Source organism: Furipterus horrens, unplaced genomic scaffold, assembly GCF_987537825.1.
Source record: "Furipterus horrens unplaced genomic scaffold, mFurHor1.1.pri manual_scaffold_6, whole genome shotgun sequence".
In the NCBI taxonomy this organism is placed as follows: domain Eukaryota; kingdom Metazoa; phylum Chordata; class Mammalia; order Chiroptera; family Furipteridae; genus Furipterus; species Furipterus horrens.
The window spans coordinates 58629486-58701574 of NW_028327176.1; positions in this window are offsets into that span (position 1 = coordinate 58629486).

Sequence of the window (72089 nt, forward strand, 5' to 3'; positions counted from 1 at the left end):
TTTATAGAGGTTTGCTCATGTAGTTCCTCTTACTAGAATCCTTGTTCCCATACCTGAATCAAATTAAATCTTACTTATATGTCAATTTATAATTCTAGTGACATTGTTCACTGAAATATTAGCTGGCCCCTATTATGTTCTTTCATACCACCCTGGTTTTTTCCTTTAGAACCCTCATTACTATTTATAACCAGATTTTATCCTCAATGTATCATAGATTTTATTATGATTTCATGTCACAGGATGACACCAGTGTCATTAATGTTATAAAAATAGAACCATAAGCAGAATTTACAGTTCTTTGACTGTACACTGGCTATATAATTGACATATAACATTCTGTAAATTTAAGGTGTACAGCATTTTGATTTGATATGTTTATATATTGCAAAATGGTTACCACTATTGTTAGCTACACCTACATCACCAGCACACTATTACCATTTGTGTGTGTGTGATGAAAAAATTAAGATCTCTCTTAGCAGCTTGCAAGTATAAAACTGACTATAATTTAAGTGGTTGCTTTATCTGTGAGTGCCTCGCTGTCTCTTTGTGATTGTTTGTTTTTAAGTTTCGTTTTCTCTGATTCAAGTACATGGACTGTGGCTTAGCTTTTGATTTGTTTACTGGGCTACCAAGGCATTAGTCACCCCAGTGCATGGCTTCCTTGTCTAATTAGTTTTTTAAGTTTATTATGTTACTCTAGAGGTGGTTGTTCAAGCATTTCATTTTAGGAAAAAATGATTATTAAAAAGGATTAAGAATTTTTTTTTACGAGAAATCCAGGCATTTTGGGATGAACTTTATTTTCTCTTCTGTCTTATGTGTATGCTCTCTCGCTTTTAGTCAATTTGGTGTCTTCAAATTCATTCCAATTTAATTAGGCAGAATGTTTTTGAGAAGCTATTATTTGTCATTCATATTAATAATAACTAGAATTAGAACAAGTATGGCCTTAGCATAATTCAAGTTAATTAAATAATTTTATAAGTTAAATTTTCTCTCCAATTTCAAATTGAGAAAAAAAGGTTCATTGTAGAAATTTATCATTACTTAACAACAATAGCAATGACGCCAAAACTCCTCTAGGTACACAAATTGTTTTAATATTCAGTAGTAACTACTTTTGTATTCAAAGATAATAGGAATCTCTAATTCCACAGATGTCAAAAAGATAGTATAGAAAAGTAGATATCTGCTTTTATTTCTAGTTGGAATCAAAATTAGGTCCTTCTGAAAACCACTAAGACTAAAATCTCAACTTCTGAAAAAGCTTATTATTTCAATTATCTACCCTATGCTATCTAAATACATCATAAGTTTGGCACTAGCCATATCTAGAATATTTATTAATACATTTTGCTTTTGATTACATGCTTTGCTGTTGACATTGTTCCTTAATTCATATGCTTTGTTATCATATTAACTGCCTTTTTTACTTCAACATTATCTTTGTTGGTGATTTTTACTTCAATGATAAAGTTTCTTATTGAAACATTTATTCAGAGTTGATTATCACTTCAGCCAAAACTCCATGGTAAGAACATTCACCAGATAACAGCATAATCTTATTTTCTTTTGGCTTGATTTTTACATATTTATGTTTATGTAAGGTTCTGTGATACAGGTTCCCATAATCATGTTTTGAGAGACTTAAAAAATTTCATGTGGTCACTATCCATTCACAAAAACTTTTCTGTATTGAACTGCCATATGATGTATAAGAAATTATCGAAGATTTAAAAATGAAAAAAAAAAAAGAAAAACACAGGTGTGGGAATGTCAAGTTCTCTTCAGTCATCGAAATGGCTGTGCTTCTTGAATGTAAAGTACTTGCTTGACTTGAAGCTGAAATGCCAGGCCCTAAAAACTTCTAATAAATCTATATTCTTTAAATTCTCTAAAAGCACTTATAAATCATTCACAAATTAACAATGTATAGATTTCAGGAATCAATTTGGAGAAAATCCAGCAATCTACAAATTTAACTTTTATAAATTTAGAAAATATTAAATTGGTTTGCTGGTGATTTTAATCATCATATGCTGATTTAGCATTATGCAAATATTTCCTGAAAAAGTGATAAAAGCAATAAGAACTTGGATTAAAAATAATTTGGAAATAATCATTCAAAGTCATAAGGCTATTTTTAAAGCACAGGCTAATATTTACTTATACTAAGGCGAAAATTTTAAAAATAAGTAAACCTTAGTTTTTTGTTTTTTTTTTAATTATATTTTATTGGTTATATTGTTATAAGAATTCCAATTTTTTCCCATTTGCTCCCCTCCACCAAGCACCGCCCTGCCTCCAGCAATCCCCCACCAAATCCATGCGCATAGTTCATACATACAAGCTCTCCCGCTTCACCCTTTCATATATTCTTCTTCTTCTTTTCTTAATAAATAAATGATTAATTATTTTAACAATAAAAAGTAACAATCCCTCCCTCTGAGATATTAAGACCCTTTATAATCTTATAAAAAATAATGGGCAAAGGTCTCGAGCTCCTCGAACTGCTTCAAGCTGGATATGGTTGTCATTCTACCTACCATTGGGTCCATGATTCCCTAATACAATGAGTAGGGGTGTGGAGGCGGGGGTGGCCTTCCCACATGGGGAAGGATCGTGTAGATTCCAGGTTGGTTGGCTGTCCCCAGACAATGGCGTGCTTGGTTTAAGAGGCTGGCATTCTTGTTGTATTCTGGGGGCAACAGTTTTGGCAACAGGGTTAAAAGACACCATTCAGTCCATAACCACTAGATGACAAAAGGCAGGGATTAATTTTTTGATGTCCCACATTAGGGAAAATAAAAGGGGGCTTCTTTGGAGGAAGGTGTGCCAGGCACATCTCACCTGTCTAAAACCCTTTTGCCCATTATACTTAGTTTGGGCTGAGGGAAATATTTTAGGTTTTACCCCTCTCAGACCTCTGGGCTCTTTCTGTCCAGCCATTAAAATAGAAAAGAGAAATCAGTTTTAAAGTGAAGCCCACAGACCACCCCATACTTCACCAACCCAGCCACTTAGTTCAGCCAAACCGTTGAGTCTCAGGAGGCAGCAATGCAGACAGGATTAAGTGAGGCCTATACATACAGACAATCACTCAGGTGATGAGATCATAGACTTCTGCCCTTTGAAAGTAGAAAACATATGTTAATTTATATAACATAACCTACAAACAAGTCTCTCAATCTGTAAGACTGTCTTATTGGAAAGACATCCATTTGCAAGGCATTTGACATTCTTCTTGCCTGTAAATTAAACATCTTTGATGATACCACAGACATAGTTTAACTTTCAAATGAAAACATATTTTAAATGAAAAGGAACTTTAAAGACGGTTAGCTGCACTACTTTCTAATCTACCACTGATCATTGTGATTTTCCTTGAATAATGATTTTTCTCCCTAAGATTACCCTCCTTGCCATTAAAGGGACTGCATTAAGTCCATTTTTAATTTATCCTGTTCATTTGCATAAACACAACAAGAGCAGAAAATGATCACTTATGATCTTTAGTTCTGCTTTGCTGGAACTTACGCAAGGAACATTTAGGGTGACCTTCAGTCTGCCTTTCAGGGCACAGAAGCTGAGCCACATAACTGGCATTCAGCCTTGCCTGTAAACACCTGTCTTTTCCAAATCCTTCTGGTTTTCGATTCTGCCTTAAGGTCCCTTCTAGCCATCTTTCAGAAAACAACCTTCATTCTTTCCCTGGAAAGATTTCTGTGGACTGCACAACCAACCACAGTACCAGGCCTTTTATCTCGTGGGCTTTTATTACCTTCGAAAGTCATTCCCAGTTCCTCAGGGCCTTTTGGTAACAAGAAGAGGCCAAGCATGTCTCCTTTAGGCATGACATTGCAGGCAAAGTCTTGGTAAAAGTAACCTCTATTAACAACTGGTCTTATTAGTTTTATGCAAAGAACCTTATGTGATAACTTACTTCTTTAGAATGCTAAACTCTGGAGGGATCAGATGGAGAGAAAAATATACAGTGTGAAGGAAAATCCTTGTCCTTCTAATATTCACTGAACTGGCATTTCTATTCTTTATATTTTCATTTTTTCCCCCACTAAAATTTTTTGTTTGTTTTTCCATTACAGTTGTCCCACTTTTATCCCCCTCTTCCTTCCTTGCAACCTGTCCCCTCATTCTCCAACACTTAGTCCCCACTCAGTTGTCCATGTTCGTGGGTCATTTATACATGTTCTTTGACTAGACCCTTCTCCTTCTTACCCCCTTCTCTCCCTCCCTCTTCCCTTGTTACTGTTAGTCTACTCCTTGTTTACAGAGAAGGAAAACTCTGACTCCAAAAAACCTCCGCTGCCTTGCGGCATACCTCTTCAGGGGAAAGGCTAAGGGAGTAAACCCCGACAGAAAATCCAGAGCCGGAGTCCCTAAGGCGGTTTGACGTTGTAGTCAACACCGGCAACTCCTGCGGCGCACCTGAACCCAAGCTGTATCGACTCCGTCTTTCCCTTGGACCCTTCAGCTGCGAAGAGAGGGGGGGTCTGCTGCATGGGCAACAGCAGACCCTCCATATTACCCTGCCCAGGCTCTGTAGCTTCAGCATCATCACAAGATGTCGATTCAACACGGGAGGAGACAGATACCATGTCACTCCCGAGTCGGACTGCACAGCCATTCTCGGCGGTGCAGATAGACTCTTAAGAAGCTACACCATCGTCTCTCGAGACGGACGGCTGCCGACGACGACGACTCCTTGTTTACATAGCTCTGGTTCAGTTTTGCTCATTTGTTTGTGTTGTTCATTAGTCTCCTGTAATAGGTGACAGCATAAGGTATTTTTCTCTTGTTGCCTGGCTTATTTTGCTAAGCATATTTTCTCTAGTTCCATCCATGTTGTTGCAAATGGTAAAAGTTCCTTCTTTCTTTCTGCTACATAGTACTCCATTGTGTAAATGTACCACAGTTTTTTGATCCACTCATCTACAGATGGGCACTTAGGTTGTTTCCAGCACTTGGCTATTGTAAATAGTGCTGCTAAGAACATAGGGGTGCATAGGTTCTTTTGAATTGGTGTTTCGGGATTTTTTTGATATAATCCTAGCAATGGAATTGCTGGTTCAAACGGTAGTTCCATTTTTAGTTTTCTGAGGAAATTCCAAACTGTTTTCCATAGTGACTGCACCAGTCTGCATTCTCACCAGCAGTGCACCAGGGTTCCCATTTCTCTGCATCCTCTCCAGCACAAGTTGTTTATTGATAAGTTGATGACGGCCATTCTGACTGGTGTGAGGTGGTATTTCATTGTGGTTTTTATTTGCATCTCTCTGATGGCTAGTGATGTGGAGTATTCTTTCATATGTCTATGAACCCTCTGTACATCCTTTTTGGAGAAGTGTTTGTTCAGGTCCTTTGACTATTTATTTTTTAATTGGGTTGTCTGTCTTCTTGGTGTTGAGTCGTATGAGTTTTTTATATATTTTGGAGATCAATCCCTTGTCTGAGATGTCATTGGCAATATATTTTCCCATATGGTTGGTTTCCTTTCCATCTTGCTGATGTTTTCTTTAGCTGAGCAGAAACTTTTTAGTTTGATGTAGTCCCATTTGTTTATTCTTTCCTTTATTTCCCTTGTCTTAGGAGATATATCAGTGAAAATGTTGCTACATGGGATATCTGAAATTTTCCTGCCTATTTTTTCCTCTAGGACTTTTATGGTGTCATGGCTTACATTTAAGTCTTTGATCCATTTTGAGTTTATTCTGGTGTAGGGTGTAAGTTGGTGGTCTAGTTTCATTTTGTTGCATGTCCCTGACCAGTTCTCCGAACACCATTTGTTGAAGAGGCTCTTTTCACTCCATTTGGTGTTCCTTCCCTCTTTGTCAAATATCAGTTGACCATAGAGGCCTGGGTTTATTTCTGGGCTCTCTATTCTGTTCCATTGATGTATATGTCTGTTCTTATGCAAATCTTAGTTTTAATTACCTGACTTATTCTTTATAATCACAAATTGTTGCTTTAACAAACTTTTTCAAGCAGTTACAACTCTCAGACAAGTTTAGCCATGCCAAGGTAAAATAAGAAGATAGATTTACCCTGCTGCCTTAAATAAAACTGACAAAATTTATGAAACACTGGCTTTCAAGACATACTAGACAATAAAGCTCAGTGATCTGTAAGGGTTGTAAAACAAACAAGGTGGACTTATGATTGACACAGCTTAAGAAAGTTTCTAGGCTTGGAAATAGGGTATGCAGGTGAAGACTGGTGGTCTTTCTGAATTGAAGAGATAGACCCAATTTCTGAATCTAGTTGGTTGTAGTTAACAGTACAGAGTTTGGGATAGAAAAGAGCTCCACAAAGAGAGAACTTCAGACATCTATAGATGATCCCCTTGGCATATTTAGCTGACTACTGATCAAGGCAAGTATGCAAGAAAATTACACAAGGCTTGGAAAAGAACTTCCAGGAAAGATTAAAGATATGTGTACAGTACTCATATAGATCTAAGTATAGTACTTCTCATCATAGATTCAAAACCTCTTGAGTCACAGGACATTGTGTAGAGTGCATGGACTAATTTTACCTCAATAGTGGGTATAACAGCTCTAGACAGACGTTGGCTGTTGGTCTAACAAATCTTAATACCAAAACCCAAAGAGCAGACTCAATGCAAGTAACTTTAAATGCATATAAAAACAAACTCCAAGATTAGGACTATAGGACTGTCACTAGGGAGATGGGTATTTATTACCAAGAAAACTGCATTACATAAAATAATAGTGAAAGTCTATAAAATTAAAGGAAAATGACAACAGATAAAAATATTGATTTACACAAATGAATAAAGAGTAGTGGAAGTGGTAGCTATGTAAATAAATATATAAAATTTTCTTATTTATATATATTTAAAAGATAAATTTTTCTTTAAACAAAATAAATAAAAATGTACAGTGAAGTTTATAACATAAGTGAAGTATAAGATATAAGTAAAATGTATGACACATTAGCACAAAATACAGGAGAGGAGAAATGAGAGTATATTATCATAAGGCTCTTACACTATGAAGTTGTATGATGTGGGGAACTGCTGGGGCGTTGGAGACAACTCTTCCTCAGTATGATATCATGTGAAGGTAGAATACAAAAAGTTAAATGTGTATATGATTTATTTACCAATTATTTCATAACTTGCTAAATTATATTAAATACTTTTAAATATTAGGTCAACCTTCAATATCCAAAATAAACACAAGTTGGTCATATAGCATTTTATGTAAAGAGATGGATGACTTCTGATAAAATTTTAAAATAAATTCTTATTGATATTTATGATTAATATTACACTGTAATTTCCATTTTCATATTACTCTTATTATTATTGGATATCAAGATGGTCTCACAAAATAGTCTGGGAAATGTCACTTCTTTTGTAACCTCTACAAGAGTTCAAGTTAGATTTATGGTTATTTTCCTGTATTTAGTAAAATTCACTATAGGGCCTGAGATATTCTTTGTGTCAAGATCTTTAAGTACAAATTTAATATCTTTTTTAGGTCTATATTTATTTAGAGTTTCTATTTTTTATTGTGTTAGTATTGGCAAATTGTATATTTTATAATACTGTCATTCTATTTACATTTTCAGTTATATTGGCATAAAATATCTTCATAATATGCTTTTCATCACTTTAATATATTTAGATATGTATATCCTTAATTTTAATTCCTTTCATTGATTACTTATACTTTTGTGATCATTCTAGCCACTTTTTTATTTTATTAATTTGTGTATTTCTTAAAACTAATTTTAGCTTTGTTAATCTTCTCTGTTATGTTCTTGTTTTATAGTTCATTAATTACATCTCTTACTTTATTTTGTTTCTTTATTCAAAGTTCTGAGTTTTCACAGATTATATTTACATATATTTTATGTTGTGAGACCATGACATACTATTTCTTTAATATTTAACCTTAAAATTCTGATTTCTTTGATTTGAACTCATTGTTATTTCCAGTTAATTTTAAAACTAAAACTAATTTTATAATGACTTTCTTTGTAGCTTTTCAGAGTCTTTAATCATCACATAAAATTTAGTGACATTAGCTTGTTTTTCTAAGGATGACAGTAATGCTTTATCAGATAGGCATTTTTGGCTTTTCTCTCCTGGTGTGAAATATCATCTCTAGAGAGAGTAGAGGTAAGAAGAATAAATTTCCCAATATTCTTGAAGAGAGAGTAGAAGCTCTATCATCTTGGCCATCCTCACTTGAAATTTAGCTTCTGTAACAGTGTTTGTCCCTTCTAGGGAAATACCATAATCATTGACTCTAAGCTAGGGGATGAGGGAACCTGGTGTTTTCTGTATGTATTTAAAATAAAGCTTTGGCCACATTGACCTGAGGTTACAGGGCAGGAAATGGATCATGACTCAAGATTTACTTCATATTAAGATTTAGTAGAAGGTTTTGATAAATGTTTCTTTATTTGGTGTATGCCCTTAGGAAAATTTCCAAAGACTTTTATTTTATTTTTAATTTTTTTCAGGCTTAATTTATTTTTATTGTATTTTTTCCATTACCATTTATCCCTCTGACACCCTCTTCCAGCTTGACCAGTCTCCCTCCCTCCCACAATCACCACACTGTTATCCATGAGTCCTTTTTTGGGGGGGGCCTCAATCCCTCCACCCTCTAACCACCCCACCTAAGAGCTGACGGCCTGCTCTCTGTCTCTATTTTGTTTGTTGGTTCAGTTTGTTCATGAGATTCCACATATAAGTGAAATTATATGGTATTTGTCTTTTCTACCTGGCTTATTTCACTTAGCATAATGTTATCTAGGCCCATCCATGCTGTTGCAAAAGGGTAAAATTCTCTTCTTTTCTATGTGGCCAAGTAGTACTAACTATTATATTCCAGACCCCCCTGCGAAGTAGGAACCTTACATTTATTCTACACTCTTAAACCTACATAACTTTAACAACATACGTATACAGTACTGCAAAAAAATCCGCAATAAATAATTAAATATAATATTTTTAAAAATACCGCAATACAATGAGGCTGCGATAAGTGAACTGCGATATAGGGAGGGACTACTGTATTCCATTGTATAAATGCCCCAGAGTTGTTTTATCTACTCATCTACTGATGGACAGTTGAGCTGTTTCTAAATCTTGGTGGTGGTAAATAACACTGCAATAAACAGGGTGCTTACATTCTTTTGAACTAGTGTTTTGGGTTTCTTTTGAAATATTCCCAGAAGTAGAATTGCTGGGTCGGGGATGTCCACTTTCACCTCTTATTCAACACAGTACTGGAAGTCCTAGTCATAGCAATCAGAGAAGAAGAAAGAAATGGCATCCAATTTGGAAAGGAAGAAGTAAAACTGTCTTTATTTGCAGAGGCTGTTATATTGTATATAGGGAATGCTAAAGATTACAATAAGAAACTATAAGAACTGATAAGTGGATTTAGTAAAGTAGCAGAATACAAAATTAATATTCAGAAGTCAGTTGCATTTTTCTATGCCAATAATGAACTATCAGAAAAGGAAATTAAGAAAACAATATCATTCACAATTGCTTCAAAAAAAGAATAAAATACCTAAGAAGAAGCCTAACAAACCAGGGATGTAAAAGACTTGTACTTGGAAAAATATAAGACACTGAAGAAATAAATTGAAGAGGGTATAAATAAGTGGAAGCACATGCCATGCTCACAGATAGAAAGAATTAACATCATTAAAATATCCATATTACCCAATGCAATATATAGATTCAATGCAGTTCCTAACAAAATACTAATGATGTATTTCATAGAACTAGGACAAATATTTCAAAAATTTAAATGGAACCACAAAACACCCTGAATAGCAACAGCGATCTTGAGCAAGAAGAACAAAGTTGGAGGAATCACTCTACCTAATACAAAATTACACTGTAAGATTATATTAATCAAAACCATGGTACTGGCATAAAAACAGACACACAGATCAATGGAACAAAATAGAAAGCCCATAAATAAACACATACTTTTATAGTCAATTAATATTTCACAGAGGAAGCAAGCACATACAAAGGACTAAAGATAGTTTATTCAATGAATGGTGTTGGGAAAATTGGACAAATACATGCAGAAAAATGAAACTAAAACAACTGCTTATGTCATACAAAAGAATAAATTCAAAATGAATTAAAGACTTAAATGTTAGACCCCAAACTATAAAAATCCTAGAAGAAAACTCAGGCAGTAAAACCTCCTACAATGCTCATAGCAATATTTTATATGATATATCTCCTCAGGCAAGGGAAACAAAAGGAAAAATAAACAAATGGGACTACCTCAAACTAAAATGTTTTTGTACAACAAAGAAAACTATCAACAAAATAAAAAGACAACCCACTAAATGGGAAAACATATTCACTGATACACCTGATAGGGGGTTAATACCTGCAAACCCATGGAAGAGATCCTGGATAAGAAGGCTGAGAAGGTAACAATCTGCAATAGGCTTGCATCTTTGCCCTGCTGTATTGTGACTAGATGGCTGGAGAGCTAATATGGAGCATATCATGAAAGTCTAGGTACTTTCTGCTAATTTTACAATGGGCTACATGTTGGCCAAAAAGCACCTGGTGACCAACCCCAACCACCCCATTGTGGAGACTCTGTGATAGAAGGTAGAGGCAGACCAGAATGACAAGGCTGTCATGGACCTGTGGTGTTGCTGTTTGAAACTGCCCTGCTCTCTCCTGGTTTCTCACTTGAGGATCCCCAGTCCCACTCTAACATCTACTGCATGATCAAGCTAGGCCTAGGCATTGATGATGATGAAGTGACACCAGAAGAACCCAGTGCTGCTATTTTGATGAGATCCACGCCCACTGTAGAGGGTAATGAGGATGCCCCTCGCATGGAAGAAGTAGATTAGGAGTTTCTACCTGAGGACCTGTATTCTCTGTGTAGTATCTTCATGGCTGCCCCAGCAGTCCTGAGTGGGCATAGCCCCCCTGGTTTTCTCCGCTGTTTAGTGTTTTTTGTTTTTGTTTTTCTCTTTCCTGTCTTTGCCTAATGCCAGTTATGTTTGACCTCAGGTTTGGATGTTGTTGTGTATTTTTTTTAAATTTTGTTCTCAAATTAAGGTATGCAAAAAAAAAGAAGATGCAGTAAAAATAAAAAAAGAATTTATAAAACTCAGCACTAAAACAAACAAACAAACAAACAAAGAATTCAATTAAAAACATGGGCAAAGGACCTGAATAGACACTTCTCCAAAGAGGACATAACAATGGCCAATATACATATGAAAAGATTCTCAATGTCACTGATCACCAGAGAAATGCAAATTAAAACCACGGTGAGATATCACCTCACACATACCAGAATGCTTATCATCAATAAATCCACAAACAACAAGTGCTGCTGAGGATGAGGAGAATGGGGAACCCTAGTGCACTACTGGTGGGAATGCAGACTGGTGCAGCCACGGTGGAAAGCAGTATGGAGATACCTCAAAAAATTAAAAATTGAAGACTTTGATTTTACATATAACTTTCAGATGTCATGGTTGCTTCATTGGGGAACATATTCATGGACCCTTCACACTGTCATTCATGAAGTTGCTTTGCTACTTTTTTCTTTCATTTGTACTTCTAAATTTTCATTGGCCTGTTTACCTCTCTCTCTCTCTCTCTCTCTTTCTCTCTCTCTCTCGCTCTCTCCCCTCTCCCCACCACCCCACCTCTTTCTCTCTTTCTCTCACACACACACACAATTTTTGAGAAGTTATTATACTACTGCCCACAAACCAAATCTGTTCCACTGCCAGATTTTGTAAATAAACAAGCTTTTATTCAAGCACAGTCATCCCATGTGTTGCATGTGCCTACCTTTTCTGCCTTTGTTATAATGCAGAGATGAATAGTTGTGACAAAGACTTCATGACCTAAAATATTTGCTATTCTATTCTGCTGTTTACATAAAAACACAGGGCTAGCCTATTTTAGTAAATTTTTATTCTCCCTTTTCTCTCATTTTTTTCACCTACTTGGTTTAGATAATATACTTTAAAATTTTTACTTCCATATATAAATGTTTATAATGTTATATTTAATATATAAAATATTTTCTTTCCTCATGTTATTTAGAAAAAAATTTTAGTTGGTTAGAAAATTTTCTCAGCATTTTCCTCATATTAATTATGTGAATGCTACTGACTAGTGAGTATATTTTAACTGGTAATAGAATTCTTGAGTCTCTGTCCTTTAATGTTTATTCTTTTTGGTGATGTTCATTTTTATTATTTTTTTGCTTGCAAAGGAGAATTCTGTTGTTACATTTTCTTTGTTAAGATATATACCCCCAATTTGTAATATCATTCTCTTTAAACTCGAATTCTAAGATTTCCCTATTGATAGTCATTAATATAGACATTCATTTTAGTTTTTACTTATTTTTAATTAGTCCTTTCTGAACCTTATGGAACCCTTCTATTCTACAGAGTCAATGCATTATTTACATAATAAACATTTTTCTCTACTAAGTCAAAATATATTTCTCTCTCGTTTTTTTTTATTGGAAAGCTATACCCCATATCATAGCTCATGTATATGTACACCACGTCACTAATCTTTCATTCATTTTTTTTATCTTTTTAAATTTTGCTATGAATTTTAAGGTGCTTCTTCCTCTCAAAGAAGACTTAACTGATTCTTTAATAGTGTCTGTTAAATTTCCAAACTCAAAATCCTTGATAATAGTGTAACAGGGGGTCTGGCCATGTCATTGGGCAGAGTGGAGCGGGGAACTCCCAGATGTCACAAAAGAGCCTGCCTTCCCCACGAGAAGAAGGGAGGTGCGGTAGGAAGAGGCTATACTCCCCAAAGTGAGGGAGGGGGCGCAGAAAAACCACAGGTGGCAGACTGAAGCCACACTTGAGAATGACAATTCTTACCTGTAGGTGAAGGTAAACAACTAGTGTAGCTCGTGACACAGCTGGAGGAAGTTTACACAGATTATGTCTGTCTGGAAAGGTAACAACACATGTATTGTGGAGGTAAACATGGTGACACCCCTCCCGGGCTAAAGAGCTATTCCCCTGTGCACAGCTATAAAACCCTTCTACCTGCTTCCGGATCATGGTGGAAGGAGGAGGGGCAGAGACGGCGTGCGAGCTGACACATGTATGGACATTAGCCTAGATTGGCTGGCCAGCTTGACCCTCCCAAAGTGCGCTGGATTTTAGGGTGGAATATTTTACTGGAGGATTGTAGAACCTTGCTCTCTTTCCTTTCTCTAGAGCTCCTGGGTAGGGGTGAGCATTCCTCAGCTGGCGGGCCCTGAAGACCAGGCATGGCCAGGCATTCCTGCTCAAGAAGCGGTGGCAGCTCTGGTGACTGGTGCTGCGTGGCCCTACTTAGCCAGGCGCACGAATGCATCGGCAAGCCAAGAGCCCAGGGTGGGGTGGACAGGTGGCATGTGCTGGACTGGAGGGCAGCGCGGGAGGAACGGGCAGTATGCAGTGAACCGGGCGCCTGTGCACAGAGAATCCGAAAGACATCTGCAGCCGAACTGTGACCAGGAAGCAGATAAGCTGCCTAGATAATTATGCTTATAGCCACCTGTATAGCCCAAAGGATGTTAAATTTTAAATGGATAAAGAATTCCAGTTGCATCTTTGAACTGACCTGACAAAGTGTGGAAGGGTTATATTTCTTTTAGTATTTTTTAAGCGAATTGGGCTTTGAGGCAGGAGCCCATTATTCTTCCAAAATTGTGTAGCTTTTAAATAAAAGACTCCTTTCCTTTTTTCAACAAACCTCTGCAATGGGCAGCAGAACCCCACATGGCTGTACCGTAACAATAGTGACTGGAAATATTTAATCTGTTAATTTATTCCCCTTAAAAATTAATTTTCTCTTTGTATTTAAATTTCTCATGCAGAATTTTCATGAGTTCTACTCCAGTGGAAACTATCTGTTCTTTACATGCAGTAACTTTTCACGCAGTGATCTAAGTTCCGTGGCACAGCAGGTCCTCGAGTAGTATCGTTTTTGTTCAACATCTTTTCATTATAATGTTGATGAAATGCTGTAGGAACTTAACTCTTGTTTATTTCAATTCGCCTATGATAGAATTGGTTTGGTTATATGTTAAATCTCTTAAAGTTGCAGAACCTATCAAAGACATTAAATGAGGACTTACTGTACTCATCTTTGGCTACACATTGGAATCACCTGTGGAGCTTTGGAAACTAGTACTGCTGACTGGCTCTGAAAATGTTCTGGGAGGCCCCACGTGAAATTAATGGGCAATCACAGTTGAGTTCTACTAACTTGGTTTGTATTGTTTTGTTTTGCTTTGCTTCATAATGTCTTGGTATGACCTCCCCACCAACTGTTAAGTGAAAAATAATTAGGACAGTAAAAACTGAAAAAGTATGGGATCCAATATTAGAAGATTGGCATTATGAAACTACAGAGCCACACATGGAAAGAACTAAGACCTAAAAACATCATTACATCTAAATCATACGAGTATACCTGAGAAATGGATTTTCAATAAAAATAAAAAACATCTTACATAATTCATAGAAATTTTTGGTCTATTTTTACAGTTGCTTTACCACTATCCTAAATAATATAAGTACTTAATAGATGTTAACTACTATTGCCAGTTGAGGGGAAAAATATATATATATAATTTTCTGTCCTTATATGCCCTCCAAATTTTGGGGGGGTAAGAATTGCTTTTTCTTTAATGCTTTTTTCCTGTTTAAACCATCATTTGGCATGATACTAACACTATCTTACTCATAAATATGAATATTTTAAGATAAAAATACTGCATATTAAAATGATTTAGTAATATTAATTTCTCTGTTTACTTAAGTTTTTATAGTCTGAATAACCTCTGCTTTAATGTATTCTACTATTCTAGTTGACTTATACAAATAGAATTCCTCTGTTAATATGCATCTCAAGTTTAATCATTTCTCTATTCTTTCTTACTCTGAACTTTTGGCTTATTGAACTAAAAGAGAACCTCTAACTCTGACAAATATTCACATATTTTCTTGTATAATTTCATGGTCTATATCTATGAATCTTGTCTTGATAATATGTTACATGAATTTCAAATTAGCACTTTATTCTTCTTTATAACCCTTTTGATTCCTGGCATCATTCTGGGCAAATGGCATATATTAAGTAAATATGACATGATTCATTATTTTTTCATTAAACTAGTTACATACATTTAGTGTGAGAAAATAGAAACATTATAGAAGCATAAAATTTAAAAAGCCTACAATAGTCCTGCTCTACTGAATAATTATATATGAAGGGTTTTATCTTCAGACAGTTTTCCATTGGTATGCTGTCATCTATTGAATTTATCATTTACTTTTTAGAAATAAGGCATTATTTAAATACTCTTAATGTTTGTCATTAAATAAATATCTTAGCCTTTCTTTGATGTTAGTATACATTTTAAAACTAACTTAGGAGCTAAGTAATTCCATTAATATTTCTGACCAAATGGACATATCTTCATATTATGAGGTTTAATTGAAATGTATAGCTTTGTATAAATTTAGGATTTTTAATGTTATACATTTTATATAAACATAAAATTATATTGTGAAAAATGCATCATGATCTTTTAGGATTAAAAATGGGTAGAGTACAAAGAACGTTTCTTTCTGAACACTGTTTTACTTTCTCCTCCTTCTTTCAACATTTTGTGTCCTTTCTTTCTGACCCGAACTGATAAAAGGCAGTTAAATTTGCCTTTTTATTGACATATGCCCCTCCTCTGTCCAGGGGATTAAGTTACAAGAACCAGAAAAATGGAGAATATTATATATTCCCAGCTTTCAAAAATGTCCTTCACAGAACCCTTAAAGACTCATTATGTGTAGAAATCAGACAGTATAGAAGGCAGTAATTAGAAAGTAAGAGTTGTCAAAAAACTAAGCACAGAGCAGTTAGAATGTCCAGGTCTTCTCTCTCTCGTTGAAAATGATGCAGCAACAGCCCTTTCTTACCCCCACAGGAACATATGTTTATTCTGTAGGTGAACTGAACATTGAAAAACTCCAGGTGCAGGAACACAAGCCCCTGGGGAAGGCTGCAGCAAATTACATATTGAAAACTGGAGAATTAATTTAAAACCTGCATGTCAACTGTGGTATATCCACCCCTTCTTGGGTCCAGTTCCTGCAAAGCAAGTGAGCAGATTTATACTCTATGGACAAGAGATAGGCAAAAGCAATTCCTAGTTCACAACGGGATACCAGCTCAAGATAATGCCAAGTTTAAGTTGATGCTTGAAGACTGAGCAATGTGAGGAGGTCTTCTTGGGTGGATGGGAGGGTGGCAGAGGGCAATAGGGATGACTGAACAGCTAGATCTTTAGTAGGTTTAAGTTTTGCAAAAATTTTGGTAAATATACCACAGATCTATTTGAATATTTGGAAGATAATAGCAGTGGAAACAAAGTTTAGATAAAATAAAGAGTAAGTAACTCTAAGAAGAAACAACTGAACAATACAGAAGGGCTAACAGAATTGGGAGTTAGGGTAGAAGTAGGGAGATAGGCATGTTGCTTTTCATTGTAAGTGTCTTTAGGCTTTATTTCATTTTTAAAACCATGCATTTATACTACTTTGATAAACAAGGTAATTTGAAAATAAGTAACATGTAAGGATTCGGAGACATACTGTAGGATAAAAGACACAAACTATAGGTAATTTCCACAGGCGGATTAGGGTTGGTTTAGGCCCTGGGCACAAAAGGAAATATTGGGCCCCTTAAAAAAGAGAGACACGGAAAATAAAAATACATCATTTTACGGGGTCCTTCAGAAGTCAGGGCTCAGGGCGCACGCCTGGTGCACCTGCCATTAAATCCACCTCTTGTAATTTCCCAGTTCCCTTCTATCATAGATGGTTTTTATTGATCAACCATAGAACCATATTCTTTCAGAACACACATGACTATGAGTGAATTTATTTTTCAGATAAGACATGTTGTTAGGTAAATACTAAACTCTTTATAGAGCTTAAGTAAAAAGACTGTGGCTGAAAGAAAAAATAATCAAAAAAAGCAGCAATGAGATAAAATAATTTGGGGAAGAGTGAAAAAATTTAAGAGGGAATAGATAAAATCAGGTTGCTTTTTGAAAGATGGATGTCAGTTACAGAGGAGTGGAAAAATAAAACAGAGCAAAGGGAAACTTTAAATCAAGCATGAATAATTCAAATGTTTAGGTTCAAAATGAATTATAATACATGATGGGTGCTACATAGCATAAATTTAAATGTTTAACATGCAAAAGAAAATACTAGTATGTGTTGTTGAAAACATTTACCTCAGAGCATGATTTTTCTTTTACCCCATAGCAGAGAGAGGCAGAGTATTTATCACACTTCTGTAATACATTTATTAACCGACCATAGAGTTGTGGGGGAGGGGACTCTATGACCAAGATTTAGGCAACAAAGGTGATTACAAATGATATACAACAATTCCAAGTCTGTCCATGAAATCTTAGACATATTTTCCTGCAACTCCTGCTTTGCCTACTTGTTGATAATGAGCACTGAGACGTTGGAAGCCCTCTGCTGAAGACAACAGAGGCCAAGGATGGAGCAGGCCTGGGTACATCTGTCATTGGCAATTTGAGAAACATCAATTAGAAACATTAATTTAGACTCTGCATGAAAGAAAAATAAACTTCTATTACATATGTGTCATGTAGTTTTTGACATGTGTGTTACAACAACTAATACATCATAACTAATGCATTTTCTATATAAAACAAGGGAGATGAGGTGTGGGGTAAGCAAGTGATCTCAAAATAGGCAAATAATTATCTATTTTTGAGATATTCAATAAAGAAGCATGCAAAAACACTGGAAAGGAAAAGAAAGTGTTATCAACTTGCCAAAAATAATCCCATAAATCATTAAGGGAGATGTTTTGACTAAACATGGTGTGTTTTTTAACACACAATTGCAAATAGTACTCAAGCAATGTAGTATGTAATATCTCTACCTGGAATTTTGATACTATGTGATTGGTCTTTTTTTTCCCTTAACTTTGCCAGTTTTTCTTTTATCTTTTTCTAACTGATGCACAGGGATTTTTATGTAGAGAGGAATTCTATTTATAAATATTAGGTACCTTATATTTGTTGTAAATATTTTCCTAGTATGTCCATTTAACTAGTGAATCCTTAGTATCAATAAAATAATACATATTTACTAAAGAATATTTAGAATTAATAATAATAAAATAATCATTAACATTAGTCCCACAAAGAAAATCTAGACTAACATGGCTTCACTGGCGAATTGTACCAAATAGTTAAACAGTTAATAAATCACTAATGCAATTTTCCTTTTTAAAATTCAGATAAATTTCACATATAACATTGAGTAAGTCTGAGATGCACAATGTCTTAATTTGATACACTTATGTATTGCAATATTATTATCACCAGAGCTTTAGGTAACACCTGTATCATGTCACATAATTCTTTTTTTTGTGGTAAAAACACTTAGGATTTAGTCTCTTAGCAAGTTTGAAGTATATAATACAGTATTGTTTACTCTAAACACTGTGCTGTATGTTATATCTCTAGAATTTACTCATGTTATACTGGCAAGTTTGTGCCCTTTAATACTTCCCCATTCCCTACAAACCCCAGCCCCTGATAACCACCATTCTAGTCTCTGTTTTTATGAGTTTGGCTTTTTTAGATTTGACATATAAGTGATATCAGACTATATTTTTATTAAATTTATTGGGGTGACATTGGTTAATAAGATTATATAGGTTTCAAATGCACATTACTATGATACATGGTTTGGCTCAGTGGATTGAGCGTCGGCCTGCGAGCTAAGTGTCACTGGTTCGATCTTCCAGTCAGGGCACATCAGAGAAGGAAAACTCTGACTCCAAAAAACCTCCGCTGCCTTGCAGCATACCTCTTCAGGGGAAAGGCTAAGGGAGTAAACCCCGACAGAAAATCCGGAGCCGGAGTCCCTAAGGCGGTTTGACGTTGTAGTCAACACCGGCAACTCCTGCGGCGCACCTGAAGCCAAGCTGTATTGACTCCGTCTTCTTTTCCCTTGGACCCTTCAGCTGCGAAGAGAGGGGGGGGTCTGCTGCATGGGCAACAGCAGACCCTCCATATCACCCTGCCCAGGCTCTGTAGCTTCAGTTTCACTGGATAGGACACTCCAGCGTCATTGCAAGATGTCGATTCAACACGGGAGGAGACACATACCGTGTCACTCCCGAGTCGGACTGCACAACCATTCTCGGCAGTGCAGATAGACTCTTAAGAAGCTACACCATCGTCTCTCGAGACGGATGGCTGCCGACGACGACGATAGTCCATTGTATACCCATCACCCAAAGTCAAAGCATCTTCTATCACCATATATTTGACCCCTCTTACATGTTACTACTTCCCCCGCCTATATCATATGTTTGTCTTTACCTGGTTTATTTTACTAAGCATGATGTCCTCATGGTTTATCCATGTTGTTACAAAGGCAGAATTTTCTCCTTTTTCATGGATAAATAATTTTTTTATTGTGTGTATATTTCACATTTGCTTTACCCATTCATTCATTGACAGATATTTAGGTTGTTTCCATGTCTTAGACTATTGTGAATAAAGACAGAATAAACGTGGGAGTGCAGATAACTTTTCAATATACAGTTGTCATTTTCTTTGGCTATCTTACCCAGAGTGGAATTGCTGAAACATATATTAGTTCTATTTGATTATTTTTTAAGGAACTACTATACCATTTTTTATTATGGCTGTATCAATTTATATTTCCACCAACAATGCACATGTGTTCTTTTTTAATAGACTCTCCGACATTTTTTATCTTTTGTCTTTTTGATGATAATCATTCAAACAAGTATGAGGTAACATTTTATTGTGATTTTGAGTTATACTTCCCTAATAATTAGTGATTGTGATCATCCTTTTATGTACTCATTGGCTATGAATGGCTTCTTAGAAAATTTTTTTTGTTTTTTTGTAGTTTCTCTGCTTATTTTTAAATCAGATTTTTTTAATTATCAAGTTTATGAGTAATTCATATATTTGGATATTAATCCCATATGAGATATATGATTTGCAGGTATTTTTTCCCATTCCATATTTCTTTTTCATATTTGGTGGTTTTTAATGTTTTTACTCTTTGCTAGAAAATATTAATTGCTTTCACTTTTGCATGTTACTGTTTTATTTTAATATAATTTAGTTTGAGAATAAAAGTGTAACCATCAAACTTATCCATTTTTTATAAATATTATGAAATACTGTAGAAATATATGTTTATTTAATCATTCAGGAATAGCCTAATATTTACTAAGAAATAGTTAGTCTGTTATTAGAGTGCAATGGTGAACAAAAAGAAAGAGCTCCTGTCCTCACAAGACCTACAGAGATGACATAAATTATGTTAAAAATCACTTGAAGGCATTTTGTAGGTGTTATGAAAAAGTTAATCAGAAGCTAGATGACAAATATATAAAATGAGACATGATCATGCATAGAGGATTAAGAAATTATTTTCCCAAGGATGTAATGGTTGAATTGAGATCTGGTTTAAATAAACAGGCATTCTATAAATACATACAGGAGGATGGGGGACAGTGGCTCTGTACGGATGCTTATAATACATGCATAATATTACATTCATAGAAACAGATGTAAGATTAAAATAAAAATACATAATACAGATGGCAATATCAAGCAACAAAGTTAGAGAAATTTTAAAAAGAGACAAAGTGTGTAGGCCATGACAGTTAGATGAGCTTCTTTCAAAGGCAGTTAAGAAAATGTTGAAGGGAGATCCAAGATGGCAGAGAAGTAAGTGGAAGCAACACTAACCTCCTCCCAGGATCAGTCTGGATTTACAACTTAATTTTGGAGAAATCATCTGGAATAACCAACCAAACACTAGCTGGAGAGACGTCTTATAACCACAGAGAGACAGAAAAAGACATTATATCACAATGTGACCAGTAGGGAGTGTGGAGATGTGGAAGGGCTTCCTGGGCTCCCATGGGTAGCAGCTGAGGGGACTGAGAAACAGTTCAGCAGCTGGGGGTTCCCCCTGAGAAGGGAAGGGTCTAAAACCCCAGTTGGGCTTCCCAGCCTACAGCAACAGAGTGGAAAGTAAAGTAGTATCCAGCTGTGAAAAGCAAAAAGCCACAGGGTTTCTTGCAAGTAGGAGAGAAACAGCTGGAGAAAAAGAGCTCTTAAGCAGATCACATACAAAAATATTTTGGGCCCCACTTTACCCTGGGCTCAAGCAGAGGGAAAGCAGAGATGACAGGAAATGCTTGGGGAGAGTTTGGTGTGGTGGCTTTGAGGGGAGAGCTGGGGAAGCGGCCGGCTGGGACGCAGTGCTGACTCATGCTCAGTACTGCAGGCAGACCATTTTCCTCCAAATGGAATCAGCATGAGGGGAAGCAATAGCCCTGCCTACAGGAATTAAGCTGCCACACCCACGGTCCTTATGCCTGATGGCTAATCACAGATTGAATAGATTAACAACTAAAGAAGCCAGACAAAGGCAGTAGGTCCCTGAAAGTCTCCAACAGGATCCCTAGGGCCAGACTGGTACATGATCTGATGTCACGAGGGGAAGATCCAGGAAGTGCAGATCAAACTAAAAAGCAGCAACAAACAATAGGAATCACAAAAATGGGGAGACAGAGAAACAACCCCCCATTGAAAGGAAAGGTAGAATCCCCACAAAAAGTGCTAAATGAAATAGAGGGGAGCAAATTATTAGATATGGAATTCAAAACATGGATTATGGAGAAGCTCAATGAGCTCAGAGGAAACTACAAAGAACTCCAGGGAAACTACAAGGAACTCGAGAAAAACTACAGGGAACTTACTGAGAATTACACCAGCATGAAAAAAGACATAGAAGCTATCAATAAGAGCCAGGAGGAAATAAAGAATACAATCTCTAAATTGAAGAACACAGTAGAAAGAATTAAAAGCAGGCTAGAGGAAGCAGAACATTGAATCAGCAAGCTGGAGGACAACATAGACAAAAAAACTCCCAGACAGTGCAACAAAATGAAAAAAGACTGAACAAGAACGAAGAAGTTCCAAGACAGGTGCAGGACAACATGAAACATAATAATATCCGTATCATAGGAATTCAAGGAGAAGAAGAAGAGTAAGAGATAGAAAACCTCTTTGAAAAACTAATGACAGAAAACTTCCCTAACATGAGGAGAGAAAGAGTTATGCAAGTCCAGGAAGCACAGAGGGTCCCAATGAAGATGAACCCCAACAGGCCCACTTCAAGACGCATCATAATTAAAATGCCAACATTCAAAGACAAAGAGAGGATCATAAAAGAAGCAAGAGAGAAACAACTAATAACATACAAGGGAGCTCCAATAAGGCTATCATCAGATTTCTCAGCAGAAACACTAGAAGCCAGAAGGGAATGGCAAAAAATATTCCAAGCAATGAAATACAAAGGCCTACAACCAAGAATATTCTACCCAGCAAGGCTCTCATTTAAAATGGAAGGTGAAATAAGGAGTTTCCAAGACAAAAGAAGGCTAAAAGAATACATCTCCACCAATCCAGCATTGCAAGAGATACTAAAGGGTGTGCTTTAAGAAGATGAAGAAACAGAGAGACAGAGAGAAACACGAGTACGAAGGGGGAAAATGACAATGAATAAGTACTTATCAGTAATAACCTTAAATGTAAGTGGATTAAATGTTCCAATCAAAAGACATATGGTAGCTGAATGGATTAGAAAGAATGACCCACATATATGCTGTCTACAAGAGACCGACCTTAAAAAAAAAGAGCTACACAGACTAAAAGTGAAGGGATGGAAAAAAAGTATTTCAAGCAAATGGACATGAAAAAAAAGCCGGGGTAGCAATACTTATATCAGACAACACAGATTTAACAGCAAAAAACTTAAAAAGAGACAAAGAGGGCATTTCATAATACTTAAGGGAAAAATCTATCAAGAAGATATAATCCTTTTAAACATATATGCACCCAACTTAAGGGCACCCAAATATGTAAGGAAAATTTTGAAAGACCCCAGGAAAGATATAGATAGCAACAAAGTCATAGTAGGGGACTTTAACACCCTATTGTCAACAATGGACAGATCTTCAAAGCAAAGAAACACCAAAGATATTGAGGCATTGAACAACACTCTAGATCAAATGTACTTAGCCGATATATATAGAACTTTTCACCCCAAAGAAGCAAAAGATACATTCTTCTCAAGTGCACATGGAACACTGTCAAAGATAGACCACATGATAGGACACAAAACAAACCTCAACAGATTCAAGAAAAGTGAAATTATACCAAGCATCTTTTCATATGACAATGGCTTAATACTGGAAATCAACCTCAAGGAAGAAACTCAAAAACATTCAAACTCATGGAGAATAAAAAACATGCTATTAAATAATGAATGGGTTAACAATGGCATCAAGGAAGAAATCAAAAAGTTCCTGGAAACTAATGATAATGAACACACAACAACCCAAAGCCTATGGGATACAGCGAAAGCAGTCCTGAGAGGAAAGTTCATAGCAATACAGGCCTACATAAAAAAGTTAGAAAAATCTCTATTAAGAAATTTAACACTATAGTTACAAGAACTAGAGGGAGAATAACAACGAAAGCCCAGAGCGAGTAGAAGGAAGAAAAATCATCAAGATCAGAGCAGAATTAAATGACATAGAGACTAAACTAACAATTCAAAAGATCAACATATGTAGGAGTTGGTTCTTTGAAAAGATAAAACATAAATTGACAAGTCTTTAATCAGGCTCATTAAGAAAAAAAGAGAGAGGACCCAAATAAATAAAATCAGAAATGAAAGAGGGGAAATCACAACCGGTACCACAGAAATACAAAAGATTGTAAGAAATTATTACCAACAACTGTATGGCAAGAAATTTGACAACCTAGAGAAAATGAACAAATTCCTGGAAACACTTCCAAAACTGAATCAAGAAAAAGAAGAAAGCCTGAATAGACAAATAACAACTAGTGAAATTGAAGCAGTAATAAAAAAAAACTCCTGGCACACAAAAGCCCTGGACCGGATGACTTCACAAAACATTTAAGTAAAGACTAATTCCTATCCCCCTCAGACTATTCTAAAAAATCCAAGTAGAGGGAAGACTCCCAAACTCGTTTTATGAAACCAGTATTACCCTAATTCCAAAACCAGGTCAAGACACAACAGAGAAAGAAAACTACAGGCCAATATCGCTGATGAACATAGATGCTAAAATTCTCAACAAAATATTGGCAAACCGGATCCAGCAACACATTAGAAAGATCATACACCACGGTCAAGTGGGATTCATCCAAGGGATACAACGATGGTTTAATATTCGCAAATCAATAAACGTAATACACCACATAAACAAAATGAAAGACAAAAATCACATGATCATATCAATAGATGCAGAAAAAGCATTTGAAAAAGTACAACACGCATTTATGATGAAAACTCTCAGCAAAATGGGAAAAGATGGAGCATACCTCAACATAATAAAGGCCATCTACAAAAAACCCAAAGCCAACATCATACTTAATAAGCAAAAACTGATAGCATTTGCTCTGAGGTCAGTAACAAGACAAGAATGTCCACTCTCTCCACACCTATTCAACAGTCTTGGAAGTTCTAGCCACAGCAATCAGACAAGAAACAGAAATAAAAGGCATCCAAATTGGAAAAAAGGAAGTAAAACTGTCATTATTTGCAGATGACATGATAGTGTACTTAGAAAACCCTATAGACTACATAAAAAAAACGACTCAATCTAATAAATGAATTCAGCAAAATAGCAGGGTACAAAGTAAATATTCAGAAATCGAAGGCATTTCTGTACACCAACAATAAAATCTCAGAGATAGAAGCTAAAAGAAAAATCCCATTTACCATAGCAACAAGGAAAACAAAGTACCTAGCAATAAACTTAACCAACGAGTTAAAAGACTTGTACTTAGAACTCTACATAACATTGAAGAAAGAAATGAAGGAAGATACAAATAAATGGAAGCATATACCATGTCCATGGATGAGAAGAATCAACATCATTAAAATATCTATACTACCCAAAGCAATTTATAGATTCAATGCAATCCTTATTAAAATACCAGAAACGTATTTCACATACCTAGAACAAATACTTCAAAAATTTATATGGAACCAAAAAAGAGCCCAAATAGCCACAGCTATATCAAACTATAGTACAAGACCATGGTAATCCAAACAGTCTGGTACTGGCATAAGAACAGACATGTAGATCAATGGATAGAATAGAGGGCTCAGAAATAAACCCAGGTATATATAGTCAACTAATATTTGACAAAGGGGGTAGGAACACAAAATGGAGTGAGATGAGCCTCTTCAACAAATGGTGTTGGGAGAACTGGACAGGGACATGCAAAAAAATGAAACTAGACCACCAACTTACACCATACACCAGAATAAACTCAAGATGGATCAAAGACTTAAATGTAAGCTATGACACCATAAAAGTCCTAGAGGAAAACATAGGCAGGAAAAATTCAGATATCCCATGTAGCAACATTTTCACTGATATATCTCCTTAGGCAAAGAAAATAAGGAAAAGAATAAACAAAGAGGACTAGATCCAACTAAAAAGTTTCTGCTCAGCAAAGAAACATCAGCAAGATGAAAAGGGAACCAACCATATGGGAAAATATACTTGTCAATGATACCTCAGACAAGGGACTGATCTCCAAAATATATGAAGAACTCATACGACTCAACACCAAGAAGACAGACAACCCAATTAAAAAAATGGTCAAAGGACCTGAAGAAACACTTCTCCAAAAAGGACATACAGAGAGAGGGTCCATAGACATATGAAAGAATGCTCAACATCACTAGCCATCAGAGAGATGCAAATAAAAACCACAATGAGATACCACCTCACACCAGTCAGAATGGCCATCATCAACAAATCAACAAACAACTTGTGCTGGAGAGGATGGGGAGAAACGGGAACCCTGGTGCACTGCTGGTGGGAATGCAGACTGGTGCAGCCACTATGGAAAACAGTTTGAAATTTCCTCAAAAAACTAAAAATGGAACTGCCTTTTGAACCAGTGATTCCATTGCTAGGATTATATCTGAAAAATCCTGAAACACCAGTTCAAAAGAACCTATGCACTCCTATGTTCATAGCAGCACTGTTTACAATAGCCAAGTGCTGGAAACAGCCTAAGTGCCCATCTGTAGATGAGTAGATCAAAAAACTGTGGTACATTTACACAATGGAATACTATGTAGCAGAAAGAAAGAAGGAAGTTCTACCATTTGCAACAACACGGATGGAACTAGAGAGACTTATGCTTAGTGAAACAAGCCAGGCAACAAAAGAAAAATATCTTATGCTATCATCTATTACAGGAAACTAATGAACAACACAAACAAATGAGCAAAATTGAACCAGAGGTATGTAAACAAGGAGCAGACTGACAGTGACAAGGGGGGAGGTGGGAGAAAGAAACGGGGGTAAGAAGGGGAAGGGTCCAGTCAAAGAACATGTATAAATGACCCACGGACATGGACAACTGGGTGGGGACTGACTGTGGGAGGAGGAAGGCAGGGAAGCAAGAGGGGGAAAAACATTGGACAACTAATAAAAAAAACAAACATAAAAGTTTTTAGTGGGGGAATAATGAAAATATAAAGAATGGAAATGCACGTTCAGTGAATATTAGAAGGACAAGGATTTTCCTTCACACTGTATATTTTTCTCTCCATCTGATCCCTCCAGAGTTTAGCATTCTAAAGAAGTAAGTTATCACATAAGTTTCTTTGCATAAAACTAATAAGATCAGTTGTTAATAGAGGTTACTTTTACCAAGACTTTGCCTGGAATGTCATGCATAAGGGAGACATGCTTGGCCTCTTCTTGTTACCAAAAAGCCCTGAGGAACTGGGAATGACTTTCGAAGGTAATAAAAGCCCACAAGATAAAAGGCCTGGTACAGTGGTTGGTTGTGCAGTCCACAGTAATCTCCAGGGAAGGAATGAAGGTTGTTTTCTGAAAGATGGCTAGAAGGGACCTTAAGGCACAATCGAAAACCAGGAGGATTTGGAAAAGACAGGTGTTTACACGCAAGACTGAAAGCCAGGTATGTGGCTCAGCTTCTGTGCCCTGAAGGGCAGACTGAAGGTCACCCTAATTGTTCCTTGCGTAAGTTCCAGCAAAGCAAAACTAAAGATCATAAGTGATCATTTTCTGCTTTTGTTGTGTTTATGCAAATGAACAGGATAAATTAAAAATGGACTTAATTCAGTTCCTTTAATGACAAGGAGGATAATCTTAGGGAGAAAAATCATTATTCAAGGAAAATCACAATGATCAGTGGTAGACTAGAAAGTAGTGCAGCTAACCGTCTTTGAAGTTTCTGTTCATTTAAAATATGTTTTCATTTGAAAGTTAAACTATGTCTGTGGTATCATCAAAGCTGTTTAATCTATAGGCAAGAAGAATGTCAAATGCCTTGCAACTGGATGTCTTTCCAATAAGACAGTCTTACAGATTGAGAGACTTGTTTGTGTGTTATGTTACATAAATTAATATGTGCTTTCTACTTTCAAAGGGCAGAAGCCTATGATCTCATCGCCTGAGTGATTGTACCTATAAGCCTCACTTAATCCTGTGCATCGCTGCCTCCTGAGACTGAATGGTTTGGCTATACCAAGTGTCTGGGTTGGTGAAGTATGGGATGGTCTGTGGGCTTCACCTTAAAACAGGTTTCTCTTTTCTATTCAAATGGCTTGGACAAAAAAGATCCAGAGGCCTAAGGGGGGGGAAACCTAAAATATTTCCCTCAGTCAAAACTAACTATAATGAACAAAAGGGTTTTGGACAGCTGAGATGTACGTGGCACACCTTCCTCCAAAGAAGCCCCCCTTTTCTTTCCTAATTGAGGATATTGAAAAATTAGTGGTTATGGATTAAATGATGCTTTTTAACCCTGTTGCCAAATCTGTTGCCCCCAGGATACAACAAGGATGCCAGTCTCTTAAACCAAGCACACCATTGTCTGGGGACAGCCAACCAACCTGGAATCTACACTATCCTTCCCCATGTGGGAAGACCACCCCCGCCTCCACACCCCCACTTGTATTAGGGAATCATGGACCCAATGGTAGGTAGGACGATGACCACACACAGCTTCAAGCAGCTAGAAGAGCTTGAGACTTTCGCCCATTGTCCTTTATAAGATTATAAAGGGTCTTAAGTCTGAGAGGGAGAAATTGTTATTTTTTATGGTTAAAATAATTAATTAATTTAAAAAAATTTTAAGAAAAATATATGAAAGGTTGAAAGGGAGAGCTTGTACGTAAGATGCATGGGCATGGACTTGGAGGGGGTGCTGGGCAGAGGGGAGCAAAGGGGAAAACATTGGAACTATTGTGAACAATATAATCAATAAAATGTACTTAAAAATAAAAATAATAAAATAAATAAAATATTGAAGAATTTTAAGACAAAAATGCATGTAATCACATTTGCTTTTTAGTTACTTGAGTGTGATGCAGTGAATGGAGGAAGTTGACTGCTAAGTTAAGAAATGGAGCAGATTTGGCTCTGGGGGTGTCAGTCATGGCTTCAGTTGTTGACATGATGAATGTGAAAAGCTTTGAAGATACCCAAAGAAGACATATTAGGTAGGTAGTTAAGTTTAGAAAAGCAGCGTTTGACCCAAAATTATAAATCATGGACACCTTAGTATATAAATGGTAATTCAGTAAACTGGATGAGATTCTATGCAGGAAATGTACATTGTCAGAGAAATAGTGTCCAGGACTGAGTTTTAAGAAACTCCAATAAGGAGGAGGAACTTGGAAATAGGTTAAGAAGAAACCAAGAAAGTATAAGGACTTTCTGGAGTGTACAATGACATGATGTTAAAGAAATACTGTTTTCAAAAAGTCAGGAATTGTCAAAGTATGGAATGCCTCTTCAAATACGTTGAGTACTAAAATATGTTAGCTTATGATGTATGACCAAATATGGGATTAAGACAAAATTTCTCTCATTAAACTACTAATTACATTAAACGTTACTTATGGAACTCTATGTTAAACATAAGTTTTTAAAATCTCATTTGTATTGGGTAAGTGCTGCCTTAAACAGCAGCCCTGAAAGTTTTACTCACACAAACTAAAGTTTCACTATGTACAAACTTCACTGCCATCGGAGGTTCAGCCCTGTTCCTGGGTCACTAAAACAATAGCTCCCTCACTCCAATGTGAATAGAGAAGCTATGATGTAGGATTTATAGAGAATGAGATCAAGCTAGTAACAAAATCCTTAAATCTTCACTCACAACAAGACTACATGAGTTGGAACTTATTGGAGACTAAAGAAAATATTCTAATATCTCCAAAGTTGTTGGGATTTCCACTTTATCTTAAGTGAAAAAGATGTGTTGTAAGGACACCTCCTCTCATTTGGAGAACTTCATAAATAATTCCTACATTTTGGAGGGGATACTGGCCTGTGTGTTTACTTCTCTCTAGAGAATCTAAGGGGTAACAGTTGGTCAGCCCTTGATGTTTTAAAAATGGAGCCAAGGAGAGGTCACTGTATTGAGATTGAATTGACCTTCCAAAGTATTTCAAAAGAAGAGGAAGTAATTTTCTATGGACAAGATGTGGGCCACAGCCGAGAGAGGTTAAGGATGTGGTTGTCACCTGGAACAGAGGAAATACCTCAGCAAAATGAAAGTGGAGGCACCTCTGGTGCCTAGCAACTTAAGAAACAGGGTAATCAACAAGTGAAACAGTATCCCTCCTTCCATTTCACAGGGACTTTAGGTTTGAGAGCTCCAAGTGAGCAGTTGGATTTCTTTTCAACTCCCAGAAAAAGGCCATTAATAAAGAATAGTACTAAACACCTCTTAACAGCCAAAGACCATGATGCTATTTAGTGAAGATATTAGTCAAATAGAAACCACACTTCCTATTTTCTCACCTATCTCTCCATTGAACATACTGGAATGGCTTAAAATCATAATGAGTAAGCTGGGCGGGAAATGGACGTGACAATTACGCATCCCCTTATCAATGCTGAAGTCAATCTGCTTCTATTCAGGTAGCTACAACTATGAGTGAAGTCTAAAGTCTTTATGGTTATGCTAGACTGAACTATACATATTATTTATTACTTGACACTGTTACTGTTCTTGAAAGTGACATGAAAAGTCATGGAACCCAAACTAATTTGCATCCACATGCAGCAAAACATCATTTATGAGAACAAATGTAAAGAAATAGTGACAGAATATAAAACTGCTTTGCTTATAGCCCTTAAGTTCTGTTACATTTATAGCCATTATGAATAAATAAATATATCCATTTATGAATTTACTTGATATACATTATAAATTATATCAGCATTTTAATACTTCTATATTATTAACAAATTAATATTGGTTGCATACTTTAAAAGCCTACTAGACATATTTTTTCCAATGCTTGACTGAAAGTAGAGGTCAGTTAAACTACAGCTTGTGGGCAAAATCTAGGTTACCACCTGTGTTTGTAAATAATTTTTTATTGGAAAATGACTATATTTGTTTGTTTATATACTTTTGGCTGTAGAAGCAGAGGTGAGAAGTTGCAACAGAGCCTGTGTGGCTAAAACATCTAAAGTATTTACTTTAGAGAATAGGTTTGACAATCTCTTATCTGGAGCAATGTTCTACATAACTTCCAGAATCAGATGCAAGAACAACTTCATCATGTTATGAGACTTTTTACTCAGCTGATTTTCAAGTGGATAGTAACAGATTGATTTTCAAGGAAAATAAAACATGTTAATTTGTTTATGAGCATAACATGCTTTCATGAAGTCCTGAAAATTGTCAAATTATTCATCCTGTTTGCAAATATTAATGTTACTTTCTTTCATGTGTTTGTTACAAAGACATGTTAGTGTAGTTCCCTTACTCAATTATACTCTTATTTAGAGTGGAAAGGTTGATGTGTGAGACTTAATATATAAGTAAGCAGCAATTATATAATATACATGTAAAGACTAGGACTTAAAAGTATTTTTCAAATTTCTCAATAATTCTTCTACTATAATCTGATAACTGACATAGCAATAAAATTTACCATGTAAAAAAGCAACAGCGTTAACCTTGCAACCCTTCAGTGATGCTACAAACACCTAAAAGAAATATAAAGTTTCAATGACATTGAAAACTCAATATATTATGTAAGTAATAGCTGTAGAAAAAAATAAAGTGGATATATAAAGTACTTCAATCATAAAGTCATAATCAAATCTGAAGATTCAAGTTTTCATTGTTTATAATTACATGTGGACAGTACTCACACATGTGATTATAATTAGTGTTATGGTTTTCAAAACTAAAAAAAAAACATGATAATCCCTAATGTAGAAAAATATGATGGGAGAGAAAGTGGGAGAATATAATAGAGGAAAATACTTCATTCTATTCTGGACATGCAGTTATCTCATCACATATAGCAAAGACCAAATTAAGGACTGACCAGCTGGTTAGTTTCCCAGGACACTTAAATATAAGTGATGATAAAACATAGAATTTCCAAAATGGATAATTTGGAAACATACAAATTGCTTCTGTTTTCATTTGGTGTGTTATCTAATAGAAATCAAACACACACACAGACATTCAAAAGTAATTGAATAACAAAACCAATAAATATAAAACATATCCAGCCATAGGTGTACATTTATTTTTAATATACTATGATATATTCATATAGTCTTAATCTAGAAAAAAATTAATAATCTTAAGTAAATAAAATTTTCTAACACAATTAAGATATCTTCTTTTTAATTGAAGTCAATGTCATTTTTTTATTACCTAAATGATAAAAACTTTAACATACTCCTAGGAATTTCTGGTTTTGGAAATGGCAAAAGAAAACTGAATTAGGGTACATAAAGTTACATAGAAAATGTTTTGTAGCTTTTATTTAGAACCTTGACTGGGCAAAGTGAATTAGTGTACCTATTGGTTTTAATTTGCAAATTTTAATTCATAAAAACCAGCATGCTCTCAACCCTACAAAATCATGTTTTACATACATTTAAAAATATCAGATTAAAGCAAGGAACTGAATTTTATCCAGAAAAATGTCTATATATTTCTTTCTATTTGTATATCTTTTGAGCCAATATATTCTTCTCTAAAAATTTACCTTTTAAAAAAATAATATGGGAGGACTATAAAATGTATCTAAAATGTTCAACTTAATATTTTTTATAATTACATGAACATTTCTCAAACTTATGTTTGTAACAGTTAAACATAGAGTTTGGGATAAAAATAAAGTGAAAACAGTGTCTGCCAGTACCAGAGTGGACAATAAAGGCTAAACTGTGGAAGAGCATGATCCAGGTGGTTATGATAAGTTACATTGATATGAAAAAGGGAATATCCAAGTCCAGGATCAATTATTCTTAGGGAAGGAGAAAGAGAAGAAGCAGAATCAGAAGGAGAAGCACAAGGAAAAAGAGAAGGGGAGAGATGAAGAGAAGAAGAAAGAGAAGGAGGGGACGTAACATAGTAAAGGCCATCTATGACAAAACCCAGCTAACATCATACCCATTGAAGGATAACTAAAAACATTTTTCTTATGATCAGGAACAAGACGGAAATCTACTTTCACCACTCTTCTTCAATATAATACTAGAAGTTCTAACAAAAGTCAGACAACAAGAAGAAATAAAAGGTATCTAAATTGGGAAGGCATCTTGCAGATGAAATGATACTAAAGAGAGAGAACCCTAAAGATTCCATCAAACAATTCTAAAACTGATAAATTAATTCAGTAAAGTATAAGATACAAAATAAACATTCAGAAATTGATTATATTTTATATACCAATAATGAACTATCAGAAATGGAAACTAAGAAAACAATCTCATTTATGACTGCATCAAAAAATTAAAATAATTAGGAATAAAGTTACCCAAGAAGGCAAAAGACCTGTACTTGGAAAATTATAAGACACTGAAGAAAGAAACTGAAGAAGATACAAATATGTTGAAGCATATATTGTGCTCCTGGATAGGAAGAATTAACATCATTAAAATATCCATACTACCCAAAGCAATCTAGAGACTCAGCACATTCTTATCAAAACACCAATGGCATATTTCACAGAACTTGCACAAATGATCCTGAAATGTATATGGAACCATAATAGATTCTGAATAGCCTCAGGAATCTTGAGAAAGAAGAACAAAGTTGGAGATACCATGATACCTGGTATCAAATTATATTACAAGGCTATAGTAATCAAAAACGGTGCAGTACTGCCATAAAAATTGACATAAAGATTAATAGAACAAAATGGAAAACTCAGAAATAAACCCACACCTATATGGTCAATTAATATTTGACAAAAGAGGCAAGAACATACAATGTGGTAAAGACAATTTATTCAATAAAAGGTTTTAGAAAAATTGGACAGATACGTGCCAAAAATGTAACTTGACCACCTTCTTACACCATACACAAGAATAAGTGAAAAATGGATTAAAGACAAATTTAAGACTCAAAATCATAAAAAAAAATCCAAGAAGAAATCATAGGCAGTAAAATCTAAGATATTTATCTTAGTAATATTTGATCTGATATATCGCCTTGGACCAGGGAAACAAAAGAAAAGGTTAACTAAACTACATCAAACTAAAAAACTTTTACACAGCAAAGAAAACCATCAACAAAGTGAAAGGACAACACAATGGGAGAACCTATTTGTCAATGATACATCTGATAATAGGTTGATATTTAAAATTTATAAAGAGCTTATTCAACTCAACACCAAAATGTACACTTAAATAATAGGCAAAGGACCTGAATAGACACTTCTCCAAAGAGAACTGATGATCAATAAATATATAAAAGATGTCCAATGTAGCAAATCATCATAGAAATGCAAATTAAAACTACAGTGAGATAGCATTTGGCATCTGTCAGAATGGCCATCATTAATAAGTCAACAAGTATTGGTGAGGTCGTGGATAAGAAGTAACCTTTTTACACTATTAGTGGGAATGCAGACTGGTGCAGCCACTATAGAAGACAGTATGGAGACACCTCCAAAAATTAAAAATGGACCTTCCTCATAACCCAGTGATTCCACTTCTGCATATATATTCAAGAGAACCCCAAACTCTAATTAAAGAAAATATATGCACTTATGTTTATTGCAGCTATATTTATAATAGCTTAAATATGAAAGCAACCTAAGTGTCCATCCGTAAGGGAGTGGATAAAAAATTGATTTTATATATATAATCAATTATAATATATATATATTACTTGGCCTTAATAAAAAGTAAAATCTTACCATTTGCAACAGCATGGGTGGACCTAGAGTGCATTATACTAAATGAAATATGTCAATCAGAAAAAGACAAATATCATATGATTTCCCTTGTATGTGGAATCTAACAAACAAACATAAATAGAAACAGACTCACAGATACAGAGAGCATACTGAAGGCTGCCAGAGGGCAGGGGTGTTTGGAGTACTGGGTGAAAAAGATGAAGGAAATGAGAAGTACAAATTAGTAGTTACAAAAGAGTCATGGGCATGTAAAGTACAGCATAGGAAATATAATCAATAATATTATAATAACTATGTATGGTAACAGGTAGGAACACTTTATAAAGCATATGATTGTCTAACAAGTATGCTGTACACCTAAAGCTAATACAAAATAATATTTAATGTAAAATATAATTTTCAAAAATTTTTAAGAATTTGTTTCATACAAAATATAATTAATAAATTAGACTTTAAAATAAATATTTTGAGGAAGATAAACAACAAAGACATAATTTTATTTGAGTCAAATTATAACACAAAAATGAAAGGAAGTAAGTTTGGATAACAATAAAATAAAAGAATAGGAAACATTGGATATAAAACATTGTAATTGAAATTTAAAATGTAAATTAAATAATCTCTAGGTAGGAAAAATTCAAAATTAGATTAGTGGATTGAAAACTGATGTATTCATGCAAAACTCAATTTAGAGTGATTAGTTTAAAAGTTAAAGATGTTAACAGAGGTGGAAGATAGATGAAGATACTCTAACTTTAATAGAAAAATAAAAGAGTTTTGAAGGAATGAAAGAGAAGTCTTATTTGAGACTTTAAGAACAGCCAGCTGACCTGGAGTCTGCAAGATCCCTCCCCATGTAGGAAGGCCACACTCCCCTCCACACCCCCACTCTTATTAGGGATTTCTGGACCCAAGGGTAGGTAGGACAACGACCATGTCCAGCTTGAAGCAGCTAGAGGAGCTCGAGACCTTCGCCCATTGTCCTTTATAAGATTATAAAGGGTCTTAAGTCTGAGAGGGGGGAATTGTTATTTTTTATTGTTATAAAAATTAATTAATTGATTGATTAAAAAAAAAGCATAGGAAAGGGTGAAGCCAAGGAACTTATATGCACAACGCATGGACATGAACTAAGTGGGCTGGGATTGCTGGGGGCGGGGGGTACTGGGAGGAGGGAAGCAAAAGGGGAAAAAATTGAAACTATTGTAACAACATAATTAATAAAATATACTTAAAAAAGAAAAAAGAAAGCACTTAAAAAATTTTTTTTTAATTCAGGGGTTTACACAAAGATGCTCAGTAGGGAAACATTTCTGTGAGAAGAAAATTGAAGCCATAGAGAAGTATAGGGGAGAAGATCTTTGTTCAGAAATTAAAAATAAAAGATTATAAACTATTTACTAAAGATGCATTACTATAATTTTTGTGTTTAAATATTATAGTAAATGTCTGAAAACTTTTAATTACATGTGGAGATAGGTTAAGTTGTTATTCATTGTCACAATGAGAAAAAATATTCTCTCTCTCACACACACACACTCAAACACACACACACAGAGTGATCAGTGCTATGAAGAAACATAAAGAAGGAGAAGGAGAACAGAGAGTGAAGGAAATGAAGAAGCTTACCATGTGGATTCTAGAAGAAATCTACAGGGAAAGAGAATAGCAAATATAAATGTCTTGAACATTTCCAATTTCAAATTCAGATTTATACATGATTTCAGCCTTTTACACATTTTAATTCAACATTTTCCTCATTAAATCTGTTTCTGGTTTCACTTGCACATCTTGATTAGACTTCGGTACTACAAAACAAAGAACATATCTAAATGATATAATTATCCTTTAGTATTTGAAACAAAAGAATTATTACTTCAGAATTCAGACTGATTTATGATAATGAGCTTTACATTAAATATATATCGGTGAACTGTCTCAAATATATTATTTGAAAAACAACATGCCTCAAATGAAATTATGTACATATAAATGAATACATTTGTATGCTTAACAAAGTTCTGTAGATAAATTCTTAAGAATAACTAAAATAAAAGTTCATTGCTGGCCATCTTTTCTCTTCTATTACAAGATACTTGCTAATATCTATGAGTAGATTTTAAGATGCTTATAACTTTGACCTATTAACCTCACTTATTTGAATTTATAATTAATAGAAATTAAATTTTCTAGACTTTATTTGTTTTATTATGTGTCTGTAATTAAAATGCATATGTATTTATATTTGGAAGGAATGAGGTAAAAGCAGCTAATAACATTAAAATGTCATGGAAAAAGTATTGGTTGAATATTAATTGAAAAAGAAAGGCCAGCAATTGTGTTTTATATCTATTACATGCTTGACTCTAAAAATATGCTTAAGAAAACTACAGAAAAGAAATACACTAAAATAGCAAGAAGTTTTAACATGAATCCAGGGAATAAAGATGATTTTTTCTGTTTTTGAGTAATTCATGTTAAATTTAAAAAATAAATGGAGTTCCATAGTTAAACACTGGATGAATGTTTGACAATTATTGACAAGTTTATATACTTGTATAACCCTAACTCCAATGATTACCCATTATGTAACTTTACAACGGATCACCATCCTCCCCAAGTTGAAATCAATCTTTAAATTATAGTCCTATAGATATCCCAAGAGACATGAAATTACTGCATCATATTCTAACTCATATATTGACTTTATATAAAACTGCCAAGGAGTTTTGTACCAGCAATGCATGAGTTCCAGTTGTTAGGTATATTCTCCAACATTTGATTTAGTATAATACTTTTAATTTTAGTCACTCTGATAGGTTTTTAGTAATAACTCATTTTGATTTAATTGCAGTTCACTGATCACTAGTGATCTTGGGCATCTTTTTACATTTTTATTGGCCAATCACATATCTTCTTTTATGAAGTGTCTATCCAAATATTTGCTTATTATTTAAAAATTGGTTTCATGAGCTATTTTATATAATCTACATATGAGACCTTTCTAATATATATGTATATATGTATATGTGTATATATACATGTGTATATATGTGGTTTTGTGTATATGAGTGTGTATATTTTTTTCTTTACAGCTGAGTCTGTCCTATTTTGATAAGCAGAAACTTTGAATTTTAATGGTCTCACTTAGTTTACTTTTATTTTACACTTTGTGAGTTTTGTCTAAAAATTTTCTTAAGGTTAATATTTTTTATGTTTCTTTTTAGAAGCTATAATTTTAACTTTCACATTTAAGTCTATGATCCATTCCTGTCAACTTGTATATAGTATGTATATTTTCTTTATGTGGATCTAGTTCTGGTAATATTTATGAATATCTATTTCTTATACTTTCATTTGCACACTTATCAAAATTATTTTATTGTATAAATGTGTATTTAATTCTGCCCTCTCTTCCATTGACTATTATCTAGTCTTGTGTAAACACTTTAGTGTTTTAATATTATAGTTATTTAATAAGACAAAATGTGGTAATGTGAGCCTCTTAAAATTATTCTTCTTATCAAGATTATTTTAATAAATCCATAAGTTTTCTATAACTATACAAGTCATTATTGATGTGTAAATTTAAGTTAAATAGCCATTGGGGATTTAATTTAAACTGCATTAATTTTATACATCAATTTTTGAAAAAAATAGACATTTTCATGATACTGGATATAATATGGATATAATAACTATAATCTCTGTATATGATTTTCTCTGCAACCTCTTCAACACTTGTTATTACTTGTCTTGTTGATAATAGCCATTCTAACAGGTGTGATGGTATCTCATTTTAGTTTTGATTTGCATTTTTCTAGTAGCTAATGATGGCTATTTGTACGTGTTCTTGGGAGAGGTGTCTGTTATGGTCCTCCGCCCATTTTTTAATTGGATTGTTTGCTTGTTTGTTTGGTGTTGAAGTATAGGAGTTATTTATATATTTTGATAATAACCCCTTGTAAAAACTGTTGTTTGCAAATATCATTTCCCATTTGGTTGGTTGTTTTTTGGTTTTGTTGTCAGATTCTTTTGCTGTGCAGAAGCTTTTCATTGGATATAGTTCCATCATTTATTTTTGCCTTTACTTCCCTTGCCTTTGGGGTCAAATATATAAAATCATCTTTAAGACCAAGGTCCATAAGTTTAGTGCCTATGTTTTGTCCTGAATGACTTATTGTTTTAGGTCTTATATTTAGTTATTTGATCCATTTGGAGTTAACTTTTGTATATGGAGACAAATAATATTCCATTTTAAGTCTATAGCCGTACCACCCTGAACACACCAGATATCATCTACTGCTCTTTCATTTGATGTTGACTGTCTCAAAATAAAGTTGTTTATGTTACTAACTTAATACCTTTTATATTTTTGTATTTTTCAATTACAGTTTATATTTAATATTATTATGTATTAGTTTTAGATGTACAGCATCATGGTTAAATAATCATGTACTTAAACAAGTCTTTCCTCTGATATTTCAAGTACCCACCTGGCCCCATAAGTAGTTATTACAATATTACTGATTATCTTAATACACTTTAAATTTTGTAAATATGCACTCATAACTTTCTTTCAATCCTATTATTAATAATTTGTTTTTTTTTCTTCTCTTTTATTCTTGAAAAGTCTTGTTAGGGATTTACCAATAATCAATTATTCAAGTAACTGACATTTAACTTTTGGTGATTTTTCTCAGTTCTTCTTGCTAGGGAGAGAAAAATTGTCAGGTTGAGTTCATTACTGTTGAGTTTTGGAGTCTTCATACTTTCTTAATCTCCACTTGTCACCCACCTTTGCTAATAGCACAGTTGGACTCTCCTCCTCCCAGATAATTTTTCAAGAGGCCATATCATTGAACTATCTGTATTCATACCATGTACCTGCCCCAAATAAACCTACTGACATGCTCTGGTAATCTATAAATGGCCTGGATTGAGTTTACCTTTGCTTGTGGTAAACAATGCTCTTTGAAAAGTCTTGAACATAAAAATTTTATAAATATTTAAGATGATTCTTAACTTTTCTAAGACAATTATTTATTTTCAAATTTTTTCCAACAAATATAAATTTTTTTAGATCTTAAGTAGAAACTATTTCTTTAAAAAAATAAAGAATATTCTCCCCTGGCTGCTGTAGCTCAGTGGATTGAGCATGGGCCTGCGAGCCTAGTGTCGCTGGTTTGATTCCCAGTTAGAGCACATGAGTAGGTTGCACGTCAGGTCCCCAGTTGGGGGCGCGAGTGAGAGGCAAATACACAGTTATGTTTCTCTCCCTCTCTTTCTCCTTTCCCCTCTCTCTAAAAATAAAATAAATAAACAAACAAAAATAAATTATAAAAAATAAAATAATAAAAAAATAAAGAATATTATTGATGTCTGAAAAACTCATTTAATATATTTGTTTTCTTCTACTTTCTCTTAAATAATATCACACATTTGTTTTCTACAGAAGTGGAGCAATAACTATGAGTTTGTCTTTGATTGCTTTTTTCCCCTCAATATCAAGCACTGAAAAATAAGAAAATTTCATCCCTTTTCTCTTATCTTTATATATATATATATATAATCTCCAATATGTGTAGACAAATTATGCAGTTATAATAAACTGAAAAGGGCATAATATCATTTACTAGTCTAATTCTGTATTGATTATATTTATATTTCTGATGGATTTTTATTCAGGCCATTAAGTCTAATAAAGTAAACTGTAATTTTGTATTTCAATCAAAATGTATAAGCATCTCTGAAAATTTCCTGATATTCAATTTATTACAGAATTGTTGCCTTATAAAGTTTTTTGTAGTAGTCCTGTTTTTGAAAAGGTATTTGTTGTGATGAAAAGAACACTAAGTATATAATAATTATAAGACTTGGGCTTGCATTTAATCTGAGTATTGAGCTAGCCTCTAAATTTTTTCTGTGTGAAAAGAATGCTTATTAACATCTGCCTTCTATGCTAAAAGAAGTAAATGGGATAATGATTACAAAAGTATTTTTTTAAACAGAGAATCACTATATAATTGATCTTATCACTTAATAGTTAGCCTATTATACTGCTAGACTAGGTCTAAGGCTGAATAAAAAAATAAAATAAAATAAAACCTCTCAATGTAACAGTCTATCACCTAAAAGTAAATCATAAATGATCTGACGGTTATTTGTCTAGAGCCAGCTGGCAGAAAGCCTAAATTGAGTTAATGTTTCTATTTCATTATGAATATTTAAAGAACACATTCATACACATTTGCACACCTGGACCCCACTTTGTAAATTCTATTATGCCAATTGCAGGTTTGGCACATGACTAAGTAGAGCCACTATAAAAAGGTCACTTAACTTATTCTTTTAGAACCATTAAAGAATAAGCATCAATTACATACCTTGCCTTGACTATTAAAAAGGTCAAAAGTTGTAAGAATGCATACCTTTAAATTAAAAATGTGATTATGCTTCCTGAAAATTACAGCTCTTACTTTCTGTGAAAAAACAACAATCCTGTTCTCAAAGAGCAAGCACTACAAAAACACAAAACCTTTTTATACTTTCATACTTTTTAGCTGATATACAAATTATTCATCATTTTGGAGGATAGTGTTATCCAAATAGAAAAGAAAACTCAACTTAAAAAGAGTTGTGTTATTTTCATGGTAGTGATATGTTTATTGTAAAGACTAGATAAGATACAAACCTAGTGCTTTTTTTTCAAGATGTTCATTTAAATGTGAACATTTAAATATATTCACTTTTAAGTGTTTATAAAATTGATGAAAACAATTAAATTAAAGTAGTGAAAATATTTTACTCATTTCTAAAAAGCAGAGAAGGGTGTCATCATAAACCCAGATTATGTGCACTTCAGAATAAAATTATATATTATTGATTTTCCACCTTAGAATGAAAATACTCATAATTCTGATTCAAAACATGTTAATAACAGGATCACCGTCAATGCTAATTCTGAAAAGCAGACTGAATAAAGAGATATTGGTCACTCCAAACCTATTTACCAATGGAGTTGTATTTTTAATTAATATCATGATGCTAAAGTAGCAGGAACTAAAGGCAAAAGTGGCTTAAACTATCTGCATGAGAAAGATCTTTACCAGCAAACTAAACGACTGATCCAACCACTAACCAACGTTTTTTTCTTTTCCTTTGCAAAAATTTTTGGAACATGTGCTAAATAAAGCAAGGGCATAATTGCAGTTTACCTACAAGGGTTGTCCCAAAATATGAAAAAAAAAAAAAAAATCTAGGCACAGAAAGGGAACTCTCTGTTGCTAGAAACCTCTGCATTAATATCTTCCCTAACTGTTAAAGTTACTAAAAACCACAACTTCTGAAAATAGAGCAAATATAACTTACACTTTTTTTTGGTGATGAAAGATTTGTTCAGGGACAAGCTGTCTCTGATAGGACTCATAGTAAGTCACTTTTGTGGGAAAAGATAGTTCTCCTTCTATACAAATGAGTAAGCAAAGAATAATCCCTGGATTATATTGAAGCCTGCAGAGTGGGAGATGTATTGAGAAATTCTGAAAAAAAAAAAAAAATCAGGCAATTTACTACTAAAACCAGACTAGGAAACACACACACACACACACACCATACTGTTTGTTTGCAACCTTTATTATTCCCTGGGTGAACTTGAAACTAGTCTTGAAGAAACCTCAGAAAAAGACCATTCCTTACAGGTAGATGGCACATTTAATAGTAAAGGTAACTTACTTATAAGGCTTATCTTAAGCATCCCAAGATAAGCAGATCTCTGCATTAGCTGCTAAAATCTTAAAAGTTTAAATAGAGGCCTTATAGTATCAACAACACTTTACTCCATCAAGGCTACACCATTGAAATGGCTGCTAGAATAGTAGTAGGTGGTACCACATTCCAAGGATAGGAGCAGGATCGGGAACATCTTATTGCCCTGGATCAGCTGTCAGGTCAACTATGGTCACTGACAGCCTCAGTTCCCATGCCCCGTCCTCTCCCCTTGCCCCGCAGTTCCTATGTACCTCCACTCCCCGAAACCCGCACTTGTAGCTGCTTGGGAGATAGTGATATTTTGAGCTGGGAGCCAGGAGCCTCCCATGATCACGGAATATGCCAAACCAAACCACGTTCGGCCTTGACCAGCCATCTGCAAGATAATACCCTTTTTTTTTCTTCCCTCTTTAAAAAAGCACTTTCCCCTTAGAAATGAAGAGCTGGAGCCACTCTCTCATGGCACCGCTCTCTCCTGCCTTGTTATACCCCTCAATAAACTTCCTTTCTCTGCTCGCTGCACCTTGGTTCTCTGAGTGACACCATTCGTACATTTTGGTGCCAAAACCCAGGATTGGGACACCGTTTCAATTAGGACTCCTGAGTCAGACTCAGGCCTGAGCTGGCTCCAATCCTTGGACCCGGAGTTGCTCAGATCTCCATGAGTCTTCCTCTCCAGCTTTCCCTCTGGCTTGCTGATCTATCCCCTGACCACTACTTACTCCCAGTCAACACTGGCCCCCAGATTTATAGGTGAGTTCTCTGCCTCCATTTTCTCCAAGTGGTTCTGTTTTCTGGTCTAATCCCAGACAATTCTGGGCAGTCCAGCTCAAAATCTGAGCGCTCAGTCAGAACCACTCCTCGGAGTTGATCCCGACCTCTCTCTCTCCCTCTACGGGGCCTGATAAAATCCCAGGGATGCCTAGGATAAATCAGCGCCCCTCCTCTTGGCCTTTGGCCCTTCACACTCTGATCAAAAAGGGATGCTCATCTCGACAGAGTGTGGAGCCAGAAACGTTGACTTGGACTCGCCCTCCCCCTCTCCTCCCTTCTTGGACCCACAATAACCATAACTGTCACCATGGGAATCAGCCAGTCCCTCCCACCCAAAGATACCCTTCTTGGGTGCCTAGTCTGTAATCTCAGACCTCTCCAACTAAATGGAGAAGTCAAGGCCTGTCGACTTATCTTTCTGTCCACTGTCGCCTAACCCCAAAATCCTCTGAATAACCAGAGTTGGTGGATGGAAAACAGCACACTTGACTTCGGCATTCTCACAGACCTTGACAACTTTATCTGGCAGTCAGGCAAGTGGTCTGAAATGTCCTATGCTCAGGCTTTCTGGACCCTTCGAAACAAATTCTCCTTGCCCAGGAAAAGCCACCTTCCTCTTGACCCTCTGCACCCCTCTAACTTCTCCTTCTTCCTCAGACACCTTCGACACTGCTCATCACTCACCTCCCCATGACCCTGCGCCGGACGTCCCCTCACCCCCTGCAGAGCTTCAGTCCCCTTACTCCTCACAGTCTCCAGCCCCCCAAGACTCCAAACCTTCTCCTTCTCATACCCAATCCCACAGGCCCATCCCTATCTCCTCTTCCCCAGGCTTCCTCCTCCTCTGGTCAGCCTCAACCTTCCAGTCTTTATCCCCTCCACAAGGTTGCTGGTAGAGACAGTGTCATGCAACTTCACATCCCCTTCAATTTGGCTGATCTTTCCCAAATTGAACAGTGTCTTGCTTCTCTTGTTCTGAGGACCCCACTCGTTTCATCAAAGAGTTCAAATACTTAGCCCAGACCTATGACTTAACTTACCAAGATGTCACCAGCACCCTTGTTTCTACCACTACCCCTGAAGAAAAAAATTATATCTTGGTGGCTGCCACAGATTATGCTGACGAGCTACATGCTGTCAGACCTGGAGACGCTAACTATCCCATTGGGTCGGTAGCAGTCCCCCCAACACCCTCTAATTGGAACTACCAGGTAAATTCCCCTGACCTTCACAAAATGTCCCACTTCCTTGCATGTCTCCTTGTTGGAATGTGCAAACCGGGCTTTAAGGCTGTGAATTATGATAAAATTCTTGAGATCACCCAAGGTCCTAGTGAAAACCCGGCTGCCTTCTTAACAAGGCTCACAGAATCCATCCAGAAATACGCCAATCTGGACCTCACTTCACTTGAGGGAGGCCTCTTCTTACACACCCACTTCATTAGTCAATCGGCCCCAGACATTTGAAAAAAACTCCAAAAGTTAGAGGCAGGCCCCAAGACCCCCCAAAGTGAACTTATTCAGGTCACCTTCTGAGTATTCAATAACTGGCAAGAGGAACAGGAAAAAAGAATAAAGGACATGGAAAAAGAACGACCGGAGCAGGAGGACAGGCAATATCTTTTGCTGGCTAGTGCCCTGGGAAACTCCTCAAAAGGACAAATTAAGCCTAAGGGCAAAGCCTCCACCATCAGGCAGCCTCCAGGCCCCAGTTTTTGGCGCGGTCAGGAGGGACCTTGGGCAAAGCTATGTCCAAACCCCTGCTTACCTCCTCTGGACCTCTGCCCTCTCTGTCAAAAGACAGGTCATTGGAAGGTTGACTGTCCATCAGGTTCTAACCAAGGGACTAGCCTGCCTACTCTGTCAGTGGATCTGGACACTAGCCTTATGGTTCCAGACCTCCTTGGACTTTCCACCACCTGATGGGGCCTGGATTCAACAGCCCCACCATTCACCATCACGGCTGCAGAACCCAGGATAAACATATTGGTGGCAGGTAAGCTTGTCTCCTTTATCCTTGACACGGGAGCTACATATTCTGTCCTGCCCAAATTTTCAGGGCTCCTAACTCCCTCTGCCATATCTGTTGTAGGAATAGACAGCAAGGCGACCCAATCCCTAAGTACCCCTCCCCTAACCTGTCTCATTGGGCATCAGGCATTCACCCACTCCTTTCTAGTACTGCCCCACGGCCAAACCTCACTTCTTGGACGCAATAGTTTAACCAAACTGCAAGCATCTATATCTCTTGGTTGTTTTGACTCCATACCCCCACCAGATAATCCCACCCCTCTCATTATTCTTCTGATTTTAGGGCAGGCCCTTAACACAATTCCAGACACTCCCTTGCCATCCTGGCTAACAGTAGTCAATCCCGATATCCAGGACACAAACAAGCCTTCTCTCACCTCTCACTACGCTTCGGTCTCTGTAACCCTAAAAAATGTCTCCTACATCCCCAACAAGCCTCAACATCCATTAACCCCCTTGGCCTTAAATGATCTGAAGCCTATTATAGACCACCTGCTGGGAGCAGGTCCGCTCCGACCTGCTGCTTCTCCCACCAATTCCCCCATCCTTGCAGTAAAAAACCCCAGTGGGACTCACCTTCTTGTCCAAGATCTACATGCAATCAAGGAGGCCACCATCTCTATCAACCCCATTGTCCCCAACCTTTATTCTCTCTTGTCACTCATCCCACCCTAAACCTCCTATTTTACTGTCCTAGACCTCAAAGATGCCTTCTTCACTATCCCACTCTCCCCAGCCACTTCGCCTTCACCTGGACCGACCGAACCACAAAATTAACCCTCAACTGACGTGGACGGTCCTGCCTCAAGGGTTTTGAGATAGTCTCCATCTCTTCAGTCAAGCCCTAGCAGCCGACTTACAGCAGCTTAACCTTTCTCCAAGCATCCTCCTACAGTACGTGGACTATCTCCTCCTCTGTAGTCCAACTGAAAACCTTTCTCATCTCTATACTGCCAGCTCCTAAACTTTCTTGCCAGTTGGGGATACAGTATGTCACAAAACAAAGGCCAGTTCTCTCAAACCCAGGTCACATATCTCAGACTCTCTATCACCCCTACTCATAAACACCTAACTCCAGAAAGACAGGACCTAATAACTATTTTTCCCCTGCCCCATACTAATCAAGAACTTCTATCATTTTTAGGCCTTGCCAATTTTTTCTGATACCTAATTTTGGATCCCTAGCCAAACCTTTATATCAGGCAACAGCTGCAGACTTGTCTGAACCCCTAGAAAACCCTCGATCCCTCCTTAAGCCTTTTACCACACTCAAAATGGCACTCAGCCAAGTCCCAGCCTTAGCTCTTCCAAACCCAAATAAACCTTTCCTCCTATACACTGACACAAAAGATGGCTTTGCTCTTGGGCTGTTAGCACAACAATATGGACCAGACCAACGGGTTATAGCCTATTTTTCCAAACCACTTGATTCCCCCTTCCTAGGGTGGCCATCCTGCCTCCATGCCTTAGCAGCAGCAGGAATTCTAAGTCAAGAAACCCTTAAGTTAGTTCTCTTTGTCCAGGTAATAGTCCACTCCTCTCATGCTATTTCCAGCCTACTAACCCACCAGGCCATTTCTGCAGCCTTCCCTTCCCAAATTCAGTTCTTACATGCCCAACTACTTCAAAATCCTCAAATTTTACTACATAAATCAGCTCTCCCTCTCAATCCTGCCTCATTACTTCCCCTCCCCCACCCCCCATGACTGCACTCAACATCTCTCCTCCTTTTTACACTCCTTCCCCAACATACAAGACACCCCTCTACCACAGGTGGAATCCTGGTTTATAGATGGAAGCTCCTACAAGATCAGCCCAAAAGGAGCAGGATATGCTTTCATCATTGAGTCGGGACACCTGCCCTCCAGTACCTCTTCCCAACAGGCAGAACTCATTGCCTTAGCCCTTGCAAAAAATTGTCAGATCAATATATACACTGACTCCAAATATGCCTACCACATCATACAATCACACATATCAATTTGGAAAGAAAGAGGATAGCTCACCTCAAAATGCTCTCCTATTACCAACAGACAGCTCATTCTCAAACTTTTACAAGCAGCTCAGCTCCTGACAAAAGCAGCAATTATCCACTGTAAGGGACATCAAGCCAGGACAGATCTCATAGCTTAGGGAAATCACAAAGCACACACCGAGGGAAAAAGACCAGCCCATCCCCCTTCCATCCTCCTTACAATGCCTACCGAGGCACCATCTTATGCAGAGGAAAAAAGACGCACCGTAGTTAATCTTGGAGCAACCCAACGAAATGGGTGGTTTCATTTACCTAACAAAATAATTCTCCCCAATAATCACGCTCAACATATCTTCACCAAACTCCATAATCAATTTCACATAAGCACAAGACTTCATGCTTTATTATCCCAAATGATACATCACCCTGGCATGCTAACCCACCTAGAAAAAATATCCCAAAACTGCTCTATATCCCAACAAACCAACTCTCAAAGAAAATTGAAACTGCCTTTCCCCACACACCAAATTCAGGGACATCTTCCAGGTCAGGATTGGCAAATATACTTTACTCACATGCCTCCAGTAAAGTGCCTCCGGTACCTCTTAGTTTTTACTGACACTTTTTCCAGGTGGATCGAGGCTTTTCCTGCTCCTAAGAAAAAGGCCTCTGATGTAACTGAGGCCATCATTAATTGCATTATTCCTCAATTTTGACTTCCCTCCTCTCTTCAGACAGATAATGACCCTGCCTTTGTTTCACAAATATCCCAGCAGATAGCTCAGGCATTAAACACTAAGTGGTGGACTTCACATCTCATACTGACCTCAGTCATCAGGGAAAGTAGAAAAAGCTAATGGTCTATTAAAAATCCACTTAACCAAGCTTAGCACCAAAATGCAGCTCCCATGATTCAAATTACTGCCTCTAGCCCTCCTCCAAATTCGTTCAGCTCCAAAAAGTGCCACATGCTCAGCCCCTTTGAAATCATGTATGGTAGACTCTTACTTCTAGGCATCACCCCTCCTACTAAGTCGGACTATGAAGACTACTTTCCTGTCCTCTCATACCTGAGATCCACTTTTTGAAACCAGGCCAGTTCAATACTACCCACCCCATCCACTGATCATCAAAAATTCCCCATTACACCAGGAGACTATGTCTATCTTAAAAGTCTTACACCTAAAGCTCTCACACTCTGGTGGTCTGACCCACATCTAGTCCTCCTAACCACTCCCACAGCAGCTAAACTCCTAAATATCCCATATTGGGTACATTTCTCCCATATCAAACTTGCTCCTCAGATACCTGAATCTCCTCTAACCTCGGATCTTGAACCCACTATCACCCAGCTCATCTCCATCCAGGAAGAGTCACAAGCAACACTGCCCACCACATATTCCTGTATCCCCATTAGAACCTGACAGTAAAAATAACCCGAGCCCAACCCTCCTCTAAATGAGCCTTCCACAGACACTACTCTTTACTCATCTCATCTCACAAGAACTTTTATTATATAAAAAGCACCCCCAAACTCTCAGTTTTTAGAATGCATCTTGGATGCCTGGCTGCAGGGCACTCTCAGTGACTACACCTCGACGAGATTTACTTTTACACTCTCATCCTAGTTCTGTCCCTCATTGATTCACTCGAATCACTGTAACCATGCTGACTCTCCTCACAATTACAGTTATCATCCTTCTATACTTTGCCACCTCATATCGACATCTGTGCTGGAGCTTGAACAAGCGTGGAAATTTTTTGCAAACCCCCATGGTGACAAATGTCCCCAAACAAGTACAAAATGTTAGTTCTGTGGTTGCAAACCCCGTGGGGACAGTTGCCCCCAAACAAGTCATGTATCAACCAAGCGTAGGTAGCAACTACCCCACCCCTGCTTCACAACAGTTGTGTTGTGCTGCTACCCCAGCTAGCAACCCAGGATATAGGTTTATGCTATATAAGCAGCTCTGTACTAAGGCTCGGGCTACTCACTTGAATCCCTGCGTGGAGTGAGAGTGGGTAGCCGCTGGCCAGCTAATAAAGGCTCTTTACATTCTAATTTGGTTGTCTCCGACCATTTGGTTCTTGCACTTGGTCCACAACATTTGGAGGCCCCAGTGAGATACCCAGCGTTGGCTGGGCACAGGTCATGAGACAGGCCTGCTGCTAGATCCACCTCAGGGGGAGATCTCTGAGAGACGTTCCTCAGCCCTGAGTGGGACACTGGCGGATGGGCGCCCTCCCTATCCTGATTGATTACATAGAGCTGTTTGGATTCTTACCGGTAAGGATTGGATTCCAAGGGAAAGGAATCCTTGGGTTGGAACAAGGGCACACCAGGGGGGTCTCAAAGGAGAGCCGGATGCGGCATTACCTCCAAGACCCGGTCCTGGACTACGACGGTGGCCGGTGACCACAGGTTTGTCTGTCTTAAGTGTCATCTTGTCTGTTTCATGCAAGAACGGGTCTGTCTTAAGTGTTGCCTTGTCAAACTGCTTCATGTGTTATATGTATGCTTTTGCAATGTTTTCTTAAAAACTTCCAGGACTTTAGGAGGCGGGCTTCATTCTACGGGGCGCCAGTGAGCCCAAACCAAAACCCCTCCTTCTCCAAAAACCCCAGTGGCTTGATTTCTTTGTTAAAATTTATCTTCTTCACCCACTGTAATGCCTCTGTAAAGCAGTGCCACCTTTGGAGAGCCCCCGGGGCTTTGCGCAGTCTCATGTGTCTAGCTGACATGTGGCAGGACAGCGGCCGCAAGCTCCAGTTGGGAGCAATTCCCTGCACCTTTAGTGGACACTCAGGAGCTGCTGGAAGCCCTGACAGCTCAGTCTAGAGTAAGCAAAGGAGAGTGGACAGCCTTGACAGCAGGTGAGTGGCAGCCCATTTAGGCAGCGGGCTTGGGCCACTGCCATTGAGACTTAGTAAATCTCTTCTGGTTTGGTTCTGGGTTGTGCTGCCTGTAGCCAATGTTGTTCTTCTAATCTTAAAGCCTGGGCAGGGTTTAGGTGGGATTGTTTAACCTCTGAGTGAATGTGTAAGTAAATGTTAAGGTTAAAAAAAAAGTTTTTTCCTCCTTTTGTGTGACTCCATGAACTTTGGTCTATGGAGTCTGAATGGGCTTTAGCCTCGCAAAAGGAGAGGCTGGGCGGGCATTTGTTTGGCCACCTTTGGAAGCTCCCACCCCGTGTTTGTCTGTGCCATGAGGGGGGCATTGCTCCCATGCCTTGTGTTTCTGCCCCTGATTGTAACCCAAATTAAGTGCATGTTTGTAGCAATCACCTTAGCCAACATAAGGGGATGCCAGTCCAAGCCTGCACCCACAGTTCTTGACTGTGTGCTCCGGAATTTCCCCAAGTTCTGGGACAAAACCCCTCCATGAACTCTGACACCCTGGAAACATTCTGTAGGTCAGAGTAGCCTACTTTTGGGGTTGGGTAGCCCCCCCCCCAGGGGTACTTTAAATAAACATAAAAAGTGTCACTCGGGAAGCGAAAATACAGCGAATGGAAAGGGAAAGTTTATTAAGGGAAGTAGCAAGGTGGTTGAGGAAGCGGTGCCATGAGAAAGTGGCTCCACCTCCGCACTCCTAGGGAAAAGTGGTTTTTGTTGTTGTTGTTGTTGTTGTTGTTGTTTTTTAAGGGGGTGGTATTATCTTGCAAATGGCTGATCAAGGCCAAACAAATGTGGTTTGGTTTAACATATTCTGTAATCATGGGAGGCTTCTGGCTCCTGGCTCAAAATATCACTATCTCCAAGCAGCTGTAATTGTGGGGATGGGGGTGGGGGAACATGAAAACCAAGGCTGTCAATATGGGGAGTGCAGTGTCACAGAAAAGCCTAGGACCCTCTGTGCTGTCTCCCACCACCTCATAGCCCTGGCCAGCCAGTGGCCAACTGGGCAGAGGCACCGGGGACATAGTACAGAGGGATCAGGCCCCTTGAAAATTCCCCCAGAGAAATTGCTTGCAGCATTTATTTCCTCCCCAGGTAACTTCTAGCAATTCAATTTGCATCTGAATACTCCCTGCTGAAGCTTCAAGGAGGGGCAATGTTAAATTTGCTAACCAGGCAGTTATCTAATCCCCTTGCTACAGGTTACAGAAACAGCAGGATGTCTGTCTCTCCAACATGGAGAGAGAAAAAGAAAGTGCCATTTTTAAAACTCAGGCCACTTTTCTTCAAACTATAGTGCAAGCAGCAGTGGAAGCAGCTTGGCTCTCAATCAACAATACCTCTAAAGCTGTAACTAAAGGGCCCTCAATCTCCTCGCTGATTCAGCAGGGGAAACATGCCTATATCTTAAGAAAAAGTGTTGTTACACATGAATAAAACTAATGTCCATTCTAGACATCCTCTTCAATGGGAAAGAAAAGAAATAATCAGGTAGACTGCTATAAAAATATGAAAAAGCAAGCATCCTCCTGGTCAGGGAATTGTCCTGGCCAAACAAAAGTTTCCCAGTATAGACCCTGAATAGAATAACAGGCTGAAGGATAGGGCTCAAATGAAAGACCTTAGAAGCCTCATCATCAGGGGAACTGAGGAGTCCATTCCCCAAGCACAGAATGTCTCCAAGGCATTCAAGATACAGCTCCATCAGCATTCCTACAGAAGCTCAGGGACCAAATAAGGAAGTATTCTGGTCTAAATCCAAAGAATGCTGTAGGGTAGGGACTCTTAAAAGTCACCATTGTAACAGAAACTGGTCAAATATTTGTAAGAAATTGCAAAAAGTAAATAAATGGGCCAAATAGAACAATTGAAAAAACTCCTCAGGAAAGCTCAAAGGAGTAAATTAGACAAAAAAAAAAAAAAAAAAAAGGAACTTCAAAAAGCTGCAGAATATCTCTGCAAATCTAGGAACTTCTAGCTGCCAAATACTAAGTTTAAGTATAGTCCTTCACCGTGTAAAAAAGAACAAGAATTGAAAGCATGTTATGGTTAAATCTAAAGAATTAAAGGGTATTTAAAAGTTTATAAATGTTGCAAAAGGTCTGTAAAAAGTCGTAACAGTTATGGAAGTTTTAAACCTGGGAAAAGGAAACCTCAACTGCTTTTATTCCAATTTTATAAAAGCGTACCTTTGTCTGTTCTGCTGTGGAATTATCTATATTTGTTTTTGACCAATAAGACCTAGGAAGGGTTGTCTGTAAACCAGTTGGCAAAAATTCTTTTCCCACCCAGGACCCAGGAAGGGTCATTCAGGCTGCTGAGTGCTCTAGCCTGGGCAAGTGAACATGTCTCTGTCAAGGGCATGTCTCTCTAGGAGGCCAGTGGACATACTGGAGAGGGCCTAGCTATCTGTGTTTTGAATTATTGCTCTGTTTATGCTCTGAAAGGAAAAATTGAGGTTTCCCAGGGAAATTTAAAACTTCACATGAGAAAAAAATGGAACCAGGGAAAGTATAAGGCATGTAAATGAAAAAGTTTGTTAAAATTTTATAAAGGTTTCAAAAAATTGCATGGTGTTAGTAATGAAAGATATAATGCATGGAAATGCAGTTTTAAAGGACAAGGATTTTTTTTTCATGCCTTTATATTTTTCTCCTTACCTAATCTCTCCAGAATTTGGCAATTTGAAAAAGTAAGTAATGACATTAAGTTTCTTTGCATAAAACTAAGAAGACCAGTTGTTAATAAAGGTTTTGTTAACCAAGACTGACTGGAATGACATGCCTGAAGAAGACATGCTTCGGCTCTAGTTTTTACCAGAAAGCCCTGAGGAACTAGACTTGACCTTTAAAGCTAAAAAAATGCCATAATAAAAAAAAACCTGGCACCTTGGTTGGTTGTGCGGTTCATGGCAACCTTTCTAGGAAAGGAAGGAAGGTTGCTTTCCTGAAAAATGGCTAAAAAACCTTAAGGCACAATGGAAAATCCAAAGGACTTGGGAAAAGCATGTGTTTACAGGCAAGGCTGAATGGCAGATGTGTGGCTCAGCCTCTGTGCCCTGATGGGCAGACTAAAAGTTAACATAAAGGTCCCTTAAGTAAGTTCCAGCAAAGTAGATTTAAAAGTCATATGTGATCAATCGCTACTCTTGTTATGTTTATGCAAATAAACAGGCTAAATTAAAATTGGACTTAATACAGTCCCTTTAATAACAAGAAGGGTAATCTTAAGGAGAAAAACCATAACTCAAGAAAAATCACAATACTCAGTAGTAAACTATAAACTAGTGCAGCTAACTCTCTATAAAGTTTATTTTCATTTAAAGTTTGTTTTCATTTAAAAGTTAAACCAAGTCTGTGACATTAGAAAAAATGCTTAATTTACAGGTAAGAAGAATGTCAAGTGCCTTGCAACTGAATATCTCCCCAATAAAACAGTCTCTTAAATTTAGAGACTGGTTTGTGAATTATGTTGTGTAAATTAACATGTGTGTTCTTTCTGTTTTAATAGGGCATAAGCCTATGATCTCATTACCTGAGTAATTGTCTGTACATATAGGCCTCATTTAAGTAGCCCATCTGCATTGCCGCCTCCTAAGACTCAATGGTTTGGCTAAACTAAGTAGTTGGATTGGGTTGGTAAAGTATGGGGTAGTCTATAGGCTTCACTTTAAAACTAGTTTCTCTCTTTTCTATCCTAATGGCTTGGACAAAAAGGGACCAAAGGTCTGAAAGGGGGAAATCCTAAAATATTCCCTGAGCCCAAGCTAAGTATAGTGGGCAAAAGGGTTTTAGACAGGTGTGACATGCCTTGCACACCTTCCTCCAAAAAAGCCATTTCTTTTCCTAATATAGAAAACATTAATCCCTACCTTTTGTAATATAATAGTTGTGGATTAAATTATGCCTTTTAACCCTGTTGCCAAATCTGTTGCCTCCAGAATACAACAAGAATGCCAGCTTGTCCAACAGTGCCAGACCTTGGAAATTGAGCATGCCACTGCCCAGGACAGCTAACTGACCTGGACTCTGCAAAATCCTTTCCCACGTGGGAAGGCAGCCCTCCCCTCCACCCCCACTCTTATTAGAAATTCCTAGACCCAAGGGTAGGTAGGACGATGACCATGTTCAGCTTGAAGCGGCTAGAAAAGCACGAGACCTTTGCCCATTGTCCTCTATAAAATAAAGGGTCTTAAGTATAAAAAGGGGTATTATACAGGGGCTTCATTCCATAAGGGCCTGGAAAAGTTTTGGTCCTAAGGTTGCAATATCTCCCTTTAGATACCCAAGACTCAAGGATTTGAATCCCCAAATAAAACCAGTGGGGAATGTGCTGGAGCTTGAACTAGAGTGGAAAATTTTTGCAAACCCCTATGGTGACAGTTGTCCCCAAACAAGTACAGAATGTTAGTTTTTTGGGGTGCAGACCCCGTGGGGACAGTTGCCCCCAAACAAGTCATGTATCAGCCAAGCGTAGGTAGCCACTACCCCACCCCTGCTTCACAACAGTTGTGTTGTATTACTAGCCCTAGCTAGCAACGGTTGTGTTGTGCTACTACCCCAGCTAGCAACCCAGAATATAGGTTTATACTATATAAGCAGCTTTGTACTAAGCCTCGGGGCTACTCACTTGAAGCCCTGCGTGGAGTGAGAGTGGGTAGTAGCTGGCCAGCTAACAAAGGCTCTTTAAATTCTAATTTGGTTGTCTCCAACCATTTGGTTCTCACACTTGGTCCACAACAGACATCCTCTAGCACCCACAATACAGCAAAGAGTGCGCTTAACCAACAAAACCAACTACTGGATCTGCCCCCACTCCTCCTACCACCCAGACATTGAAGTAACCACCTTCCCACCCAATCTCACCACCTTATATATCCTTACTGCCCACTTTCTCCCATCCCCCTACTACACAGGTTTGGCAGATCTCCCTGGAGCGGCCCAGCCAGTAGCCACCATCACTCATATTATAGGTCCTGCCGCTCTCTGCATCCACTTCAAACATGTCAACGGCACCCACATTCAGCCTCACTCCTTAGGCAAATTCAACCCTTTCCTTCTCTCAACTACACCCTGGACCTCGTCGTCGTCGGCAGCCGTCCGTCTCGAGAGACGATGGTGTAGCTTCTTAAGAGTCTATCTGCACCGCCGAGAATGACTGTGCAGTCCAACTTGGGAGTGACACGGTATCTGTCTCCTCCCGTGTTGAATCGACATCTTGCGATGACGCTGGAGTGTCCTCTCCAGTGAAGCTGAAGCTACAGAGCCTGGGCAGGGTGATATGGAGGGTCTGCTGTTGCCCAAGCAGCAGACCCCCCCCCCCTCTTCGCAGCTGAAGGATCCAAGGGAAAGACGGAGTCAATACAGCTTGGCTTCAGGTGCACCGCAGGAGTTGCCGGTGTTGACTACAACGTCAAACCACCTTAGGGACTCCGGCCCCGGATTTTCTGTCAGGGTTTACTCCCTTAGCCTTTCCCCTGAAGAGGTATGCCGCAAGGCAGCGGAGGTTTTTTGGAGTCAGAGTTTTCCTTCTCTGATGTGCCCTGACTGGAAGATCGAACCAGCGACACTTAGCTCGCAGGCCGACGCTCAATCCACTGAGCCAAACCAGCCAGGACCCTGGACCTAGCCTTTATACATTATAAAAGCCAACCAAAAATTCCTACTCATCCTTACATATCAGCCCAATTCACAATCATACCAACAGTTCAGACTTTCCTGCTACCCCTACATGGATTTTTGATTTAAACAATACAGCTAAACACTTCTTCAAAAAATTCTCCATAAAGTTTGGTGCCAGTCAATAAAAAATAAAACTCACCCCAGTTGCATTGCCATCACCAAAGCTAAACATAGCACTGCTATTTCCCTGCAAGGGACAGAATATCACTTCCTATGTGGTATGCAAGTATACTTAATAATTCCTCCCTTCTGGGCTGGTACCCGCATGATAGTCACTCTAATATTGGGTGCCTCTGTACTAAGCCCCCAGCAAATGGCCACTTCCAAAGCCATCCCCAACCTTGGTCCCTTTCTTGAGACTTTCCTTTTGTCCCACCCCCAACACAAATGAGATGGTATTGGTCTGAGTATGGCAGGCATGCATACAGCAATCCTATCCTTGAACAACCGGGAATAAGGCACTCTATATATAGAGGCTTCTTTTGGTTTGTAGGAATACCCCAATTAGAAAAGTCAGTTCTAAATATCTCCTTATCCCTTCAAGGAACTTGGAATGCCACCCTCCAAGCTCTAGAAAAACAGCAAGAATTCCTAAACAGTCTAGCAAACATGGTTCTCCAAAACAGAAGGGCCTTAGACATCCTCACAGCTGAAGCAGGGGGGAACCTGCACCATACTAAATGAAACTTATTGTTTTTTATATTAACAATACAGGCATAATAGAAGAAAATTTACAAGTAATTAAAAAACATTATTGCCCAAGCTAGGGAACGGGCATACGGAGAATCCTGGTTCAGAATTTTCCTCTCATATTTCTCCTCTCCCTTAACAGTGATCCTAGTGCCTCTCATAACCCCACTGCTTCTCCTCCTATTATTCCTCACCCTTGACCCTTTCTTCCTCAAACTGTTAGTTAACTTTATTCAAAAAATGGTCCAATCCATGACAGCCTCTACTGTCCATAACGTACTCTAATTAAGATCTTTCAGATATCAACCCATGGCAAGAGATGACCCCAAGCCAGCAGTCAATCCCCTTCCATTGTCCTAACTCAGCAGGAAGTCGTTATAGAAGGGAGATTCAGTGACTCCTCCCCCAACCGGTCTCAGCCACTCCTCACCTACTTTTATTAAAACAAAAAGGCCAGGATGACAGCCTCAGTTCCCATGCCCCCTAGTCTCCCCGCCCCGTGCTTGCAGCTGCTTGGGAGATAGTGATATTTTGAGCTGGGATCCAGAAGCCTCCCGTAATCGCAGAATATGCCAAACCAATCTGTGTTCGGCCTTGACCAGCCATCTGGAAGATAATACCCTTTTTTTTCTTCCCTCTTTAAAAAAGCACTTTCCCCTTAGAAATGCAGAGCTGGAGCCACTCTCATGGCACCGCTCTCTCTTGCCTTGCTACACCCCTCAATAAACCTCATTTTTCTGCTCGCTACACCTTGGTTCTCTGAGTGACACCGTTCTAACAGTCACATTTTCCCAATGATGTCCTTCTATACTCTAGTCCTCATGACCTAAAATAATTGCTTTAAAAGTAAATGGATTAGAATCTTTGGACTTCTGGCCAAGATGGAGGCATAGATGTAGCATTTCTATGCTACATCTCCGTCACAACTAAGAAGGAATTTACAACCACTTCAAATCAAACAAACAAACAAAGAAACAAAACAACAAAGAAAAACAATAGAAAATCCAGAAAATCAAAACTACAGGGAAGTTCATCAAAGAAACAAAGAAGAAACATTCAGCCAGAAAAGTAGGAGGGGCAGCGCAGGGATTGAGAAATCGAGGTATTGAGCAGCAGCTGCGGGATGGTGCTTGGTGGTGGCAGCAGTAGGCGGCAGGTATAGTGGCACAGGTTAGTGGCAGCTAGCGACACAGCGACGGAAGCTGCAACAAAAAGCACAATCATACATCTTAAATTGGGGAAGCTATTCCAACTCCAGACTAGACTGCGCAGCACATGGTTCCAGCACGGGGGAAAATAGAGCCACATTGCCTCTAACTGTGAAAGCCAGTGGGGATTGGAGTGGCAGATGAAACTGCTGGTTTCTCAAAGGTAGCAGCTTGTTTAGTACAGAAAGGGAGAGGAGTGCCTGGGAAATGGGCAAGTGCTTCGCAAGCGGCATTGTTCCCTCTCAGACCCCTCCCCCACATACAGTGCCACAACATGGTGAGGGTCACCAGCACTGACAAATACCTAAGTCTCTGCCCCTTTACAATGTAATAGGTACGACAGCTCTATTTACAACACAGAAGCAAAAACAGAAAACTGTCAAGACGAGGAGACAAAGTACAGCCCAAAAGTGGGGGCAGATCAAGTTTCCAGTGACAGAACTAAGCGATGAGCAGATAGCCAACCTAACAGACACAGAGTTCAAAGTTCTGGTGATAAAGATGCTCACAGACTTGACAGAAAATAAATTAATCATGATAGGGAATAAAAGAAGGCTATACTAAATGAAATGAAGGAAAATCCACATGAAACTATAGGTGAAGAAAAGGAAACCAGGGTTCATATCAATGAGTTAGAACATAAAGAAGAAATGAACAGTCAACCAGTACTAAAGGAGGAAACAAGAATTGAAAAAAAAAAATGAGTAGAGGATTAGAAACCTCTGGAATAGCTTTAAACATGCCAACATCTGAATTATAAGGGTACCAGAAGCAGAAAAGAAAGAGTAAGAAATTGAAAAATTATGTGAAAAAATAATAAAGGAAAATTCCTTAATTTGAGGAAGGAAATGGACATATGGGTCCAGAAAGCACAGAGTCTCATACAAACTAGACCCAGGGAGGACAACTCCAAGACACATCATAATCAAAATGCCAAAAGTTAAGGATAAAGAGAGAATCTTAAAAGCAGCAAGAGAAAAGAAAGAAATTACTTACAAAGGGGTATCTATAAGACTGTCAGTGATTTCTAAAAAGAAACTTTGTAGGCAAGAAGGGACTAGCAGGAAATATTCAAAGTGATAAGAGGCAAAGACCTACAACCAAGATTGCTCTATTCAGCAAAGCTATCATTTAGAATGGAAGGGCAAATAAAGTGCTTCCCAGACAAGGTAAAGCTAAAGGAGTACATCATCACCAAACCATTATTATAGAAAATGTTAAGGGACTTATTTAATGAAAAGATCAAAACTATTAACATTAAAGTGACAACAAAATCACAACTATCAACAACAGAAGCTAAAAAATTAAAACAGACTTCCTGCCAAGATGGAGACTTAGACTAACATGCTCTGTCTCCCTCCACAACTAAGAAGGACTACAACTACCACAAAACCAGATAACCAGAGGTTCCAAAAAAATAAAACTACAGGGAAGTCCAACGTGTGAAGTTACAACCCAGTGGAGCTCGTCTGGATGGGTAGAAGGGGTGAAACAAGGGCAGAGAGATCAAACTGTGCTGCCAGCAGCAGCTGCAGCAACAAAACTTCCAGGGGAGCACTCCCAGCAGCAGTCAAGACCCATCAGCTCGCGATTCCAACGCTGGGAAAGGCAGACTCCCATTGCATTGGACTGTGAGGCCCAGAGGGCGTGAGGACAGAGGAAGAGGCTCACGGTCTCTCAGGGGAGAGTAAAGGCAGGAATCCATCTTGGACTCCTGCCCCACACAAAGCACCACAACGTGGTGAGAAGGGTCGCCCAGTAGTGACGGTAGTGACGAGTGCATGGGGCTCCGCCCCCTATAGCATAGGAGATGTGACAGCTCTGCCCAGGAAGCAAAGGTAAACACAGAACTGTCAGGATGACACAGATCATGATTGAGATTCCAGTGATGCAGCTCACCAGACAGCAAATACAGGAACTAACCGATGAACAAATAGGAAATCTTTCTGAGACTCAGTTCAGAGCTATAGTCATAAGGCAGCTTACAGAATGAACAAAAGATTTTGAACAAGACGGGGAAGGAAAAAAGGCTAGTCATACTGAAATGAACGAAGACACATACGAGACAAGTGGCGAGGAAAGGAAAACCAGAGGTCAAATCAACAAATCGGAACATAGGGAAGGAACAAACAGTCAACCAGTGCAGAAAGAGGAAATGAAAAGTGAGGAATATAAGGAGAGGCTCAGAAACTTATGGAACAGCTATAAGTAAATGAACATTCGAATTATAGGGTTTCCAGAAGGTGAAGAAGAAGAACTAGAAATTGAAAAATTATGTAAAAAAATAATGAAGCAAAACTTCCCAAACTTGGAGAAGGAAATAGACTTACAGGTCCAGGAAGCACAGAGAGTTCCAGAAAAACTGGACCCAGGCAGAACCACCCAAGACACATTATAATCAAAATGTCAAAAATTAAGGATAAAGAGAGAATCTTAAAAGCAGCAAGAGAGAAGAAAAGAATCATGTACAAAGGGGTCCCAATTAGACTATCAACTGATTTATCAAAGGAGACTCTGCAGGCAAGAAGGGACTAGCAAGAAATATTCAAAGTAATAAAAATCGAAAGTCTACAACCACCAATAGTCTATCTAGCAAAGCTGTCATTCAGAATAGAAAAGCAGAGAAAGTGCTTCCAGGACAAATTAAAACTGAAGGCGTTCATTAGATCCAAACCACTGTTATGTGAGATGTTAAAGGGACTTGTTTAGAAGAAGAAGGATCAAAACTATGAACATTAAAATGAAAACTGTATCACAACAACAAAAAACAGAAGCTGGAGAATTGAAACAAAGGCAAACTAAGTAGGCAACGAGAGTGGAAAAAGAATTATAGGTATGAGGAACATATTGGGGGGAGGTCAGGAGAGGGGGAAGGGAAAAAAGGGAGGGAGATGATGCATGACTTAAGAAGCATAGTAGGAGGGAATGGAGTAGATAGGAAGAGGTTAAGAAGAACTATATGCACAACCAATGGACATGGACTAAAAGAGGGGGGACAACTGTAGGGATGGGGTCACTGGGTGGAGTGGAGCAGAGGGAAAATAAATTGGGACAACTGTAACAGCATCATTAATAAAGCATATTAAAATAAATAAATAAATAAATAAATAAATAAAAACAAAAACAAACTAATCAGATAACTAGAGTGGGAATAGAATCATAGGTGGGGAGAGCATGTGGAGGGGTGTCAGCTGGGAAGGGGAACGAGCGAGAAGGGAAATGGTGCAGAAATTAAGAAGCATAGTAGAAGGGTGCAGAATAGGCAGGGGGATGTAGAGAAGAGCTTATACGTATGATCCATGGACAGACTGAGGGGGACTGGACTGCTGGAAGGAGGGTGGTGCTGGGTGGAATGGGGTAAAGGGAAAAGAAGTTGGGACAACTGTAATAGCGTAATCAATCAAACATTTTTATAAAGTAAATGGATTAAATTTTCAATAAAAAAGACATAAGAAAAGAAGATCCATACATGTGCTACTTAAATGAGACCCACTTCAGATTGGAAGAAATACAGCCTAAAAGTAGAGGGATGGGTAAAGTTATGTAAATGGAAATGAAAAAATATCCGGTGGTAGGAATACTTATATCAGACAAAATTGACTTTAAAACAAAGCTATAAAAAGAGACAAAGAAGCATCCATCAATTCCTCTCTTGGGTATTTATCCAAAGAAACCAAAAACACTAATTCAAAATGACATATGCATAGCTGTGTTCATTGTATTGTTATATACAATAGCCATGATATGGATGCAGCTTAAGTGTTCATTGATAGACAAATGGATAAAGAAAAGACGATACATATATATAATGGGATATTACTCAGCCATAAAATAAATGAAATCTTGCCATTCACAACAACTTGAATGGACCCAGAGAGTATTCCTCTAGGTGAAATAAGTCAGACAGAGAAAGACAAATACCATATGATTTCACTATTTGCCATATCTAAAAATAAATAAATGAATAAATGAACAAACAAAACAGAATTCAACACATAGATACAAAGAACAGATTGATGGTTGCCGGATGGGAAAGATGTTGGGGGGATGGGTGAAAAAAGCGAAGGGGCTTAAGTGCACAAATTGTCAGTTATAAAAATAGTCTCAAGAATGTAAATTACAATGTAGGGTATATAGTCAATAACGTTGTAATAACCATGTATGGTGTCAGATGGGTTCTAGACTTATAGGGGTGACCACTTCATAAGTTATATAAAGGTCTAATCACTATGTTGAACACCTGGAAGTAATATAACAGTGTATGTCAACTGTAATTAAAATTTTTTAAATAAAAATAAATAAGTGAGATCTGAGAGATTATTGCATTTTCAGTGCTATCTTCCACTTATTTAAACCATATTTGCCAGGTAATTTCACTGTTCTCAAATGGTATATATTTGAAACTTCACAAAATGCAAATGAAACAAATATCATTGTTCCTAAGTCAGACAAAAGGATGACGGCAGAGAAAGGCGAGAAAGTTTCAGAAGAAATCTTTATGCTAGCAGAGGTTGGTTCATGAGGTTGAAGGAGAGAAGCCACCTCCATGACATAACAGTACAAGGTAAAGAGTAAGTGCTAATGTAGAAGCTGTGGCAAGTTATCCAAATCTAGTGAAGATAATTAATGAAGGTGACTATGCTAAACAATATATTTTCTGTGTAGGTGAAACAATATTATATTGGAAGAAAGTATCATCTAGGACATTCATAGCTTGGAAGGAGAAATCAATGCCTGCCTTTAAAGATTTAAAGGACAAGCTGACTCCATTGTTAACAGCTAATGCATCTGGTGATTTTAAGTTGAAAGTAAAGTTCATTTTCTATGTTAAAAATCATTTTTTTAAATTTAGCCTTTATTGTATTTTTTTATTTTTTATTTTTTCATTCCATTAACATCTAGGATCCTTAAGAATTATGATAAATCTACTCTAATTGTGCTTTAGAAATGGAACAAAAAAGCCTGGGTCGTGGCATATCTGTTTACAACATGGTTTACTGAATTGTTTATGCTCACTGTTGAGATCTACTTTTCAGGAAAAAGATTCATTTTAAAATAGTGTTGCTTATAGACAATGCACCTAGTAACCCAAGAGCTCTGATGGAGATGTATGATGAGATTAATGTTTCTTTAAATATCTTATTCATTTATTTTTAGAAATAGGAAAATCGAGGGAGGAAAAGAGGGAAAGCAACATCGATGTGTGAGAGAAATATTGATTGGTTGCCTCATGCATGCATGCCGTGATTGGGGACCAGGCCCACAACCCAGACATGTGCCCTGACTGGGAATAGAACTGGAGACATTTTGCTTTGTGTGACAATGCCCAACCAATTGAGCTACACCAGTCAGGGCAGAGTAATGGTATTTTTAAGTCCATTTACAAAAAAACATCTATTTGCTGCCTATGGATTAAGGGATAATTTTGACTTTCAAGTCTTATCATTGAAGAAATACATTTCTTAAGGTTTTAAGATAGTGATTCCTCTAATGGATCTGGCCAAAGTAATTTGAAGCTTCTGGAGATGATTTACCATACTAGATGCCATTAAGAACATATGTGGATGATGGGAAGAAGTAAAACTATTAACATTAGCAAAAGTTTGGAAAAAGCTGATTCCAACCCTCATGGATGACTTTGAAGGGTTTAAGACTTCAGCGAAGGAAATAACTGCAGATGTAATGGAAACAGCAAGCAAACTAGAATTAGATGTGAAGTGTAACGATGTAACTGAATTGCTGCAATATCTTCATAACTCAAGCGAAGAGTTGCATTTTATGGGTGAGTAAAGAAACAGTTTTTTTTTTTTTAGATGGAATTTGCTCCCAGTGAAAATGTTGTAGGATTTCGAATATAACATTAAGTTAGTTGATAAAGCAGTAGAAGAGATTGATAGGATTGACTCCAGTTTTAAAAGAAGTTCTACTGTGGGTAAAATTCTTTCGAACAGTATTGCATGCTACGGAGAAGTCATTCACAAAATGAAGAGTCAATGGACAGAGCAAACTTTATTGTTGTCTTATTTTCAGAAATTGTCCCAGCCAGCCCAACCTTCCACAACCACCACCCTGATCTGTCAGCAGCCATCGACAATCAGGCAAGACTTTCTACCAACAAAATTTTATAACTCACTGAAGACTCAGATAATGGTTAGCAGTTTTTAGCGATAAAGTATTTTTTAATTAAAGTATGTACAATTTTAGACATAATGCTATTGCACAATTAATAAATTACAGTATAGTGTAAGCATAATTTTATATGTACTAGGAAACAAAAAAATTGTGTGACTTGCTTTATTGAGATATTTGCTTCTTGGAACTGAACCTGAAATATCTTTCAGTATGCCTATAACATTTTTTATTTATTTATTTTTTTACTTAAAAAGGAAAAGTGGTTTGTCCAAAAAAAAAAAAAAAAACAAACAAACAAACACAAAAACCTCAAAATATTCTGTCTGTTGAATTTTTAAAATTGATTTGTTCTGAATTATTTTTGAAGTGGTCTTAATCTCAAAAATAATTATAGCAGAGGAAATAAAACATAAACTGTCAATACCTAGTAAGAGCATATTAACTTTTTATATACATCACTTTAGAATTTATAAAGTAAATAAAATATATATAATGGATTATGTTATAAATATACTTTTAAGAAATTTGATTTCAATGTATTAAGCATTATTTTTTACCTATTCTCTGTATATATCATTTTTGTGGCAGAATATTATTTTATTAGATAGTTGCACTTATTTATTATTGAAAATGTATTTCTAGCTTTTTACTATTATAAAAAAATTATTTCTCTTATATATTTGTGCATTTTCCTGACTATTTCCTTAATAATAAATGGCAGCTACGGAATTAATGAATCAAAGATAAGAAAAAGTTTAGGGATTTTGGTCCACATTAAAATTTCCTTCAGCTAATTGCACCAATTTATTTGTCTAGACATAATATGAGAACTTTAAGTAGCTTATGTTTTCTATACACTATCGAGCTTTGGATTCACAAACAAATCAGGGTTTAAATACCGTAAATTTATAATAATTTTAATTATTGTGTTTCAAAATCAAGCATTCTCAGGCTTTTGCACTTTGTTACATTGTGTGACAACTGAACAAACCACGTGTAATTTTGAACCCCGAATTTGTCAACTGTGAGTTCTATATCCAGCAAAAGTGCTATGATCCATGCAGTCTGTCATTCTCACATTTCTAGGATTTAGGATTCAGAGTGTATAAAGTTATTTATTCAGGATATATTTACTTATTTTGTAAGAGATTATTATTGTTTAAGAAGATTGCACTTAATAATAGAAATTCTAGGCCATTCCAATGAATCTAAGAGGTGAGATAAAAGGGGAAAGTGATAATGTGTATTACCTGTGATTACAAAGTGGAACTAAACAAGCACTACTTTAGTCTTAAAGTTAATAAGTAGAGCTATTATATATGTTATAAATTTGTACACTGAAAAGTGACCATAAATGGCGAATTATATATTTCCTAAAATGCTAGAAAGAAAAAAACATATAAACATGCTCACAAGTAAAAGAAAAATCATAAGTAAGCATGAACATTAAAATATAAAGTGTGATCCAAAATAAATAATTTGTATTAAGCACTAATTATACATAGAAATTGCCCTGGAGTTTTACATATACTAACTCATTTAATCCTCCCTTTTAACTATGACAGATGCTGTTACAAAGCTTAGGCTCTAAAGCCAGATTATCAGGCATTTTTCTCAGCTGTAACACTTGCTGAAAGTGAGACGTTACTCCTGTTAATTAAACACAAGTGTGACATTACTCCAGCTAATTAAATAATCAAAGGCCTCAGTGTGCTCTCTTAGAAAGTGGGGATAATAGCAGCACCTGCTTTTGAGGATTATTGAGAAGACTAACTATATTAAAATGTATAGAGTTTTCAGTCAAGTGCCTGTTATAGTAAACCCTCAATAGAAAGTCATATTAGTATTGGAAGCTCATTTACATTTGCTTTTTAGCTCACCGACCTGACTTTTTACAGTACTAAATTTGCTGCAAGTTGACTCTAAATGCCCATTTTAACTCTGTGGTGTTTGAAAGTTTTCTAAGTATTTTACCTCACTATGTTAATTTGTTAATTTATCAAATATAAATCGATCTCTACAATCTGCCTGACATTCTTCCGTGCACTTTAGTTGTAACTGTAACAAAATTATTGACATCTCTGTCTTTATAAAGTGACATTCAAGTGACAGTGCCACCATAAATAGAACAAAAAAGAAATGTGTAGTATGTTAAATGAGAATAACGTCTAAGGAGTAAATCATTGCAAAGAAAAGGAGGTATGTATTTGTGTGTATACATCTGTAATCTTAAATATTGTGACCAAAAATTTCAATGATGATATTTTTTTCATCATTACTAGAGGGAAATGGGGGTTGGAGAAGGCAGGAGAAGGTAAAGGGGGGTGATGGAAAGATATGACTTGGGGTCATATTGTGGTGAACACACAATGAACAGATAATATGCTATATAATTGTATGTCTTAAATCTATATAATTTTATTAAGCAATGTAAACCCAACAAAAAGAGGTAAAGGAAGAATCATGCACATATCTCTGTGAAAAAGATTCTTAAATAAAGGGAATATGCATAAGGATTCTGAAGCAAAAGAATGCTTGCTGTGTTCTAGGAACAGAAAGAAGGCCCAGTGTAGTTATCAGTATAAAGCAAGGGATAGTATAGTGGAAGATAAAGTTAGGGGTCTCAGAGATTGAGATCCTCATTGGCAATAGCAAAGAGATGGTGACTGAGCAGCCAGCAAGGTAGAAAGGTAAGTAAGTGAAATAAAGAACTTTGAGGCTAAAAGATGAGGGCAGTAAAGATCTAACAAAAATTGAAAGAAAAATGACAAAGTAAGGGTGAGGACAGTAGAAAAGTGGCTGGAATGGTTTCCTTGAATAGGGGAAAGGAAGAGACACCTGGTGTACAGGGTAGGGGTGTCCTTCTATAGATGAAAACATAGCCAATATATCATTTTTTTCTAGGAGATAATGCCACATGTAAACACACAGAAGGAGGTATGTGCATAAGCACACTCTGATGTACTAAATCTTTCAATGAAAGGTTCCAAATAAACTAGCAGCCAAGTGTCATTGTTGTCAGGCTTTTAGCTAGTTCATCTCTACTCTAGTGAGGGAAGAGTGTGCTGGGCTCTCTAGTTTGATAGTCTCCTAAAGATTATGTGAGAAAAAAATCTAACCCGAAATGTTGCAATAATTTTATCTTCAGTTCTGCATAATGGTGATTTATTTGTATGAACTAATAATGATTTTAACTACATTACTTGGACACTTGCTATGTGTTTGTTAAGTATAAAGTTACTACCTTATTTAAGTTTTTCTTCTCATTTAATGTATACATCAGTCCTACCGTGTAAGACATCGTTGGCAGCCGTCTGTCTCGAGAGACGATGGTGTAGCTTCTTAAGAGTCTATCTGCACCGCCAAGAATGGCTGTGCAGTCCGACTCGGAAGTGACACGGTATCTGTCTCCTTCCGTGTTAAATCGACATCTTGCGATGACGCTGGAGTGTCCTCTCCAGTGAAGCTGAAGCTACAGAGCCTGGGCAGGGTGATATGGAGGGTCTGCTGTTGCCCGTGCAGCAGACCCCCCCTCTCTTTGCAGCTGAAGGGCCCAAGGGAAAGACGGAGTCAATACAGCTTGGCTTCAGGTGCGCCGCAGGAGTTGCCGGTGTTGACTACAACGTCGAACCGCCTTAGGGACTCCGGCTCCGGATTTTCTGTCGGGGTTTACTCCCTTAGCCTTTCCCCTGAAGAGGTATGCCGCAAGGCAGTGGAGGTTTTTTGGAGTCAGAGTTTTCCTTCTCTGATGTGCCCTGACTGGAAGATCGAACCAGCGACACTTAGCTCGCAGGCCGACGCTCAATCCACTGAGCCAAACCAGCCAGGACAAACCGTGTAAGTATGGTATTGTATTTTATACATTAAATATAACATATTGTCCAATATCTCATTTCCAAAACAACATTTTAATCAGTATGCCATAACTTTTAGATTATTGTACACCACCAATTATTACATCTTTGCCCTATATTTTCTGAAATATATGAGATGTAAGAAGGTGGAATTTGAAAGTCTATCTACCAAGTAATGGGAGAAAGAAAAACAGGTCCCTTAGTTTCCCAGCCATGGTTAGAAACTGGGTACATACAGAATATTTTCCTGTTTATCCCCCTGCACCTAATGATCTCTGTTCATTAGGCTTCTGCATTTGTTTTGTTCTTTAATTCAATGCTATATGTCTTTTAGTGAGCAAAGATTCCAAAACTGCAGATTAAATCCTCCCTTGGATTAATTTTCAGGGTATTTTTGCATTTTGATAGTGTCTGGTTCTCCATGACATTTTAGTTTGCAGTTGGGACAAAATCCATCAGCTAAATTCCAGTTGCTCTTTTTCTTGGCTGAAATGTACTATGTTTTAAGAGCTCTCTGTGTTCATTAAATGTAAAAACAAAGAGAGCCAACTATTACTTTTCTCTTTTCTGAATTTAAGATTATTATCGAAAGGGCAATTCATGCCAGAGCCCTGAACAGCTCGTAGGACACCATCGTTTTAATAACAGGAGTGAATTATTTCCTTTAATGAGTAATTATAGTTTGACTCTTCCTTGTCCATTTTATAATTTTATGAAAATCTGTGTTCCGAAAGAAAATATACACGTTGAGTTATTTTTAAATTGCCAAGGGAAACTTAAACTACCCTTTAAATGTCTACAATAATAGGACACAGAAAGCTACTTTAATTCTTTTTCTACAGAAGAGGGTTGAAATTTAAAAAGAAATTTTTATTGTAGCTTGCTGGTTAACGACAAAAGTATATTTTGTATCGAGATCTATGTGACTAAGAGAATATTCTATTTTTACTAAAACACCTCACTACCTCTCTACACACCTCACCCTATGTACTTGAATTCTGAGGATGAATATAACAGGAAAGAAAAATGAAGATATTTACACAAAGACACATCATGTATTGTTGTCATTACATAACATACAATTATAATTTATGAATAAACTCCTACAAGACATTGGGATAGTTTTCATTAATTCATGAGCCTTTTATATTAAATAGGTCCCAGAGGATCACCACCTAACACTAAAAGGATGAAAAGAAATTTTACTGCTTTTTATGACTTGAATAGAGAAAGAATTGGAGAGCTGCATTTAGAGTCAAAATAACCTCTGGGTCTTAGTTATTGTTCCACTTCTCAGTTGTGTAATATTTGGACAAATTACTCCACTTCTTAACTGGGTTTTCTCTAACAGTGCAAGATTCTGGCCAATAATATTGACCTCACAAGCTTGGAGGGCTTTCATACTAGTTGTAAAAATAGCATTTATTACATATTTGCTATATTCCATACATGAATCTAAGAACATTATATGTATTCATTCCTTTAATTTTAACATGGCCTCATGAGCTAGGTCCTATCATCATTGATATTTTACAAATAGGATCCAGAAGTACAGAGCTGTGTTTAACAAATTCACCCCAGGCCATCGGACTCCGGGGCCAATGTTGTTCATTAATGAGCTCAGCTGCTTTTTATCAAAGGAATGTATGGTTTAAAGGTACTTTGTAAACTGCTTTTCAACTGTTAGTTTTCATTAATTATCCATAATGTTTTATTTCATTATATATGCCTAGCATACACATGCACTGAATATTTTTTAATCTAAGTTGTCATTTACTATTGATATGTTAAATGTTCTCACACTGTAACTATTTTAAAAACTTCAGAGTAAGGCATAAAATATATCCCATATATTTACACAATCCAAATGAGTGGTCTTGTTTACCAATATTTCTTTTATAGTAATTGCTTACATGGAGCATTTTTTTCAACTTGAAGACATTAACAAAAAAAAATGCAAAAATAAACAGCGTTTTGAACATAGGCCTTCCTGATTAGATTGGGTGAATTTCCTCTCTTCTGCGGGACTCTTATTAAATGTGATAATTCACAGCTCATCCTGGTGGCTGAGGTCATCCTGCTCATCAGATATTCTCTGCTCCATTCATTTCTCATGTAGAAACGGCAAAGCCATATAGCCAATGGGCTGAGAGCAGATGTGAAAGAGGCTTTTTCTATCTCGATTCCCTTTCAGGGGTCAGGTGTTAAGATGCTAAGTGCCACAGAATGGCAGCCTCACCACTGAGTGGCTCCAGGAAGCTCAGCTGCTTCCTAGATTTATCAGAACAATAGAGGATTTTGTGTAAGCAAGAATAAACTGTGTGTGAGTGTGTGTGTGTTTACCTAATTTGACATATACCTATTTTATCCTGATTTAAACATCATTTCACATAAGCTCTGGACCATTTAAGGAATACGTGGATATCAGTTGTTGCTTTAATTATAATAGATAGTTATTATAATTCCTAAAGTTACCATCATCATTGAGAATAAACCGTTATATTCTGCAATCCCATTTTGCTTCCCTATTGTATGACTAGGTTGGACTTAGAACGAGGATCGTTAACCTTTTTCAAAATGTCTCACTCAGGGCTCCACTATCATTCTTATTGATGCTAAATATTGAGAAGTCCACAAGAAATTTTGACCATTTCCCACATCACCAGAGGTCTGGAAGTTTCTTGACCCCCAAATAGCTTCAAATATTAATTATTCAACACTCGTTAAAATGCAGAAACTAAGATGATTGCTGAATCACACAAGTAGTAGTTCTTGACTGTCCTCCAAATGCTGGTGTTTATCTTTCAACTTGATATAAAACTTGTTTATTTGTGGAAGAATAGTCAAAACAGTGGCTGTTTTTCCATGGATAGTACATCCGATTCTATGTGCTTATCAGACTTCTGACAAGTATAGTGTGCTATTATTTGCTTTTCGTCTGAAACAAATGGTTGAGGGACATTCATTCTTCATCTTCCACCCACAGTTTTTGTGCTGACAATGCACATTAATGGTCATTATACGAGAGCACTGAGTCTCAGTACCACTACACTGGAATAAAGGTAGTGTTTCAGACTTGTATTTGCCATTGTCTCTGGTTTTATCCATTTTCTTATCCTTAGGGTGGGTTTTTATGATTATGGGCAGGGTCATTGTAAACCATATTGCAATGTGAAGAAAAACTTAATCAATTAAGGAAGACCATGAAAGTTCTTTAAGTGTAACAGAAGCACAGAACAGCTTAATCTTTGCCTGGAATATGTTATTCCACTGATTTATTGAAGTTCTTTACTGTGATATTTCTGGGTCTTCAATTATAAAGTTTATGAAATTTTATAATTCCCTACATTCTCAGAAAAGTTATTTTAAGGTATTAAAGCAAATTAAGCATTACTGCATGAAGAATTTCATGTGATACAAAGAAAAATTATAAGCAAAACTTAGTACATTAATGGAATATTTAAATTGGATTCCCTCAGATCCACCTCAAACTTTTCCCCAGAAAGGCTAGTGCATATCGATATCAATTAGTATTTTTACAATGTAAGTTTCATCAGAATTTTTGATATTTTAAAAAGCTACCTTCTCCTAAAATGTACATTTTGTGTCTGTTTTATTACGTACTTCAAACTTGAAATCTGTCAAAATGCCTCCTCACACAGTAATCAATCTAAGGATATTTATTGAATAAACTCATTCAAGTACCAAAATATTGAAATTTTCACTACTAAGAGTAAATGACATTATTAACTCTTTCAGTATTTCTGAAGGTCAATTTTGTAAATTTTATCAAAATTTCAATTATATATTTTCACAATATGATTTCATGTCTGGAAATATAATCTATACAAATAGTTTTGATATGGCTAAATGTTTGTGTATAAACAGATTTTATAAAATTAGTGTAAATGTTTTTGTTTGATATTGCATATTTATGTGTATTTGCTTATGTAATACATATGTCATAATATAATTTATATTTTTAAATTCTAAATATGTATCAAGTGTATTGATTAATAAACTATAATGCATTCATAGTTTTAACACTACTTAAAAGTGTATAATAAATACTGATGTACTAACAAGGAAAGAAGTATGCTATATGGTTAAGAAAAAAAATGACTGTAAACATTCCCTGTAAAATAGAGTTAGAATAGTTCTATATATTCACCCATGAATATTCTCTCTCTGTGTATGGACAATTTTCCAAATTAATAAAGGTTGCCTGTTAGAATGGTGTAAAAAGAGTTTCATTTACTTTTTTCTTTTGTAATTGAATACATAATTTTTTGTTGTTTGTTTGCTTATTTATATTTAGAGAGAGAGGAAAGGAAAAAGAGAGGGAGAGAAACATCACCGTGTGGTTGCCTCTCACTCGTGTCCCCAACTGGGGACCTGATGGGCAACCTAGTCATGTGCCCTGACTGGGAATCGAACCAGTGACACTTGGCTCACAGGCTGACGCTCAATCCACTGAGCCACAGCACCCAGGGCTGAATACATAATTTTTAAAAAGATATATTATATCAACATTATTTCATGAATAAGTTATTGTGAGATGAGAAGGGGGGAAAATATGGCAATTCTAAAGTGGGAAAGTAAAATCATAATCTAGGGTGGAAAATAATAGACGC